At 39.3% G+C, this 72,089-nt stretch overlaps 1 protein-coding gene across 1 annotated transcript; it reads right to left on the reverse strand.

The window, feature by feature from the left end:
* Positions 1 to 25,224: 25,224 nt before the first annotated feature.
* Positions 25,225 to 28,509, reverse strand: LOC141815103 (uncharacterized). Its single transcript, XM_074703058.1, has one exon. The coding sequence runs from the start codon at positions 28,507 to 28,509 to the stop codon at positions 25,225 to 25,227; it is 3,285 nt and encodes a 1,094-aa protein (XP_074559159.1).
* Positions 28,510 to 72,089: the final 43,580 nt, after the last annotated feature.

Below are 72,089 nucleotides of genomic sequence, written 5' to 3' on the forward strand. Positions count from 1 at the left end.
GCGTTCTAACTCGATCCTACATTAGGACCTCATCCTGTGAAGAAATCTTAACAGTAAGATGGTCCTTGAATGATTACACCTGTGATTTATGGAAACTTTTTTTAATTGGTTAGTTTCAAGAGTGGATTTTTGGTTTAGATACTATAACACCAAGATTGAACCATATTTCATCTGGGTCGTGTGAAATTAAGATGTTTGTTTCTTGTATTCAATGTCTACGTATATTCTGTCAATTCATTTTGGATTTGGATTGTTATGGTGAAAATGTTACTAGCATCGCAAATTTTATTGTGCCAAATATGAATGAATGAATTAATGTGATGAAATGTTGTCCATGCTCATGTTTGAAATAAATCTTAGAAATAGAGTCAGTCTTTTAAGATCTGTGCGTTCTTTATCATTTCCAATGATACATGTCCTACTGTCTTTAGAATTAGATCTATGGACCAAAAGCTAAAATAGAGTAGAAGATAAAAACTACGATTTTATTTTTATTTTTGCACTCTCTAGATCAGCACTAAACAAAGATAGAGTACCTAAAATACTATCACCAAACTTTCTCATGAGGATCTACCTTGACCTATGGATCGACTTTGGGACAAAGAAACCTAAGTTTCTGAGCACCCGTAGCACTGACTGAGAAACAATAAACTTCGATCAAGGTGCAAGTGCTTGCACTATTGCAGCTTGGTTGAGCTCTAGGCCATATGGATGAATCATGTTTGGTCGAAAGATGATTCATCATGTTAGGTTGAAAGATGATTCTCTCGTCTGTGAACTCACATTTGGGTTTGTGCATGAATTAGCTTGAACATTCCACTCTATTTAGTTATGAGTTGAAATAGTCAAAATTGTACTGATTGTGTCAACCAGTTATATGGGTTTATCACAGGATAATTTGATTTGATCTAATCGGCTCAACTAGGAATGGTGTTTGAAAACATTGGCCTAACTATGTGTGAACTAACAGCAGATCACTTGTTAATGTCTATATGATTAAGCAGTGAGTTTTCCTTGCAATGGGTGACAGTTTTGCATTGATTTGCGGTGTCTTATTTTATTGATTTGTTATGGATACAAGATTTATCAGTTACTTGCGTAAGCCTTGTATAGCTGTCTTTATTTCTTTTGACATCCTAGTGGGGATAGCTTCATCCTCAGTCTGATCTCTAGCTGTTTGTCTTTTGTATGCCAACCGACTTCCGATAGAGGTTTTGATAATTATCAACTTAAGGATGTTTAATGTTACTCTTCTCTTTCAAAATTTTCAGATCCCAACGGATAGCTTGTAGCATTCTTGAGGTTCACAGCATCATTTCTAGCACATCAATCAATTAGTGTTACATTGCATCAAGTAGCTCGAATCACTTCTAGTCTTTTACACTTAACTGCTGTAGGATTAAGATGAGAGCCCCTTGGTTGCTATGAGGATTCCTCACCCTCAACACATTATCTTTAACATATAGACAGACTATCAATTACCTCTTCATTGCCTCCAACACCATCACCACGTTTTAGAGAAGAGATTGAGCCATGGTATGGCGTCGAGAAGAGGCTAATCCAAGACGAGATGTTTTATTAAGGTTTTTAGCATTGGAACTCGAATGGAAGTTCTCCTATTTTTTCCTTTCAGTAAACTGAAGACACTTGAGCTAATATTTCCGACCATAATAAACCAATAGTTCAGTAAAGCTTCACACATGCAAAATGAAGACCGTTTTCTATTAGAGAGGAAAGAAACCGCAGCCACAATGGAGGATAACACAGTTTGGAACGATGTTATATATGATCCATCCTAAGTTGGAACAAACGGGCTTGTCATGCCTTAGCTTGTTTCGTTGTCGATTGCGGGAAGCACCACCTATTGCTCCATCTGCGTATATCGATCGCATGATGGGTGCGACTAGAGAGGCTGACTCGATAACAAAAGTGTGAATTCAAAAGTTTTATTTTGACCAAAAAAAAGTTTGAGAAAATTTGAGTTTCAGATGATATCGATGATGTGGTTGGTATTGTTCTCCACGCTTCAGCAATGAAATTTCAAAAACTTTTAACTGTTCAAGTTTGAAAATTCTGTTAAGGACAATCTTGTACGACAATGAAAGTCACATGGGAATAAGATATAAATTTATTTTTATTTCAATATACATAAATATTTTGTAAGTATTTGATATAAATTTCATTTAAAATGTCGATCTAAAAATAGGACTAGCATATAAGATATATCATTTTTAATAAAATATTTGATGTAAACAATTACAAATTAAATATAAAATACGTTGTATCGATGAGTGATGAGTGATGAATCCTAGCGGTGAGGATCGATGAGTGATGAACCCTAGCACAAGTGACTTTATCGATGAACCCTAGCACAACCTCAAGTGTGAATTACAAGTTAATATTCTATTTCTTTTCCAACTTTAAGTTTGATAAATCGAATTTAGATAATATTGATGACATAGCTAATAGCTAACCCTTGACCAATGAGATTTTTTTTTTCAAAATTTTAAGGCGGTGAAGTTTGAAAATTCATGAAGAAAGATAAACCCTTAGGGCTCTCTCAACTTATACAAATCAAAGAAAGGCGCCCCTAAAGGATCTATAAATATGATCAAAATTTATAACACATATACATCAACTAATTAAACTGTTACTTAATTACTCGAAGCTATGGAAGAGTGCACCACCGGTATGTTTTATTATTCTATCATTTTTATTTACTTTAATATTTTTACGATAGCAATATGATTTTGATGAGGAAATGAATGATCAATATATGTAGGGAAAAATTCATGGCCGGAGTTGGTAGGAATAAATGGAGACAAGGCAGTGACTATTATTGAGAAAGAGAATCCGAACGTCGATGCTCATACTGTACTAATTGGAAGCTTTGTCACTGCAGACATCCGTTGTGATAGGGTGCGGGTGTGGGTCGACAAGAATGGCATTGTCATAGAAGTTCCTCGCATCGGCTAGATGAATCAATGTTATATTTTTATAAATAAAAGTTAATAAAGTGGCTGATATAGTTTGTCACAATTTATATATATATATATAAACTATACATGGATTTATATATTGATGTATCATTTATATCAATTAATTATATCTATGGATTGATATGTTGATGTGTTTAGCATGTAACTCACTTCGCTTCTTTTTTGATCATATCCATTCTCAATCAAGTAATGCACGAGTGTTTTGCTCTCCCCTATCTCAAGCTAGAGCCGTCAAAGAAGATCGATTCGGGTCAAGCATATGACATAGGCTCGATTAACTCCTTTACATGTCATGCTAGATCTAACATGACATAACTTAGTATGGGGCTTGTCAATCATGACCCATAATATTATCATTGGTCACCCAACGTGAACTGGAACTCGATGTGCTTGTTCGTTGATAGGCTCAAACATGATATAAACCATAAACCAAACTTGCTCCTCATCTATTTTCTATTTTAGCTATGAATAATGTAGGTTCATGTCATCTCAAATATAATTTATTGATGCAACTCTACCATTTGAGTATCAACTCGTTCGGTTATAGGAATCCTATAGAAAATAATCAAATATTTCTTTATAGAGAGTCAATCAAATCATGAGTCATATAAAAACTAATCAAATATTTCTTTATAGAGAGTCAATCAAATCATAAGTGAAAAAAATATAATTAAATTAATTTGATTAAGAATAATTTGTTTTAAAAAAATATTTATTATTTATTTATTTATTAATTCTCATGGTATAAAAGTGTATCCTTAGTTTACGAATAAGATGGTGTGAGAATTTTTTCATGGCATTAGAATGAGATCCTCTCTATAAACAAACACATACAATTATTCTTCTCCAGAGACAACAATGATGTCTATGGATTCTCCCATTCAATCTACGGTTGAAAAAATTTTTGTTGTCGTCTCTTCTTTTTCTAGAAGCGATGTCTCATCCTTGCAAATTACGACTCATAAATTGGACAGTCATAATTATTTGCAATCGGCTCAGTCAGTAAAGATAGTCATCTGTGGTAGAGGGAAGCTAGATTATCTTTCGAGCGACTCCTCTCAGTCCACATCAAGAGATGCATCTGTTAGTGCAGGAAGCACTAGCAGATCGAACCTGAGTTTTGATTATGGAACTAGGATCAAGTTAAGTATATGGTTTGGCTAACCAGGTTGAAGTGAGCTTGTAGAAAACAGGTTAAGTCCTAGTGCTGCTAGGCATGAAGTCTTGGCAGAGTCAAAGTGCACCAGGCAGAAGTCTGGACTTGGTCAGGAGGACCAAGTTGCAGAAGGACTGGACTTGGTCAGGAGGACCAAGTTGCAGTAGAAGAATGGACTGATCAGGAGGATCAGTTGCATTTCAAGTCCTGGGGGGCAACGACAGAGCCGAGCACAAGTCCAACGGGTCAGGAGGACTCGGTTGGCATCAGGTAAATTCTCCCGAGGGAGTGGGTGAGGACGCGTTCCTACGAGGAACAGTAGGCGCCGGTCTAACCCAGGATCTCACCGGAGATCCGAAGTTAAGACTCGGAGTTGGTTCGGTGAACCGACTCGATCCTTTACATGTTATATTTGAGCTAACTTGTTGTGCAGGAAGGAAAAGCCCGACGAAAGCCAACTCCGGACGAAAAAACTGATTTTTCGGGTCTGGAGTCGACCCAGATGGGTTCTGGAGTCGACTCCAGCCGAATCAGCCTGAATCCGGAAGTCAGCGCGTCGAGGTCTCCGCCAGATCAGCCTGGAGTCGACTCAGGTGAGCTTCTGAGTCGACCCAGAGTCAAAACTTATCGCCGCTGCCGCCACCGCGACTGGAGTCGACCCAGGACGAGATCAGAGTCGACTCAGGAGGGATAAGCGACGAAGCCGATCAAGTTTTATCTGCCACACGCACTGGAGTCGACCCAGATTGCAATCTGAGTCGACCCAGGTCGACTATAAAAGGAGGACGCGACCAGCCATCGAGCAACCAACTGAAAACGTCTCAAACCTTCGTTCTCGTGACTCCCAAGCGCTCCAACTTCGACGTCGGTGTTGTGCTGCTCCAAGCAATCTCTTCTTCACACCGAGACGGCGAATTCGACTTCCGGGAAGCAAACGCGAGTACAAAAAGTTTGGTAACATTGTATTTAATTAATTCAATTTCTGTACTCGAGTTTTGTAACGGATTTCTTTCGATACACTTGCTGCCGGAAAGGGGCAAGTGTTTTAGTGGATTGCCCAACGTAAACGGTCAAGGACCGTGGGCCTTGGAGTAGCAGCGTTGCGCTGTGAACCAAGTAAAAACAAAAAGTGTCCTTTACTTTACTGCATTACTTCTCTGTATTCGTTGTCTTTATTTGCTTCCGCTTTCGCACTCGAGTTTCTACGAAAAATCGAAAAGCGTGCAAACACGCTATTCACCCCCCCTCTAGCGTGTTTTCGATCCTACAGCATCGTACCAAACCTAGCTGGCCGAGAATTCAATCATGCTTACTTGACTAATTAATTCCATGGAACCTAACATTAGTCATCGTTATCGTTGGTTCAAGACGACCAAGGAGGTGTGGGACGTAGCTTGGAAGATGTATTCTGATCTGGGCAATACTTCTCAGATCTTTGAGCTACGATCGAAGATGAAAGAATTAAAACAAAGTTCAAATTCTATAACACAATACTTCTCCAATCTTTAAGATCTTTGGAGGAACTTGATCTATTTTTTGAAGAAGATTCAACATGCATTGATTATAGTATCAAAATTCACCGTAATATTGAAAAGGAGCATGTGTTTGATTTTTTGGCTGGTCTTAATAGTAATTTGGATGAGGTACGTGGTCATATAGTTGCATGTGATCCATTCTTATCTCCTGAAGAAGCCTTTGCAGAAGTCTAATGGGAAGAAGCCTGTCATTACGGTCATGCTTACTAATAAGATTATAACACCACAATCCATTACAACCGATGTTTTAACGTTGATTTTTACAAAAAATTCCACACCAAAGCAACATCAAAATAAACGTCTTTGGTGTGAACATTGCAACTGATCAAGCCAAACCAAAGATAAATGTTGGGAAATATATGGAAAATAAGAAAATTGGCAACCTCGAAAAAGGAATGAATGTCGTGGATTTCATACTCAATCTAGCTAAGAAAAATCTACTATCTATGGTGTTCTTGCCCCCTTTACCAAATAACAGATTGAACAATATTGTAAATTCTTCAACTAAATGGCTCTCAATGCGTCTTCCAGCTCTAATGTCGGTTCAGGTTTCATGACTCAATCTGGTAAACTCAATTCTCCTTTTCATAATCATTCAACGATCCCTTAGATCATTGATTCTGGGGCTTCTGATCATATGACAGGTGACTCAAGTTTTTTTTCTTCATATTATCTCTGTTCTTGCCAAACTACTATTAGGATTGCTGATGGATCATTAATTGTAGTTGTTGGTATAGACAATATTCATTTTGAAAGTGATAATTTACAATTTTTTTGATTCAGAATATCATGTTGCATTGTGTGTGTGTGTGTATTTATTGACTGATGGATGGTGCAATTCAAGAGATAGGTGTAGAACATATATAGTGTTCCGGCCAATACACCATGGATGATCAAGCCACTAGTTCACGAGTTGTTGACGTGCATGCTCCTCGAAGATAGTCATCTGGAGAGATGAAGAGACCTAAAAAGCACTCAAAAAGAGAGTTAGAATGACATCGGGAGTGGATCTCGACAAACCACTCCGACGCTCAAGTTAGGATTTTGTGTGAGGAAGGAGTTTAAAGGCTTGGAGAAATTGGGGTTGATGTGTGCATACCTGTGCCCAATATCTCTGAAATATTAGCATCCGTTTAGGATATATTCTGAGATATCTGTTCCAATTTTTTTAGAAAGATTCTAAAATATTTATTTAAGAAATATTTCAAGATATTTTCCTTATTCTTCAGGTGAAATGGTCTTAAGATTTTCTAATCTTAAAGATGAACCAACTTTATAACTTTATCCCGCATGACACTTGGGGGTAATATATTTTCGTCATATCACAAGTATCCCCAATTAGTCTAGTCGAAGGAGGCATAGTCCGACTGACTAGACTATGTTGAGTTGTTATCGGGATACCTTGATGAGGTGTCATCACCCTGCAATATCACAAGCATCCCTTAATTAGTCTAGTCGAAAGAGGCGTAGTCCGATTGACTTGACTATGTTGAGTTGTCGTCGTGATACCTTAATGAGGTGTCGTAAGGCAAAGTCGCAAGCTCGGGGCTCGATATTCCACGCGACTTAGGGCTTGGTGTTCCTGGCTTGTCATAAGGCAAAGTTGCGAGCTCGGGGCTCGGTATTTTGGGTCTGTCGTAAGGCAAAGTCACGTGCTTGGGGCTCGGTGTTCCGGGCTTGCTGTAAGGCAAAGTCATGAACTCTGGGCTCAGTGTTTCGGGCCTGTCATAAGGCAAAGTCGCGAGCTCAGGGCTCGATGTTCTAGGCCTGTCGTAAGGCAAAGTCGCAAGCTTAGGGCTCGGTGTTCCTGACATGTCGTAAGGCAAAGTCATGAGCTCAAGGCTCGGTGTTCCGAGCCTGTCATAAGGCAAAGTCATGAGCTCAGGGCTCGGTATTCCAGGCCTGTCATAAGAAAAAGTGGCAAGCTCGAGGCTCGGTGTTCTGAGCCTGTCGTAAGGCAAAGTTGCGAGCTCGGGGCTAGGTGTTCTAGGTCTGTCGTAAGACAAAGTCGCGAGCTAGGGGCTCGATGTTCTGGGCCTATCATACGACAAAGTCGTGAGCTCGGGTCGGGCCTATCGTAAGGCAAAGTCGCGAGCTCGAGGCTTGGTGCTACTAGCCTGTCATAAGGCAAAGTCGCGAGCTCGGGTCTAGGTGTTTCAGGCCTGTCGTAAGGCAAAGTCACAAGCTCGGGGCTCGGTGTTCCCTGCCTCAGAGTTTTAAAACACTTCAATATTAAATTTATAAAGCAATACTATAAAGATTAATGACTCGATGAATGAATTAAGATAAATAGAGTTTAAGAAGATATCCTGATGATCTGAAGAGAGACTTATACTCAATGTTGAGGCTCTACTTCAATAATGGTAAGAATTGTTAGGATGTATACTATAAGTCTAGCTTTTGTATGAACATCTATTTTGAAATAAGAATCACTTTGATCAAATATTTGCATTTTATATTCTTTATATATGTTAATGCAGTTGTCCAATTAATTTATATTGTAGATAACATGGTGTGTGGTGTCACACAGAAGATCATGTTATCAGTTCCTTATAAATTATAAATAGTAGCAGCTCACAACCAAGATGGATTGGGACAAACCATTGAAATGGTTGTAGTGTAATTGGTATTAGTTTATCTTGACTATAAAATTACATTAGTACACTATGTGTGTATTGAGCAAGACCGTTTGAGGTTGTTCAATTTATAATGACTATATAAAAGAACAAGACCTCTGTTATTATGGATGTGCATTCTCTTAATTCTAATATAATAACAAGCACATATACTTAGTATTTATTTCTTTAACTTGTCAAAGGGTGAGATTTATTCGTTAAATCAATAGACCCGATGAGTTGGGAGATAGTGCTACTTATATGGTGTGTTGTTAATTATAGAAGGAATCTGTGTCCTAATTATTTAGGCTGATGATATTCCCTTGAGGAGCTCATAAGTATTATCATGTAAATCCTGCAGGTGGACTTAGTCCGGTATAATAATAAAGTTGAGTGGTACTCTTCTTGGAATTAGATGTTAATTAATTGAGTTGTTAGTAACTCATTTAATTAACGGACATACAATATCTTAAACAGAAGGAGATTAATGCACTCATAATAAGAAGGAGCTCATATTGTAATATGGGATTGGTGCGGTAGTTCAATAATAACCCTTTAGTGGTATGAGTTATTATTGATGGACTTGAGTTGGATGTTCAAGCCGAACATGGAAGCCCAAGCCCATCAGGAGACTTAAACCAATTCCTCCTCTAGGTCTCTATTGTAGCCTCTATATAAAGCCTCGTATCCACCCCAACAAAATTTTATTAATCTTAAATAGAATTTTGTTAATCCTAAATAGAATTCTATTAATTCTGTTAATCCTAAACTTCCTAGGGCCGGCGGCAAGGCTATAAAAAGAAGGAGGGGCGCCTAAATAAGGAATTCGATTCTTTTCTTCTCCTTGCTAGGGCCGACGCCCAAACCTTTTTTTCCTTTCTAGGGACGACGCCCTTTCACCTCTTCTCCTTGCTAGGGTCGGCGCCGAACAAAACAGAAAAGGAGAGGAAGAGAAGAAGAAAGGAGAGGAGGAAGAGGCACCCAACCTTAGGTCCTCCTCTAGGGCCGACGGCTAAGGGCTTGAAAGAAAGGAAGGGTGGTTATTCTCTTGGTAGATCGTCGCCCACACGATGTCCAAGAAGAGGAGAGGAATACAATAGAAGATCAAGAGATTTTCGGCTACAAACCATCTTCCATACAATCTCAAGGAAAGGTATGACTAGTTTAATATTCCGCTGCGTAGTTATTTCCTTGTATGGATCCTGAATACCAACACAAGAGGCCAGCGATTTATTGCTTCGATCAAGGTGTGCTTCGATTGGTCAAGAACTTGCTTGATCGATCAAGCACATGTCTGATCGAACATGTGGGTTGCTTGGAAAGGTTCCATCCTTGCATAATTTTTTTTTGTCTAGGAGAAATTGAACAGGATAAAATTTCAGCGCCTTCAAGAATGACTCCTTATTTGATAGCATTTGCTAGAGAGTATATGTCTTGAGCCGACACCATCGTAGTTGTAGTGATAGCCAAATTATTTTTTACTTCCAAAAAATTATATTTTATTTAGATCTTGTAGGAAGCATTCTCCAATGCTCCTAATTGAGATCACCTATGGATGAGTCACTGGCTGAAGATGGTGAAGTCACACAAAACCCGCAGACGATGGAGCTCCTATCAGGCATCAAATATTGCACATGCCCTTCTGGCTAGCGGTCTTGCCAGAAGCACGGACTTGAAGAGGCTGAGCTGACAGAGGGATCGACCTCTAGCTAAGAGATCATGGATTCATTTGGGAGCAAAGCTAGTGGAGCACTGAGTGGGGGCTGAGTAGGAGATCGACAACTGAGTTAGTGGGGAGAGCTCGAACGATCATTGAGAGAAGAGCTTGGGAGGTGAGTAGAGCTCGGGCTTAGAGTGTGGCCTTGAGCTGAGCTAGCTGCGGGGTTAGACACCGATCTGAGCCAGTCAGTCAAGAGATCGGGCCTTGACTTTGTCGTGTTGCTGCCAATTAGATTAGAACTTGACTTTATTGACCTAGATGTATTAACCCATAACATCAGTCTCCCCACAAGTCTAGACGAATGAAGTGTGAGTCAGACTGACTAGACCAGTTCTTTAGTCCGAACTCTAGTTGGTCATGAGTCAAGAAAGACAGCAGTCAGTTGAGGTGGCATGGCCAAGATGGCCGAGACGAAACTCAAGACAAAGATGGTCGAGACGAGACTCAGAACCAAGCTGGCCGAGACAAGGCTCGAGACTGAGGTAGTCGAGATGAGACTCAAGACCGAGATTGTCAAGGCGGGGCTCGAGATTGAGACGATTGAGATGAGATTCAGGACTGATATAGCCGAGACGAGACTCAGGACAAGGCTAGTAGGGACTAGACTCGAGACAAGGTTGGTTGAGATGAAGATCGGGACAAAGATGGTCAAGACGAGACTCGGGACTAGGCTGGCCAAGATGAGACTTGGGACAAGGCTGGCAGAGACGAGACTTGGGACAAGGCTGGTCGAGACGAGATTCAGGACAAAGATGGACAAGATGAGGCTCAGGATAGAGGTGATCGAGATGAGATTCGGGACCAGACTGGCCAAGATGAGACTTGGGACAAAGTTGGCAGAGAAGAGACTCGAGACAAGGCTGGCCGAGACGAGACTTGGGACAGAGATGGTGGAGACGAGACTTGGGACCAAGCTGGCCGAGATAAGACTCGGGACTAGGTTGGTCGAAACAAGACTCGAGACAAAGCTGGCAGAGACGAGACTCGGGACAAGGCTGGCCAAGACAAGACTCAAGACAGAGATGGCCGAGAACAGACTCAAGACCAGGCTGGCCAAAATGAGACTCGAGACAAAGGTGGCCAAGATGAGGCTTAGGACAGAAGTGCCGAGATGAGACTCGGGACTAAACTAGCTGAGACAAGACTCAGGACAAGGATGGCAGAGAAGAGACTCAGGACAAGGCCACCGAGATAAGACTTAGGACAGAGATGGTCGAGATGAGACTCGGGACCAAGCTGGCCGAGACGAGACTCAGGATAGAGGCGGTGGAGAAGAGACTCAAAACTGAGATTGTCAAGGTAGGTCTTAGGACTGAGATGACCGAGATGAGACTCAGGATAAGGCTGGTAGGGATGAGACTCGAGGCCAGGCTGGTAGGGATGAGATTCAGGACAAGGCTATCTAAGATGAGACTCAGGACAAAGATGATCAAGATGAAACTAGGGACTAGGCTGGCCGAGACGAGACTTAGGGCAAGGCTGGCAAAGACGAGACTCGGGACAAGGCTGGCCGAGATGAGATTCAGGACAGAGATGGTTGAGACAAGACTCAAGACCAGGTTAGCCGAGATGAGGCTCGGGACAAAGGTGACCGAGATGAGACTTGAGACTAGGTTGGCCGAGATGAGACTCGAGACAAAGCTAGCAGAGACGAGACTCGGGACAAGGCTAGTCAAGACGAGACTTAGGACAAAGATGGTCGAGACAAGACTCGGGACCAGGCTGGCCGAGACGAGGCTTGGGACAAAGGTGGCAGAGATGAGGCTCGAAACCAAGATTGCCGAGGCGGGGATTAGGACCGAGACGACCGAAACGAGACTCGGGACAAGGATGGCAAGACATGGGATAAGGATAACCAAGATGAGACTTAGGACAAAGATGACTGAGACGAGACTCAGGACCTAGTTGACCGAGATAAGACTTGAGACAAGGCTGGCAGAGACGAGACTCAGGACCGAGATAGCTGAGACAAGACTCGGGACAAGGTTGACAGAGACGAGACTCAGGACAAGGATGACCGAAATAAGACTTAGGATAGATATGGCTGAGACGAGACTCAGGACCAGGCTGACTGAGACAAGACTCGAGACAAGGCTGGCAGAGACGAGACTTGGGATAAGGCTATCCTAGACGATACTCAAGATAGAGATGATTGAGACAAGACTCGTTACCAAGCTGGCCGAGACGAGGCTCCGGATAGAGGTGACTAAGATGTGATTCGGGACAGGGATGATTGAGTTGAGACTCGAGACCAGGTTGGCTCAGACGAGGCTTGAAACAGAGGTGGCCAAGATGAGACTCGGGATCAGACTGGCTGAGACAAGACTCGGGACAAGGTTGACAGAGAAGAGACTCGGGACCAGGTTGGCCGAGATAAGACTCTGTACAAGGCCGATCGAGATGAGACTTGAGATAGATAGTCAAGACGAGACTCAGGATCAGGCTGGTTAAGATGAGACTCAGGACAGAGGCAGCCGAGATGAGACTCGAGACCGAGATTGCCAAGATGAGACTCGAGACAGAGATGGCCGAGATTGTCCAAAATGAGAATCGGGACAGAGACAGGTGAGATGAGACTCAGGACCAAGTTGACTGAGACAAGACTCGAGACAAGGCTGGCAGAGATGAGACTCTAGACAAGGTTGACAAAGATGAGACTCAGGACAAAGATAGTCGAGATGAGACTCAAAACCAAGCTAGCTAAGATGAGGCTCGGGACAGAGGTGGCCAAGATGAGATTCGGGATAGAGATGACCGAGACGAGACTTAGGATCAGGCTAGCCGAGATGAAGCTCGGGCGAAGGTGACTAAGATGAAACTCGAGACCAGGCTGGCGGAGATGAGACTCAGGACAAGGTTGGCAAAGAAGAGACTCAGGACAAGGCTAACCGAGACGAGACTCAGGACCAAGGTGACTGAGACAAGACTTAAGACAGAGATGGTCGAGATGAGACTCGAGACCAGGCTGGCTGAGACATGACTCGAGACAAGGCTGACAGAGATGAGACTCAGAATTGAGACGACCGAGATGAGACTCGGGACAAGATTGGCAGAGACGAGACTCGGGACAAGGATGGTCGAGACGAGACATCGTAGATATTGCACAGAAAGATATTAACAAGTCTAATAGGAATAGGAAGGAAATAAATTCTTGAATACTTAGCTTTTGATGGAGGAGGCTTTTTGCCGTCATTTGGATGATCGAGGGAAGAAAATTCAGAAAGGGGATACTCATTGTAGCTTTTCTTTTCGACGGAGTCGTGATTGTCATTAGCTCTTCCAGTGTTAACTATCGCAGCATCTCAACTCAATTTTTTCACAGATGACGTCAATTTGTTTCGGCCAATACACCGTGGATGATCAAGCCACTATTTCATGAACTACTAACGCGCACACTCCTCAAAGATAATCGCTCAGAGAGATGAAGAGATTTGAAAAGCACTCAAAAAGAGAGTTAGAATAGCGCCGAGGGTGGGTCCTGGTAAACCACTCTTGTAGGGATCCTATGCGACAAAATAACAAAATTCACACTAGAAAATAGGATCCCTTCTGTGATGCATGTGAAAAATTTGTACAAGTTTAGATCTATGAAATCCTATCTAATAGGGTATACCTTTGATGCGTGCCCTTCACTTATCTTACTCATCCAAAGGTTATCGGATCTCTTGTACATTCAAGTGTTCGTGTCTCTATACATATCCACATAAAAACTCACTTTTTGGAGAAAGTTGGTTGTGCTAGCAACCCTTTCATGTGACTCATGGCCAAGAAGAAGAGAAGAGAAGATGATGTTCATCCAATCTCACTTTAGGGTAGAAAAATTCTTTTTATACCCAAGCCATGAATATTAAAGGTTTTAAGACTTTTGGTATTCTCTCATCAATGCATGATTAATCCTATTAATCATGCATAATAACTGCCTCTCCCATACATGATAACTTTCTCTTCCACGCATGATAACTTCCTCTTCTTAAATGCATGATTAATCCATATTAATCATGCATAATGAATCAACCTCCATTCATCAACTTGGTTTAATTTGAGTCTAAATCAAATTCAACCAACTTAAGTCTAACTCAAGTCTTAGCCATCCAATGAACTTAATTTTTTCTTTAGTCAAACTAAAATGAACTCATCTCCAAATAGAGTGTTATTTGTGTGTGACCCAATAGGTTCTTGTAACGTTGGCAATGTTCTAAAATTTATTTTAGAAATATAAACAATGAATGACATCTAGCAATGCATCATTGCTACCAAAGTGATAAAAATATCAAGATCTGACATAATCTTCGTGACTATGATAATGTATGGTCATGTCCTTCTATTCTCGATATCTAGATTGATCAATGAGGCATAGACCGTGTCATCCTCTTATCAACCTTTATATTTCTTAATCCCCAAGTAGACTCACTCAAGCAAATGAGCTTAATATCTCATATTGACTCATTTGAGCATGACCATGTATTTCGTGGTCCTACTCTATCAAGAGGCCGCAAGATATCACTCTAGTTATATGGGAGGGATAGATCTCATCTACATCAGTCATATCCCTCTGCATAATTTATTACATACCCAGTGATCGCCTTTATAGTCCACCCTGTTATAAGTGACATTTGACAATATCAAAGTACATAACTCCTTATGTAGAGAACCGTAATGACTTCAGGTCTAAGGACTATTTATACCAATAGTCACATGAGAAAGTTTATAACACTCATATAACGATTCATGAAACTTTCTCATAGCGGGTCAATTCAGTCTACATTCTCTAATATATACTCATGTGTCAACTCGATATCCCATATCCATGACTTATGAGATCAAGTCATCCAGTTGACCTACATGCTAGTCTCAACGCATTAACATTGTCCCTGAATATTAATGCTTGACTAGAAATGATTCAAAGTAGTGTTCTCTACATCATCTCACTATCGATTCAAACAATCGATATGATGTAGATTAGAACTAGCTACCCAAGGACATTATTATATTTAGTTATTTGGCATAAATATAAAATAAGTATAATAACTAAAATTTTTTACCTTTATTAATAATAGAATATGATACAAAAGTCCCTAGTCAATCATCATATAATTGGCTTTAGGACTACTACTAACAACTCTGACGCTCAAGTTAGAATTTTTCATGAGGAAGGAGTTTAAAGACATGGGGAAATTGGGGTTGATGTGTGCATACCTGTGTCCATAGGTATGAGCAACCTTTTATAGAGTTGATCTCCAAAATATTAGCATCCGTTTAGAAAATATTCCGAGATACCCATTTCATTTTTTAGAAAGATTCTGAAATATTAATAAGAAATATTTCAAGATATTTTCCTTATTCTTTAAGTGAAATGATCTTAGAGTTTCCTGATCTTAAAGCCAAATATTCCAAGATACTCATTCCATTTTTTTTAGAAAGATTCTGAAATATTCGTTTAAGAAATATTTCGAGATATTTTTCTTATTCTTCGAGTGAAATGGTTTAGGATTTCTTAATCTTAAAAATAAACCAGCTTTATAACTTTATTCCGCATGACACATGGGAGTAATATATTTCCACCACATCATATAGTGCAATGATTATAAATAATGATGTCAACTTTAAGAGGATTAGAGAGCTGTTGATGTAAAATTCAACATTATTTTTGGACATTATGGGCAACACATTGAGTTGATTTGATGATGGCAGACATCCGTACAATATAATGGAGAAGATAATGAAAAGGGGTACTTGATAATAAAATTCCTTTATAATCATTATTCAATTCATGGATTAATGAGAACATGGATGGGGAGATTTTATAACCATGAACAACTAGATTGTGACTCATTTTCTCTTGGTAAAGTAGTCTTAGAAAAAGGTGATGCTCACTTTTGAGGATTAAGAAATCTCTCGGTACTCTAGCATCACTAAAGGTAGAGGCATAAAAAATTGTTGTAGTTGCTTTATTTTGAGACTATATTATGGATATTCTTATGACAATAGAACCTTTGTAAAATCTTATTTTTGCAAAGTTAATATGGATAAGATGTTACAAATGGATAATATCTATTATTTAATTCATGAGGTAAAAGAGGAAATCATGAGACTGCCAACTAAGTATCAACATTATGTTGATATAAGTATTACGAGATAGAACAATCCAATGGAAAAAAAAATATTCATTTGGTAGTATGTGATATTTTAAATAATTAGAAAATTTTAATATCAATTATTGATGATTATATATGTTTAATAGTTTTAAGTTATTATATTAATGAATTCCTATATAATATAACCACAAAAGATAATTTCTTAATGACCTTAAGAAGTGGAATAGTAAGGCTACATCCAAATAGAGAATTAGCTATTGAGATTATTAATAAAAGTCAATTATTTTAAGGGACATGATTCTTTTTCAGATTTTTTTTTTGTGTCATACACATATAAAATGGATTCTTAAAAATATAAAATAATTTAATACTAGTTATTACCAACATATATAGAGAATATTATTCATTGTCAACATCCTAAAATAATTTAGAAGTTTTCTCAAAATTTAAAATTACATTTAAGTTTAATCAATCATGGTTCACATCAACTTGAATTAAATGAGAATCATCCTAAATAAGTTGCACCTAATTGATTCCAACTCAAATTACACTTAATCTTGCACTTTAATTATCCATCTTTCATGCAATAAAGATATTAATAAAAAGAAAATTTAGTATATTAATATATATATATTATAACAAATATAAATTATGCATAAACTGAAATAATAATTTATATATATAACATTGATATAACAGTTAATAATTGTTATAACACACTGTTGTAATTGCATGTCCACTTCTAAGCATAGTTGTCACTGTCTCTTTTTGACTGACTCCCTCCAACCATAGATGCCACCTCGCAATAAATGCATTATATGTCTCTAACCCCGCTGCTCTGAAGCCGAAGAGTTCGACATTTTCCACCATCGCTCGCTGCCGCTTGCGATGTTGGTAGCTTCTTGTCGTTTGTTTCTCTCTATTGCTTCGAGTAAGATTCGAAGCTTTTATAACCTTGTTCCGGTTGAGAATGACTTCCGGACACATCACCAGCTCTAGCTCGCCGTAGAGTGGGATCGATGGAGGAGAAGAACAGAAGGAAGAAGAAGAAGAAGAAGAAGAAGAAGAAGAAGCTTGAGGACTGCCGGACCTGCGAGCACAGCAAATGTCAGTAGGAAGGCCGGGGGTTGCCCCGGCGCGACCACTCCGACGCTCAAGTTAGTGGAGAAAAAACGGAGAGGAAGAAGATGAACAGTAGCTTGAACATGAAATGAATATGAGAGTTTTCCCTCCTTTTACCTGCGGTGAGGAGTGGTCTTTTTAAAGAAGAAGATGAGCGTGCGTAGGTGTCACGTCATCATTTATGAACGGTCTTATCGTGATTAATGAGGTGGTAAGAACAATCGAGTTTTCATGTCCCATCGCTGTAAAAGCATCACTTCGTCTGCATTTGTGCACAGGCGCTATTAATTAAATGGGGCGTGACTGTCAGAGATCATGATGAGATAGGCTTGAGCGCTTCAGGATGATTCGATGAGGATGTGAGCCCATGAGGCTTCGGCAGAGGAACATGGCCGAATATGTATTTAGCTGTGATACGGCTGAAGGAGGATTCAGCTCAAGGGTATGGCCGAATGGGTATTCGGCTTAGGGGCATGGACGAATATGTATTCGGCTTAGTAGCATGGTCGAATGGGTGTTCGACTTAGTGGCATGGCCGAATGGGTGTTCGGCTTAGTGGCATGGTCGAATGGGTATTCGGCTTAGTAGCATAGCCGAATGGGTTTTTGGCCGAAGTCCGTGTCCGAGTGAGGATCCGGCTAAGGCTGTGCGACCAAGGGAGGGTTGCACAGGGTATATCAAGCCCTGAGCGAGATTCAAGTCAGACACGGATCAGACTCGAGCCCATGCTGACGTCATCATGAATATCTGCCATAACATAAGCCTCCCCCCTTAGTCTAGTCGAAGGGAGCGTGAGTCGAGCTGACTAGACTCACTCTTTGCTCGAGTCTGATTTTATTAAGCGAGGAGCTTAATTGGAAACAACTCTTTCATGACACGTGGCGAAGTTCCGTTGGGCAGGTCAGTTGAACGGTATGGCAGCAGGCGTGGCGCCGAGCACGCGTGCGCGTGAAGGTAGCCGTCTTTTCCCACATCAGCATTTAATGCGACGGGCGGCCCGAGGCGCGCGTTGCTTCGCGATCATAACACGATCAGATCTTACTGGGAGACTGTGCCCATCGAGCGGTGGGGACGATCCCCGCCCATTTGCCTCAACTAATCGGACGGCTAGGGTTTGGTAGGGTTTCGCTATATAGCCGCGGTAGGAAAACGGCGGTGGCCTTATCTGTGTGTGGCCCCTGCGTGCTGTAGTCGTCGTCTTCCTCAGCCATTGCTTTTCTATTCGTTCGACGATCTGCCACTGCATAAGCTTTGCCCTCCTATTTTCTTCCTCTTTCTTTCTGTTTAATCCTTTTCTCCCAGCCAGCTTTTCGCCTCAAGATGTCAGAGTTAGAGTATGTAGGAGTATGGTATGAGTCTACCTCTTCCATTCTTGTCGACAGTGACAAGGCCGCGATAAAACTCCAATATCACATTCCTAAAGCCTATAAGATTAGAGTCCCCAAAAGTCAGGACCGCCCCCATCTTCCTCCCTCCGGTTATCAAACTTTCTTCCGCGATCAGTTGGAGGGAGGACTCCGTTTTCCGATCCCAGAGTTTTTTGTTAGGATAGCGGGGTATTTCGGAGTACCGGTAAACCAAATGGCCCCGAACTCTTTTCGCTTCCTGTGTTGTGTCTGCCTAGTATTTAAGGTATACGACATCCCTCTGAACCCTACTGTCTTCCACTACTTTTTCTACATGAAGAAGAAGGAAGAAGGGGTATTTTACCTTAACGCCCGACCTGGCCACAACTTCTTAGATAAATACCCTTCATCCTTAAAGCACTGGAAGGAGAAGTTCTTTTTCGTGCGGATCCCTAGTCCCCTGCGCATTACCGAGTGGCAGCCAGATCTCCCTTTGCCTCCGCGCCTAAGCGATTATAGGTCCGAGACGACATACCAGACGGCGTATGAATCCCTCGGCGGTCTGAAGTTCCATGTCGGCAGGCTGGTGGGCGAAGAAGGATTGCTGCACCGGGCTGGTCTAAGCCCCATAGCCGTGGAGCTATCACAGCCACTAGGTAATATATCCTCATTACTATAACCTATTGATTTCTAATTTTATGTATTCATTGGTTTTTTGCAGAGGACCTTTGGATGGCGGCATCTTTGAACAAGTTCCTTAAGTGGGACCGCGCGTCCTTCCGGAAGTTGACGACCCCCACTTCTTCAGGAGAGGTTCCGGCAACGTCAGCTTCCGCTGCCGAGCATTCGGCAGCGGCTGAATCCGAAGCAGGATCCCAGCCAGCAATCCCACCTAGCCGCATAGCCGAGCAGCTTCCATCCGAAGCGCCGCGTGAGAGGATTCCTAAGGCAAAACGACCACGCGGAGAGGAGTCACGCGAGAACACTTTCCAAGCCCAGCGGCCCCGCGTGGAGGAAACACGCAAGAAGACTCCTCGGTCCACAGCGATTATCATCCGGGAGCCTCCTCCTGAACCGGAGTCTCGGCAGCGTCCTCCAGCGGTTGAAGAGGGCAAGTTAAAGGGGAAAGTCCGTCCCGAATCAGTCGCCAAGACTAAGCAAAAAGAGAAGAAGAAGAAGAAGAGTACATTGGCTGCACCGAAGAGTACCCCCGGGACGGAGTCGAGCCATCACGCGGAGCACCAGCCGGCTAAACAAACACCGTCGAGAGAGGCGGAACCTACTGCCTCGGCGGCATTATCGATAGCAGAGCCGGTAGAGGAGCCGGTTCCCAGGCATGCAGTGCTTGAGACCGAGTCGGGAGCTGAACCGATTACTCCACTGACCTCGATGGATGTACCGGCTCCTGCTGCCGTGGTGGAGGCACCACCCGCTGCATCTGTGCCAGACGAAACTGTGCTGGCAATGGCGCCAGCACCGTTGCCTCAGCTTCCGGAGTTCGCAGCGGAACCTCCAGCGCCCCCTTCACCGGATGATTCCCTAAGGACGTCGTCCCCGGTGACGAGGACAGGGAGCGAGGTGGCGGCTGTAGCCGAAGCGACGAATGAACCGCCAGCCACGGTGCCAGTGCCTTCGCATGATACCACCCCACAGTTAGCTTCTCCATCCACTGTGACTGCGCCGGAGGAGCAAAGGGAGATGCCAAGGGCTGTTGCCTCGTCTACAGCGGGCCCCTCTTCTGCTACTCGGCCAGCTCAGCTTCATATTCCTTCCTTCTCGGCAGGTATTTTTCCAGGTGGAAGTCTTTCCTCCTTCCGGGCCCCGATCTCCCTCTACACCAGCCGACAATGCCTTTACCTTCGAGGAGGTTAATCGCCTTGTAGATCTGACCAGATCTATCAGGGGTTCTGCGTTTTTTACCCCCCTGGTGCTGTCGGACCTTACTAGCCGGAGCATCTACGCTTGCATTCGGGTAAGTTCCGTCCTAGCTTTAGGAAGACTAAGGCCTTTTTAACTGTACTCCTGACTTAACTGTATCTGGTGGTGTAGACTTTGAGCGAGCTTTTGGAGGTTCATTGCAGACTGCCTCAGGTATGCTTACAATTTCGATCCTTAGAAGGGCAGCTAGCGGTGTTAAGGGCCCGAGAGCTTTCATTGATCAGAGAGCTTCGAGCTGCGCAAGGCATCGTGATGCGACACCAGAGCGAAGCGGAACTGGCTTTAGCGAGGCAGCAAACGGCCGAGGACAGGGCCGAAAGCCTCGAGCGTGAACTTCAGGAGGCCCTATCCCAGATGCAAGAGGCTTTTGAGGAACGGCAGCAGAAAGAAGAGCAGCTCGCCAGGGTGGAGCAACGTTTGGTCGAGCAGAACGATCAGCTTTATTTCTTGGAAGAACGGGGGGATCAAATTCAAATGGATTTGGACTTCGTCTGCGATGAATCCAAAGAGAAGCAGGCTCGTATCGAAGCTCTAGAGGCCGAGTGCGGACTTGAGGAAACAAGTAGCCGACTTGACTGAAGCGGCCAAGGTGGTAGAGGGTGTTTCAGCCGGCGCGCGCCATGAGCTTGCTGCCTACAAGCTCGCCGAGGGGGACCGGATAGAGGCGGCCAAGGAAGATTGGCTAAAGTCGAAGGAGTTCACTGACCAATTTTTGGAGCGCACCGCCACCATGCTTCAGTCCGGTTTCGAGGGTGCACTACGGCAGCTGGAGGCTGCCGGTGTGGATATCCTGGACGCTGTTTTGGACCAGCTGGACCCGCAGAAAGTATGGCAAGAATTGCCTGAACTTCTCCGGATGGCCTCGGAGGTGCTGAAGAAACCCGAGGGAAAGGGTGAGGGGAAGTGATCGCAATAGGGCTTAACCATCTCGGTGTAATATTTTTTGCCGCAGTAATGAAATTTTGCTAGCACCCTTGTTGTTTCTTTTGGCTCCTTGTGTTTTTCCCAATTGATACCTATTTAGGCTAAGTCAAGAGGCGCGCCCGGACGAGAATGGAATAAGTTTGATCTCAGCAATCCGCATACGGCGAGAAATCAAGCCTTGTATGTGACGAGACAGCGTGCTTCCATCCTTAGGATTATCCTTCGGTGGGCGAAGGCGGCGAGAAGCCCACTACCAGGAAAAGGCATAAACCAGGCGTACAGCTAGTGGGAAGACTTTCTACGTGGGCGCGGCTAGATGGGCGATTCAAGGAGAGAGTAACCGGACCAAGGATTCGGTGAAGAGGCAACCAACTGCCCCCATCCGGGGTAACCGAATGCAGGATTCGGCGAAAGCATGGCCGAATGGTTGATTCGGCGCCTGGCCGAATGGTTGATTCGGCGCCTAGGCAGCTACTCGGAGGAGCCACAGCCGAATGCGGGATTTAATGCGGGCGCGGAGAAAATGAGGATTCGGCGAAGATGTAACCGTAGCATGAGGAGTCGGCGGAGGCGTCTCCTCATGCGGACGTGGCGACGTTGACGTCGTACGCAGGATTCGAGGGATTAGGCAAAGTCGAAGCCGAATGACGGATTAGGCCCAAGTTGGAGCCGAATGACGGATTAGGCCCAGGTTGGAGCCGAATGATGGATTCGGAAAAGTGGTAGCCGAATGACGGCTTCGGTAAAAGGGGACGTCATATGCAGGATTCGATGCGGGTAAGGCCGAATGAGAGATTAGGTGGAGGTGAAGCCGAAATGAAGAATTCGGCGGCAATGTGATTGAAGGAGGTCCTTGGTGAAGACGGATCCTGACGGGGCATCCAGTGAAGATGTAACCGCCTGAGGCGTTTGGTGACCGCATAACCGAATGAGGGGCTCGGTGCCGGAGTATCCGAAGGATGGATTCGGCGGAGAATTGGCCGAATGAAGAATTCGGCGAAGCTGGAACCGGATGAGGGATTCAGCCAAACTTGGTGAATTTCCTTGTCTTGAGCCGGAGGAAATGTGGGGGCTGGCGAAGTCCGTGAAGTGGAGGCGTTTTGTTGCGGGCGCAGGTCCGCTCGATGGAGTAGGTCCGAGACCTAAAATATGCCGGTGGAGTAGGTCCGAGACCTAAATTAAGCTCGACCTTGGCTATGTCCGAGCCGAAGGGAGGTTGAACCCTGAGAAGGACAATTGCTGATGGAGTAGGTCCGAGACCTAATTCGAGCTCGACCTTGGCTATGTCCGAGCCGAAGGGAGGTTGAACCCTGAGAAGGGCAATTGCTGATGGAGTAGGTCCGAGACCTAATTTGAGCTCGACCTTGGCTATGTCCGAGCCGAAGGGAGGTTGAACCCTGAGAAGGGCAATTGCTGATGGAGTAGGTCCGAGACCTAATTTGAGCTCGACCTTGGCTATGTCCGAGCCGAAGGGAGGTTGAACCCTGAGAAGGGCAATTGCTGATGGAGTAGGTCCGAGACCTAATTTGAGCTCGATCCATGACTTCGATCGAGTAGGGAGAGTATTGTGAACGGTTGGAAAGGCCTTGGCCTTGGGCGAACCTGAAGAAGCATCATTATCATTAAGTACAGGAAATTCAAGGAGACATACAGTTTACAGTTGGAGCTGGGGAAGGCTAAGTTTGATAAGGCCGGAGATGCGTGGCGTTCCACGGTCTGATCAACTCCTTGCCATCCGGATCGGTGAGGTAGTAGGCGCCCGAGCCTGTCTTCTTGAACACCTTGTAAGGACCTTCCCAGGGCGGATCCATCTTGCTCACATCACCAGCGGGCTTCACCTTCTTCCAAACCAGGTCGCCCACTTGGAATGATCTGGGGATTACTCGTCTGTTGTAAGTGTTACACATTCTCTGCCGGTAGGCTGCGAGCCGTGAGGCGGCTCGGTCTCTGTCTTCAGTGAGGAGGTCCAGCTCCAGCCTCCGTCGTTTCCCGTTGTCCTCATCATAGAGCCTTCTTCGGTCCGACAAGACTCCCACCTCCATCGGTACTACAGCCTCTCCTCCGTACACCAAGTGGAACGGTGTCATGCCGGTGCTCTCCTTCGGTGTGGTTCGATAGGCCCATAGCACACATGGTAGCTCCTCCACCCAACTGCCTCCTTCATGATCCAGCTTAGTCTTCAGCCCATGCAGTATTTCCCGATTGGTTACTTCGGCTTGGCCATTAGCTTGCGGGTAGGCTACAGAAGTGAACGCCTGTTGAATGCCGAGTCCCTGACACCAAGCTTGGATTTTCTTCCCTTGGAATTGTCGGCCATTGTCAGAGACCAGTCGATGGGGGATGCCGTACCGACAGATGATGTTCTGCCATAGGAACTTGATGACAGCTTCCTCAGTGATGCGGGCGAGAGCTTCAGCTTCCACCCACTTAGAGAAATAATCTACAGCTACCAGCAGATACTTCTTCTGTTGTGGCCCCGTTGGAAAGGGTCCCACGATGTCCATGCCCCATTGATCAAAAGGACATGAGGTAGTGGAGGCCTTCAACATCTCCGTTGGCCTTCGTGAGAAATTTTGATACTTCTGGCAAGACAGACAGGATGACACAAGCTTGGCCGCGTCTGCTTGGAGAGTCGGCCAAAAATATCCAGCTAACAGTACCTTCCGGGCCAGCGATCTTCCTCCTGCGTGATTGCCGCAACATCCTTGGTGTGCCTCCCTAAGAACATAATCAGCATCTGCTGGCCCCAAGCATTTAAGGAGAGGACGGGAGAAGGAACGCCGGTATAACTGTTCTTCGACAAGCGTGAAGCGAGAAGCGCGCCTTCGGAGAACTTTGGCCAGGCTAGAATCAGAAGGAGTGGCGCCGGTTCGGAGGAAGTCCAGAAGAGGGCTTCTCCAGTCATCCGGTTCGATTGGAGCCGGAGTCTGGTCAATTTGAGCTACTAAGGAAACTTGAGAGTCTGGTTCCTCCGAGTGCCATTCTGTCAGAGAGCTTGCCAATCGGGCCAACTCGTCAGCCTTGCTATTTTCAGTCCGAGGGATCTTCTGAACAGTCACCTCTACAAACTCCGTTCTCATTTTTGCAAAGGCTTCGGCATAACGACGAAGCCGATCATTATGAATTTCATAATTTCCTTCTACCTGCTGCGCCACGAGTTGAGAATCGGAGTGTAAATGAACCCGAGCGGCACCCATCCACCGAGCTGCTTGAAGGCCAGCGAGAACAGCTTCGTATTCCGCTTCATTGTTGGAGGCTTGGAAACTCAATCTAATGGAGAGCCGGATCTCTTCTTCTTGGGGAGAAATTAAGATAACCCCGACTCCACTCCCTTGACGGTTGGAGGATCCATCTACGTACACCTTCCATATCTGATCCGGCTCCTCATCTGGTACTTCGATGAGGAAATCAGCTAAGGCCTGAGCCTTGATGGCGGTCCGGGGTTGATACTGGATGTCGTATTCCCCCAGTTCCACAGTCCATTTAGCTAATCTTCCGGAGATCCCGGCTGGGTGAGGAGTCGGCCCAAGTTGCTATTGGTCATGACTGTGACCGGGTGAGACAGAAAGTATGGCCGCAGCTTCCGAACGGATAGAACCAGCATCCACGCCAGCTTTTCCATGTTGGAGTATCTAGTTTCTGCGTCTTTGAAAAGATGACTAGAGAAATAAATGGGATGCTGAGACTGACCTTCTTGTTTCACGAGGACAGAGCTGGCGGCTGAAGGAGAGGCAGAGAGGTACATCCACAGAGGCTCTCCTGAGGAAGGTTTGGCTAGCCGAGGGAGCTGAGAAAGGTATTCCTTGAGTTCGGCGAATGCTCTGTCACACTCTTCGGTCCACTGAACTTCTGCGCCTTCTTTAATACCTTGAAGAAGGGAAGGCTGCGTTCTGCCGATCTGGAAATGAATCGGGAGAGTGCATTGATCCGGCCCATCAACTTCTGTGCTTCTCGGAGGTTACGGGGTGGGGACATCTGAGCCAATGCTTGCACTTTTTCTGGATTGGCTTCAATCCCTTCTTCAGTCACTATATACCCAAGGAACTTGCCCACTCGGACCCCGAATAAGCACTTGGACGGATTCAGCTTCAAACCATATTGGCGCAGAGTAGCGCAAGTTTCTTCTATGTCGGCTATGAGGGAGCCTCCTTTCTCGGACTTAATTAGTATGTCGTCCACGTACACCTCGATGTTTCTGCCTTGTTGATGTCGGAAGATTTTGTCCATCAACCTTTGATAGGTGGCCCCTGCATTTTTAAGTCCAAACGGCATAACAGTGTAGCAAAAGGTTCCATCTGCCGTTATGAAACTGACCTTATCTTGGTCATCTACAGAGAGGGGGATTTGATGGTACCCCTGATAAGCATCTAACATACATATGTACTCACAGCCAGCAGTAGAATCAACTAGTTGGTCTATCCTAGGCAGTGGGTAACAATCCTTCGGACATGCCTTGTTTAAGTCACGGAAATCCACACAAACCCGCCACTTGTTACCAGGCTTCGGCACCAGCACCACATTGGACAGCCAAGTAGGGAAATGCACTTCCTTGATGTATCCAGCTTTTAACAGCTTCTGCACTTCTTCTCTGATTACTTTGTTCTGCTCTGAGCCGAAGTGTCGTCGCTTCTGCTTGACGGGGCGGGCACCCGGAAGGACGTTGAGACGGTGGATGGCGACGTCCGGGGACACTCCCTTGAGGTCAGTCGGATCCCAGGCGAAGACATCCTGGTTCTGACGGAGGCATTCGGCCAATGATAACTTCAGTTCCGCTGGCAGCTCGGCGGCCACTTGTACAGTTGTCTCTGGGCGGTCGGGGCAGACTTGTAAGAGCTCCTTCTCGGCGGCAGCACGGAGATTCGGCCTCTCTTGGACTGCATGGACCTCAGCTCCCGGGGTCCGTTGAATCTTTCTGGTTTCAGTCCGGACCGCGTCCACATAGCACCTTCGCGCCACCAACTGGTTGCCCCGCGCCTCTCCCACTAAGTTTCCGACTGGGAACTTGATCTTCTGATGGTGAGTAGAGGCGACCGCCGAGAAAGCACCAAGTGTAGGTCGCCCTAGTATAACATTATAGGAAGAGGGCGCATCTACTACAGTGAAATAACAGTACCTGGTCCTTCGAGCCGGTTCCTCGCCCAGAGAGATAGCGAGGCGGGCCTGTCCCAGGGGGCGGACTTCATTCCCCGTGAACCCATACAAAGCAGTGGCCATCGGCTCCAGGTCATCCTCATCGATGTGCATCTGATCAAAGGCCTTCTTGAAGATGATGTTGACGGAGCTGCCAGTATCCACCAACACTCGAGATACATCATAATTGGCTATGGTGGCTGTTATCACCAGGGCATCATCATGAGGAGTTTCGACTCCTTCTAAGTCTTGGGGTCCGAACCCGATGGTGGGTCCGTCTCCCCTGCTCCCTGCGGCCACGCCACAGACTTCCAACTGCCGGACATAGGCCTTCCTTGCTCGGTTGGAGTCTCCATCTGTGGTGCCCCCCGTGATCATGAAAATGTGGCCCCTAGGGGCATTGTCTTGGTTGCCGGCTTGTGGATCGCGGGCACCGGATCCTTGACCTTGATCCCCCTCCTTCTGTACTGGGGGAGTACGTTCTCTGGGAGAACGGTGACGCTTGATATGTGGGCGGGGAGAGAGCGGCGGAGGTGGAGGAATGGCTTGGCTGCGACTCTCCCGTCGCGGTTGGGGGACAGGCGCGGCCCTTCCTTGGCGCTGTTGCTCTTCAGTCTCCCTGAGGACTCGGGCGTATTGGTAGCAATCCCGAGTGTCATGCGTCCGCGATTTATGATACGCGCAGAAGCGGGGCAACCAACGCGAAGGCCCTGAAGACTGCGCCGGTCTGGAATTTACTGCTTGTATGACACGGGGGCCGACTTCTGGCCTGGCATGGTGCTCCGGCTCTGGTCTTCGCAGTGGTTGAGGTGGTGGTCGGCGTTCAGTCCGAACCGCCGGAGCCGACTGTTGACTCGGACCCCCATGATGGTGAGAATCGGCGTTGGTGCGCCGAGCCGACTGGGCCTCCTCTACATGTATATACTTGTCGGCTCGGGTCAGCAATGCGTCAAAGTTTTCTGGCGGCTTCTTAATGAGAGACCGGAAGAAATCGCCCTCAATCAGCCCTTGAGAGAAGGCACTGACGAGGACTTCCGATTGAGCCGCAGGGACTTCCCTCGCTTCCTGATTGAACCGGCGCACGTACTGCTTGAGCGACTCCTTGGACTTTTGTTTGACGGAGAAGAGGTCCATGACAGTCTTCCTATAGGCCCGGCTGGTGGCAAACTGCCTTAAAAAGGAACTTCTGAAATCATCAAAGGAGCATATGGATGCCGGCGGTAGATGGTTGAACCAGCGGACAGCTGCGCCGGCCAGAGTGGTAAGGAAAACTCGGCATTTAATGGCGTCAGTATACTGGTGCAGCGTGGCTGCATTCTCAAATTTGCCCAGGTGATCTTCTGGGTCAGTTGCTCCGGTGTAATCCGCAAGCTGAGGGGCGCGGAAGTGACGTGGAAGTTCTTCTTCCAGAATCCATGGGGCGAAAGGAGATTTGTTGGAGCTACTGCCTTCACCAGGATGTGGACCTTTTCCCTTCGAACGGCGATGAGGTGTGGCTCGTGCTGCTGCAGACTCTACAGACATTCCTCCGTAGTCTTCGTACTGATGAGGTTGGGCTTGACCTTGGGCCTGATGGGCCGGAATCTGGTGGGCTTGGGCCTGATAGGCCTGAGGGGCTGGAGCTCGATATGCTGGAGTTTGATAGGCGGGGTCTTGCTGGGCCTGAGAATGATGGGCCTGAGAATGGATGGGCCTGATGCCTTGATGATGATGGGCCTGAGAAGGATGGGCTTCTGTGGGCCCAAACAACTGGCGCGCTGGCGGTGGCGGGGCTTCGCCGGAGAAAGAATGAGGTCGTGAAGGGCCAGCTAGTACCTGCGGTGGTTGCCTGGAAACGGCTAGAACGGCGGCGGCAGCAGCCACGGCTCTGTCAAATTCCTCCTGCGTCATGGTGATGAGGCGAGGCTGAGGGGGCTCGTCCGTCGGCATCTCAAATCCGGGCTAAGTGGTTTCCCACAGACGGCGCCAAAATATGTTCCGGTTGAGAAGTGCTCCTGGACACGTCACCGGACCTTAGCTCGCCGGGGGCTGGAACGGATGGAGGAGGAAGAGAAGAAGAAGAGAGCTGGGAGAACTCTGAGGACCTCCGGACCTGCGAAGCACAGCAGAACGTCAGTAGGAAGGCCGGGTGTTGCCCTGGCGCGACCACTCCGACGCTCAAGTCAGTGGAGAAAACGGAGAGGAAGAAGATGAACAGTAGAAGGAGAACTTGAGCGTGAAAGAGAGTAAGAGAGTTCGAGAGAGTTTTACCTGCCGTGAGGAGTGGTCTTTTAAGGAGGAGATGAGCGTGCGCACGTGTCACGTCATCATTAAGGAACGTCTTATCATGATTAATGAGGTATCAGGAACAATCGAGTTCTCTGTCCCATCGCCGTAAAAGCATCACCTTGTCAACATTTGTACACAGGCAGGAATAGCATTAATTAAATGGGGCGTGGGTTTGTCAGAAATCATGATGAGGTGGGCCCGGGCGTTGCAGGGCGATTCGACGAGGATGTGGTCCCCTGAGGCTTCGGCGGAGGAACATGGCCGAATGGGTAAAGGCTGTGATACGGCTGAATGAGGATTCGGCTCAAGGGTATGGCCGAATGAGGGATTCGGCTTAGGACATGGCCGAATGGGTATTCGGCTTAGTAGCATGGCCGAATGGGTGTTCGGCTTAGGCATGGCCGAATGGGTGTTCGGCTTATAGCATGGCCGAATGGGTATTCGGCTAAGGCTACGGCCGAATGGGGATTCGGCGATGGGGGTGGCCGAATGAGGATTCGGCTAAGGTTACGGCCGAATGAGGATTCGGATTAGGGCTACGGCCGAATGAGGATTCGGCGATGACCTGGCCGAGTGGGGATTCGGCTTAGGCTAGGGCCGAATAGGTCCTTCACTAATGGGGAGGTGGCCGACTGGCCGATTCGGCAAAGGCGACAGACGGATGGCGAATCGGCGAAGGCGATAGCCGAATGGTTATTCGGCAAAGGCAATTGACGGATAGGCGATTCGGCCGAGGCGACAGCCGGATGGGCGATGCGGCGGAGGCAATAGCCGAATGGCTATCCGGCAAAGGCAATCGCCGGATAGGCGATTCGGCAGAGGCGATGACCGAATGATCGACGAAGGTCAAACGAGGGGTTATCGATGTCTTGATCAACCAAGTTAGGAGATCCACCTGGCTGTGCTTTTTAGGAGCGGGACCAGACTTAGACTCGGGTCTGACCACAGGTCCTTTAGATTACATCCGTAACACTCACTAACTTGAGCTAACAAATAAAGTGATGGTCTTTTTTAGATTGCACTTTTTATTTATGAGAGTGACAATCATCAATTATTTGTTAGCAAGGCCCTAATAAAGCTGCTAAAGTCGGTCCCAAGCCCGGTTGAAAAAGGATGAGGGTTGTGCACTAGGTTGCTAGCTAGCGTGGATTTATAGGCAAATATTCAATGAATGGATCCATCAAACTATTGTGCTAATATTAGGCTGTTTCTGTAAGGAACACGTTGCAGAATTCGACTGTAACGTCTCAACAATAACTGCTGCATCTCTATGAGAATTCAGGTGTAGTGTTAAATATGTAAGAGTTCTCACACCATAGGTTGTGTTAGAACAAATATTATAGAAAATCTAATTGTCTAAGATTTGGAACATGGAATCTAGGAATACTCACTGGTAAAACAATGAAAGTAGTAAATACAATGATAAGGAGAAGAATTAATATTTTGTGTGTACAATAGGTAAAATGTGTAGGAGAGAAGGCAAAGATAATAAAAAATTCGAGTTTTAAATTATGATATATAGGAAGGAGTAAAACAAAAAATAGAGTAGGTATTGCTGTTGATAATTCGCTAAAGGATAAAGTAGTAGGACCAATTAGAAAGGGGATAGGATTATAAATCTTAAAATAGTGATGGTGAAAGAAACTATTAATGTAATTAATATATGCACCTAATTAGGATTAGATGAACACACCAAATATATATTTTGGGATGATCTAGATGAAGTATTACAAAATATTCTACTAACCAAAATGATTTTAATAGATCTAAATGAGTATGTAACAGTGAAAAATGAGGAATATGATAGGGTAGATGGGGTTATGAGTTTGGAATAAGAAATGAAGAAGGAAAACTATATTGGATTTTGCGATAGTATAGACTAATACATTTTTTAAGAAAAGAGAAGAACACTTGGTTATATTCAAAAGTGGAAATAATAAATCACAAATTAGCTTTCTTATGATTAGGAAGAAGGATAGAAAAATTTATAAAGATTACTAGGTCATCCTTGGAGAAAACGTAACTATTCAACATATATTAGTAGTCTTGGATGTACGCCTCAAGCATAGTATCAATAGAAGGAAAATATACATGACTCTTATAATTAAGTAGTTGAAGTTAAAGGATGAGAAACAAAATATATTTAAAGAGAGGGTAAGAGAATAAATATTAGGAGAAATATACGATGATTCGAATACGACATATGATAAGATGATATCAAAGTTAAAAATAATAGCCTAAAATATATTCAGTGAGTCAAAGGGGTGTACACCATAAAATAAAGAATCTTGGTAGTGGAATGAGAAAGTACAAGAGAAAATGAAAGACAAATGAAGAGCCTATAAGATATTATCTACTTGTAAGAATGAGAAAATCTTAAAAAAAATTATAGTAGCCAAGAAAGCAGTGAATGAAATTAAGAATGAAACTTTTAAACATTTCAATCGAAAATTGAATACAAAATAAGGGGAAAGAGACATTTACAGAATAGTTAAAGCGAGAGAGGGGAAGACAAGATATTTTATTCAAATAAGATGTATTAAAGATGAATGTAATATGATACTAGTAAATTATAAAAAATAAAAGAGCAATAAAAGAGATATTTTCATCAATTTTTTAATAAAGGTTTAGGTGATCAACTTAACTTAGGTAATTTAAGTAGATTATATGAGTATAAAATTTAAATTCTTATAGTAAAATTCAAACTTTAGACTTAGAACAAATTTTATAGAGATGCAAAATGGAAAAGTTATTGAATCAGATGCTATTCTGATAGAGGTATGGAAGTGCCTAGGGAAACAAGGTATTGAATGACTTATAAAGTTATTCAACTTGATATTAAAAGCTAAAAAAAAGCCCGATCAATAGAGGATAAGTACTCTAATTCTCTTATATAAGAATAACGGAGATATACAAAATTGTGCAACTATAAGAGTATTAAACTAATAAGTCATACCATGAAATTTTGAGAAAGAGTAATTGAAAAAAGATTAAGAAAGGAGACCAGAGTAACCGAAAATTAATTTGGATTTATGCTTGGAAGGTCGACAATAAAGTTATACATCTTTTTAGATAACTAATTGAAAAGTATCTGGAATAGAAGTAAGACTTATATATGATATTCGTCGACCTAGAAAAAGCTTATGATAGAGTCCCAAGGAAAATTATATTTAGAATCCTAGAAAAGACAGGTGTTAATATAGCGTATATTGAACTAATTAAAGATATGTATGAGAATGTAATGACAATAGTGAAGACTTTAGGCGGATTAACCGAAGCATTCTCTATAAAGATAGGGTTACATCAAAAATTAGCTCTAAGTCCCTATGTTTTTACATTAATTATGGACGAACTCACTGGACGCATTCAAGATATGGTGCCACAGTACATGTTATTTGCAGATGATATTGTTTTGGTGGATGAGAGACGTGAAAGAGTAAATGCTAAACTCGAATCTTGGTAAAAATGCTAGAAGTGAAAGATTTTCGGCTTAGTAGAATAAAAACAGAATATATGGAATTTAAGTTTAGTAATATTGACATAATGATAATTGTGGTTTTTAGGAGAAAAAAGGATATCTTATTCATGAGAATAGGAGAGATATAAATACATGAGGTATTAGCTAAATACAGAAATTCTAATTAATAGGAAACTAATTAATTCTAATTAATAGGAACCTAATTGTGTGATTGGTTTCCTATTGATAACAAGATAACTATAAATACAAGATATTAACAGCTGTAGCAGAATCATCTAAATTAGGTTAGCTATAAATACAAGATATTAACAACTGTAGCAGAATCATCTAAATTAGAATAGTTTGATTTTTCACACTCCCCCTCAAACTATGCGATAGATACTCATTAAACCCAGTCTGTGATTAAGTTCACTGAAGGTGGATCTGAATAGAGCCTTGGTAAGAATATCTGCAACTTGTTGATGAGAAGGGACATAATTCATCAACACAATCTTATCTTGTATCTTTTCATTGAGAAAATGCCAATCAATTTCAATATGTTTTGATCGATCATACTGGACAGGATTCTTAGCCATTGCCATAGCTGACTGATTGTCACACATCACCTGTATAAGACCTTGGAAATTAATCCTGAGCTCTTTTAACAATCGTTTTAATTATATTCCTTCACAAGCACCTTGAGCTAAGGCTCGGAGTTCTGCCTCAGCACTACTACGAGCAACTACTGACTGTTTCTTGCTGCGCCAAGTGACTAAATTTCCCCACACGAATGAGCAATAACCAGATGTTGACTTTCGATTACTATGAGATCCTGCCCAGTCAGCATCTGTAAAGATTTTCACTGATCGATTAGTCATTTTCTTAAAGAAAAGTCCTTTTCTAGGATCTTCCTTCAAATATCTTAAGATTCTATGAACAACCTTCAAGTGATCAACTGAAGGATTGATGAGGAACTGGCTAACACGACTCACTGCATAATTGATATCTGGCCGTGTGTGAGGTAAATCAATTTACCTACTAGGCGTTGATACTGCTCTCTATCCATAGTTTCTTCTTCTGTTCTAACCTTCAATTTGACATTAGGATCCATAGGTATTTCCGATGGACAACAACCATTCATACCAGTTTCACGAAGCAAGTCTAACATATATTTGCACTGTGAGACAGATATTCCTTGCCGAGATTTACCGACTTCCATACCAAGAAAATATCTGAGAAGTCCTAGGTCCTTCATCTCAAATTCCTTGGATAGGTCATTTTAAAGTTATTTTATTTCCTCTTCATTGTCTCCTGTGAGTACTATATCATCGACGCATACAATTAGAATGGCCACCTTACCATTAGGAGCCTGCTTTACAAATAATGTGTGATCAGCTTGGGATTGATAGTAGCCCTCCAGCTTCAGGACCTTGGAAAACCTCTTGAACCATGCCCGCGGTGACTGCTTGAGTCCATATAGAGATTTCTTGAGTTTACACACTTTCCCTCTTGTTTGATCATTCTCAAATCCTGGTGGAATTTTCATATATACTTCTTCAACTAAATCTCCATTTAGGAATGCATTTTTTACATCAGTTGGAATATTGGTCATTCTTGATTTACAACACAAGATAGGAGAACTCTCACAGTATTAAACTTGGCAACTGGAGCAAAAGTCTCATGGTAATCAATCCCATAGGACTGTGTGAATCCTTTTGCTACTAGACGTGCCTTAAATCGATCAACACTTCCATCTGCCTTCTGTTTCACAGAAAAAACCCATTTACATCCAACAGCTCTCTTTCCAGGTGGTAGTGGTGTGAATATCCGAGTCTCATTTTCTTTTAGAGCTCAATATTCTTCAAGGACAACAGCATGCTAGGCAGGACTTTGTTGGGCTTCAAATACATCTCTAGGAATCTAGATTTTGTCTAGTGTTGACACAAAAACTCTAAACTTTTGTGAGAGACTGGTATATGACAAATGATTCTGAATTGGATGCATTGTATAGGATTTTGTACCTTTCCAAAAAGCAATTGGTAGATCCAAGTTGGAGATAGAATTATCTAGTGATTCAAAATCCATGGGTTCTGACTATGGACTAATTGCTGGTTCAACCTATGCTATTTTGTGCGTCATTGGATTCAGAGTTGATTCTTGGTTGTGCTTGGTCTGTTTCGGGTGTTTTCTCCTTGTGTAAACTTTAATAGATTTATCTGGAAGATTCAGATGACTAGATAGACTGTCAAAAGGCTGGGGTTGGTCGGCCAAAAGAGATTGGTCGACCAAAGGAGGTGGTTGATTATTAATAGGTGGTTGAGACACACATGGTAGAGTGTCAATTAGAGAGGACCAGTTCCAATTCTGAGATTCAAGTGTACGACTCTTCAGAATTGGAGAAGAACGGACGTCCTTCAAAAAAGGTGACAATCATGGTAGTGTAGAATTTCTTGGTTGTAGGTGAAAAGCATTTGTAATCCTTTTTATTCGGGGAGTACCCAATGAACATGCATTTAATTGCACGTTCATCAAGCTTACTTCTGTTATGGGGGTAGACATGGACAAAGACAGTGCAATCAAAGATTTTTATTGAAAATTTTGAAACAAGATGAGAGTTTGGGTATAAGTGGACAAGGGCTTGGAGTGGTGTTTGGAAGTTGATGACACGAGAAGGCATCCTATTTATCAAGTAGGTTGCCGTAAGATTAAATTGTCTTGCTGTATCAAATATTATCTCCTATTTTAATAATTGTCTTGCTGTATCTACTACTACTAAAATTAAATTCTATGTGTTTTGACTTTATTTTACTAAGATTAAAACTTTTAACTTCTAGTTTCTTCCGTCAAGATTTGAGCTTAACGTTTACTTCTTTATGCGCCTCATCAATTAAAATAATATCATCTGCAAATAATATACATCATAATAATGTGTCTAGTAAGTTCATTCATAACTAGTGTAAAAGGTTCATCCATAACTAGTGTAAAAATATATGGATATAAAGTTGATTCTTGATGTAACACTATTTTTATAGGAAATTGATTAAATTTTTTGAAATTTTCATTGTTGTCATTACAAATTACATTCTCATATATATCTTTAATTGTTTTAATATACTCTACGCTAGTACATTTTTTTTAAAAAAATTCTCTACATAATTTTGTTCAGGACTTTATCATGAGTTTTTTAAAGTTAATAAATGTCATGTGTAAGTCTTGCTTCTTTTATAGTTTCTATCTCGAACTTTCAGGCATGAATCTAATTGATTTTAGGTCACCTTGATCTCCTTAATCTTTTTTCTATCATCCTTTTTCAAAGCTTCATGGTATAAGTCATTAGCTTAATGCTCCTATAATTTACACATTTTGTACATTTCTTTTGTTTTATATAGGGGAACTAAAGTACTTAACGTTCATTGATGAGACATTTTCTTTATTTTTAATATCTGGTTGAATAACTTCGTAAGTTGTACAAATTTCCTACTTCCCTATGCACTTCCATGCCTTTATTGAAATATCATCCTGTTTAACTATTTTTCTTTTTTTAATCTCATTTAATGCCTATTGTAATTTTAAAATTTGAATTTTTTGATAAAATTTAAATTTCTATACGCCTTTGACTTAATTAAATTTCCTAAGCTAAGTTGATTATCTAATTTTTCATTGAAAAGTTGATTGAAATATCCCTTCCATTTCTTCATCCTTCATTAATATTTTATTTGATTCATCTTTAATGTATCTTATTTGAGTAAAATCCCTTGTTTGTTTCTCTCTCGTTTTAACTATTCTATAAATGTCTCTTTCCTCTTTTTTTGTATCAAACTATAGATACAAGTGTTTGAAAGTATCATTCTCGACTTCATTTATTGTTTTCTTGACTATTATATATTTTTTAAAGTTTTTTTTGTTTTTACAAATGCATAGTAACTTATATATTATTCATTTGTTTGTCTCTTTCTCATGGACCTTCTCATTCTATTACTAAGATTTTTTATTTGGTGGTGTCCATTCTCTTGACTCACCGAGCACGCTCTTGGTCACCTTTTTAAATTTGATGTCATCTTATCCAATGTCTTAATCGAGTTGTATGTATTTCTCTTAATATTTGTTCTCCTATCCTCTTCTTAAAGATACTTTATTTTTCATCATTTAACTTCTACCACTTGATCTTACGAGCCATGCGCATTTTCCTTCTACTGAAATTATTCTTGAGACGCGTATCTAGCATCGCTAATCTATAATCCTATCATCATTTCTAACTATTACTATTTTATATTTTAATGAACTATCTACAATAATATCTATTCCATTTCATGTTTTACTCTTTTATGTTTATCATAACTTAAAACTTTGTCATCTTCATCTTCGTCTCTATCTATTTTGTCTCTTGTAAATTCAAAATATTAATTCTTTTTCTAATCATGGTATCTATTACCTTCGTTGCTTTGCCAATGAGCATTCTTACCTCCCGTGCTTCTCCTAAAGATACTTGAGCATTTTACCTGATGAAAAAAGCACATCTGACTTAACTGAAACAAAATATAGGTGTTTACTTGACATATATAAGATAAATTGTATAAACAACTTTAAATATTAAATAATTGTGTCTCGTAACAAAGTTCATAAATTATAACATAATACGCTAATTCTTTGAGATTATTAATCTTTTAAACTCTGCTGTTCTGTATTTATTTTGTTGGGATCATACAATCCTTGTTAATTTAATGCTCATGCTCTGCAGAGATAAGATGGACTAAATTATATCAAAAGCCACTTCAGCAACATAATCGTGCAAATGCAAATGGCAAATTGGAACTCATGGTGCGCCCATCTTTTCCTCCCCTCTTTAAGGAAAGTCAACGACCAGTGATTTTCCCAGAATCATCAAATGTGATAGCAATTGTCAGTGACACCTGGAAAATTGGTGATTTGGTTGATTGGTGGTATGATAATTGCTACTGGTCAGGAAAAATAAGCAAATTTCTTGAGGAGGATAAAGTGTTGGTATGATGACCAATCTTACTCTTTATCTTCGAGTATTTTTATTATTTTCTAAACTGTGCTGGGTAAGGTATGTTGTGTCAAGGAATTTGTTTTGGTCATGCACCATGACATGTTAAGAGATGGATAAGAAGGATCTCCTTTGTGTGAATTTTCAGAAGTTGGGAGTTTGGCTTCAATCTCTAAACATGAAGTGTGGCATTAATATTTAAGGTGTAGCATATCTACCATCTTGGGCTTGGTGTTTCACATGCCACTTTTAAATTTCATAGTTTTCACCTTAATCCTTAATTTCCAAAATTTAAATGGCATGGACATTAATTGACAAGTTTCCATGCATTAGCTAAAGGAACTTAGGTTTCTTTTTGTTTTTTTTTCCACAATCAAGCTTGGTTTATATGGATGGATAACAAGGAGAGGTGAGAGGGAAGCATGATGTGGTCGTACTATAAGTGCACGATGTCAAGTAATAAAAATATTGTCCATTGAAACTGTGTTGTTGAGCACTAAAATATTCGCGAAGGTGATTATCTAGATAATCAAGAATATGTGTTTTGGAAAGAGAACCAAAAATGATTGAATGAAAAGGGTGAGAAAGTTGATTCAGAAGGCAATTTTAGGATTTCGATTTTACTATAATGATTGTTGACGAATGCTCTTTTTTTTTTAAATTTTAATGTATGTTGAAGGGATTTGTCCAAAGGTGATCGAGTGTGTCTCTGGAAAGAAGAAAAGAAAGAAAACCCAGATGTGTTTATGCCAAGTGCAACTCACAAAGTTAATTAGGGTATACCCTTTAAGTTCTTTGATAAATCGTGAAAGCCTCGAGAAAGTTCTCTACTTTCGTGGTAGTCCTACTAGAGGCCTCTTTCTTAGGGATATTCCTGTCACTAGAGCCTTACGATCCTCTAGATGCTACCCTTATTTCATAAAGGAATTCTCAAGTCGGTTCCATAGGTCGGAGATTAGGGTTCATTGATCTCCTATTCTCTATGGGTTCAATCGTGTGTTTATATGCAATGATTACGAGTTATGGTTCACCCCTTGGTATGCCCAATGAGGTTACTATCCAACCTGAATTCAACAACATAGATGGAAGAGAGAAAGCGAATTAGAACTAACTAAGAAGTATACACATCATTTAATAAAAGAAGAATAATATATAATAAATACCGTCAAATAAACATTAAATTACTCCTTCATCTTAGAATAAAGAAACTACTCAAAAATATCGGCTATCGACTTTGTAGCTCCTTGTTTTTCAAGCGGCTGCCTCCTTGATCTCCTGTCAGGGTCAGGGAAATCCCCAGATCACTAGATGATCTTTAACTTCAGATCTCCTGACATGGCTTCTTGTGCATGGGTTCCATGGGTTGAATACCTCCTTTAGCTTTATCACGACAACTTCAGATGCAACAATGTCTTTATGGGCTAGAGTTCCATCATGAGCAACTCTGTCGGCTCATGATTCACTAGTGGAAATTCCTCTTGACTCTAGATCTATCCACATACGTGACAAAAGCTCCTCAAGGCTCTAACTTCTTCAACTTGTGACCTTCAGCTGCCTCTTTTCTTTCTCCCCCATTTCTTCTTCTCTCCTTGATTCTTCCTCTTAATCAAGATTGACCTGCACTATTTATATATCTTGTCTTGGTCGAGCACTGAAATCTCAGTACAAAATGAGACTTTGAACCTTGGTTTAACAAGTAACGATCTAGCCTTACCCAATTTGAGATATAGTTTAATCATTTTAAATGACCATTTTGATTAAAAGGAAATTATTCCATACATAACCTAGTTAGCCTTCCACTCCTTCTATAGAAGTATTATCAAGAAATATTGAACATTAAAAATAGACCCTTACACTTAACATATTTATGCATGAGATAAGGATGCTTCCCCTTATGTTGATTTAAATATATTGTAAAACATCCAACTTATTTCAAATATATTCGATTCAAGCTTGTTTTAATGATTTGTTGCAAATTTACAAATTAATGGATAGAAGTGATGATCTTATTAGGTTGCATTTTTTCCTTATAAAATGACAGTCACAATACTTGTCTTCTCATGAAACACGATTTGTTTTGAGGTTATGCATAGCACCTTGATTGTCATAGGAATGCTTCAATGGTTCTGCAAAAACATATCATAGCTTGGTCACCAGATGCTTAACCTAGATGAGCTTATATGTTGCTAGGGCTATGGCCTTGTATTTTTGCCTCTCCACTCAATCTGATCTCGAGAACCAAAGGTGTTGGTCTGCATTGGTGGGTGGTTTGAGAGCCAAAACCGAAAGCATCGATGGATGCATTGAAGTCAGAGCATCTGATTCAGAGATAAAAGTCTTCAGATTGATTCATTGAAGGGGGCAACACCTTAGGAGACAAAACGACACTTGGTTGTTGTGATGGAGCTGGTGATGAAAGTGACAAGGCACCATTGTGAGATGTGGTCAGGATGTGCTATGATGAAGGTTACTTGAGAATATCACCCAAAGGAAAATACAACACTGAGTGACTGAAAAAGATACTTTGTACAAAAGACCTACGTGACTTAGAAAGGTCACTAAGAGGAGGGCATTAGTGGTGGCTTTGATATCATATTAAGGGGAGCATTATTCTAAACACAACCCTAGGTAGCTCCCACTATTTACATTCATATTATAAGAATTACAAACATTACAAATAGACCCCTACACTTTACATATTTACACATTTGCCTATGACAAACTCCATGAATGCCAATATCACTTAGGATTCAAAATGAGGTAAATCATTTTTTGTTATATTCTTTTTTTTTTTGTTTCCCTTGATTCCTTTAACTATAGAGTGTTGGATCGTCACAACCAAAGACAATACATTGACATTTTTTGGAAACTATAATTTTCATCTTTGCTATCCTTTTTTTCTTTGTAAATACATATCAAATCATATATGCATTGAAATAGACAAAACAATTTTGTTGTTCCTTGTGGAAGACACGTTAAGTATCACGCCCTTTAGCCTGTCTACGTAGGCCGATCTCTTGATGTAGCATAGAGGTTTTAGTGCCCGCCTTGTAGAGAAGAAGGGTCACAAGATTGGATAAATTGTTTGTACTAGGGTTTCTAATCCACATCAGTTTTTAACCTTTGTTTTCTCCCTATGTCATCTAAAATATTTCAAGAATATTCCTTTTTATCCTCTTTCAATAAGTTTCCTTCTCGTATCCTCATCCAATACTATCTTATCTGATGCATGATGATAAGATTCAATCTCGACCATTGAGTATAGATTAAGATCCAATTCATTTTATTCTCCACTAATTAATTTTGGAATTCTAAAAGATTATAAATCTTTTAATAATTTCACTGCCTATAAAATTATTTTAAAATTAATTTTTGCTCCAAATTAACTGATACAACTCTTGCAAAATCAAAATTAATTTTAATTGTATAAGTGCAATTTAAAAATTCAATTAACTTCTAATTGATTTTTAATTTGATCTCTTAAATTCGAATTGCATAAATTAATATTTAATTTCACAATTGCTCTATAATTTTATTGAATAAATTAATGTTTACATTCAAATTAAATTCTCATTAATCAATATAATTAATTATTGATTATCCTTTTTCAAACTATATGATGGGGGTTGAGGGTACAAGCTTTATGGGTGACTTTATACACTCTCAAACATATAATGACAATCTTAAGTGATCAAAACTTTTGATAGTCTATAAAGAACTTCATTGGATAGGTATGATTAACCTTTAGCAAAACAGACCAACTACTATTTTGAAAGGTACATCATGACATGTCCATAGGACTTGTCGATGTCTATTCTAATAGGCACATTCGAATAATTGTTTAATACAACTATAACCCAACCTATTGGAAGGAAGACTAAGTTGAGAACTCTTTCATTATGTATAGATTTAATTCAATTAGTGGCCTATCAAATTAGCTATGTGATATGTTCTCCCTTATATAAGGAGTGATGAATCCTCTATTGATTTCTCCCTTATCTTTATAAGTATTAGTTGTATATATTAGTTAATATAGCTATCAATTAGCTAGCTGTTAATTACCTTAATAAATTCCTAAGATAGATTCTTTCCTAAGATGGATTCCTAATTTTGTATATAAATATGCTTACTCTTCAATAAAGAAATAAATTCTTTTTTATCTCAATGACATGGTATCAAAGCATTAGGGATTCGAAATTAAGGTTCCATCTCCACGATAACCTTCATCAACTCGTCGCCCATCAGCCGTTGTGTTTCGGTTGATCTTCCTCCTTGGTTGATTTGCTAATCATGGGGTTCGCAACTTCTGGCAGGGATGCACCCCTATGCATCGACGCGTGGGTTTGTCGGTGTCTTATTGGTTTCCTTCGGATTTTTCTTTATTTGACTTCCTTTGGGATAAAGTCTTTCGGCTGAGAACAAGTCTTCTATTGTGACGGATGTAGTGCTGCGATGTCTAAAATCATCGATTATAAGCTAAATGGTTTAAACTATTTGGATTGGAGTAAGACTGTTTGTCTTTATCTACGAAATATTGATAAAGATGGTCATTTGACTGATGATCTTCTTAAAGATAATTCGAAGCAGACATGACATAGAGAGGATGCTCACTTGTTCCTTTTGATTCATAATTGTATTGATAGTGAGGTAATTGGTTTGATCAATCACTATGAATTTGTTAAAAAAATGATGGATTATTTGGAGTTTTTGTACTCTGGTAAAGGGAATCTCTCCCGCATGTATGAGGTTTGCAAAACCTTTTACCATGTGGAAAAACAAGATCAACCTTTGATCAATTATTTTATGATGTTCAAGAAGACATATGAGAAGCTTAATATGCTACTGTTCTTTAATCCTGATTTGAAAATTCAACAATGCCAATGAGAGTAGATGACTATCATGAGCTTCCTCGTTGGCTTATTTTCTGACTTTGAGTCAGCTAAGTCATAAGTTCTCTTTAGTTCTAAGGTTACCTCTTTACAAGATGTATTTAGTCGCGTTCTCCGTACATAAAGTATTGCACCCATTCCGCTTGGTGGTGCTTTAGTAAATCGCAACACTAATTATGTGCCTAGGAGATCAACTAGTCACAGTTGAAATAAAGGAGGTGGCTCATAGGACTTTGAAACTCGAACGCCGAATTGTAGTGGTATTGTCTGTAACTGCTGTCGTAAGACAGACCATACAAAGTTTGAGTGTAGAAAATCAGTACAAAAATCAACAAAAACACTTAGCCTATATTGTGTCCACTTATGATGCCCCTGATAAATCAATCATTCTCTCTGCAAATGAATTTGTCAAGTTTTCACAATATCAGGAATCACTCAAGTCATCTTTCTTTGTCATTGCTATTGCTGATTCATGTAAACACAACGTATATTTTCTTTCCTCATCCTCTAAATGAGTCATTAATTCTGGTACCGCGGATCATATGACACGTAATTCTAGTCTCTTTTCTACTTTTCAGTCCAAAGCTACCACTCCTATTATTACTTTAGTTGATGGGTCTCCATCATATGTTCATGGGTCTCACACTATCAATCCTACCCCTTTGTTTCCTCTGCCCTCTGTCCTCTATCCTTTGTCCTCTGTTTTACATTTACCTAATTTATCCTTTAATTTGCTCTCTGTCAGTCAACTAATTCGTAATCTTAAGCATCTCAATTTTTTCCTAATCATATTTATTTTATGATCTTTTGATAAAAAAGATTATTGGTAAACGACATAAGTCTGGAGGCCTCTACATTCTTGATACATCGCTCTCAAATTCTTTTGCTTGCTCGAGTGTTACTTTTCCTTTCAAGACTCATTGTAAGTTGGATTATCCATCTCTCCCTTTGCTCAAGAAGCTTTATCCACAGTATAGTAAGGTGTCTTTATTTGATTGTGAGTCGTGTCAGTTTGCAAAACATTTAGTTCAAGTCCTAGAGTAAATAAACGTTCTACTATTCATTTTGAATTAGTTCATTTTGATATTTGAGGTCTGTCATATTTTGTCTAAACCTGGATTTAGGTATTTTGTTACTTTTATAATTATTATCATGTAACTTGGTTATATTTAATGAAAGGTCGTTTTGAGTTATTTTCTCTGTCTTGTGCATTTTGTGCTGAGATTCAAACTCAATTTAATTTGTCCATCTATACTTTGCGAAGTGATAATGCTAAAGCATATATGTCTGGTTTATTCCAATCTTGTATGGGTCAGAATGACATGCTTGATATTTCATCCCAAATTGGTGTGACAGAATGTAAAAACATACATCTTTTTACAGGTCCTTTAATTTCAAATGAATGTTCGTAAACCTTTTTGGGTTGATGCAGTTTTTATAACATGTTTTCTCATTAACTGCATGCCATTTTGTATTCTTCATGGCGAGATCCCTTACAAAATTCTTTTTCCCAATAAGTTGTTAGGATATTTGATAACACTTGTTTGTTCGGGATGTTCATCTATATGTCATTAAATTAGATCCCAAGTCTTTGAAGTGTATCTTTTTTGATTATTCTCGTCTTCAGAAATGTTATAGATGTTATTGATCTAGTATTAATAAATATTTTATCTCAATTGATGTTATCTTCATGGAAGACACTTTATTTCTCATCCTCACCTATTGACTCATTAAAAGAAGGATAATGATTTATTGGTGTATTCTATCACATCCCCGCACCCGTCTCAGAATCAGCTCTTGTCAAATCTCCTATTATTTAAGTCTACTCTAGATGTTAACATCTTGATTCATGTCTTGCACCTCCTTTGTCATCAGATCTAGCCCGAGCGATGATCTTTCTATTGCGTTATGCAAAGGTAAACATCAATATACTTATCCTCTTGATTCATGACTTGCACGTCCTTTGTCGTATTCCTTTTATTCTTTTATTGCTTCACTTGACTTTATTTCTATTCCTAAAACTATCTATGAGGCCATATTTCATCCTGATTGGAAAGATGCAATGATAGAGGAGATGAATACTTTAGATGACAATGACACTTGGGACTTAGTCGATCTACCTTTAGGGAAACAGACTATAGGATGCAAATGATTATTCGCAGTTAAAGTCAATCTGGATGGGTCATTTGCTAGATTGAAAGTCTGTCTTGTCGCTAAGGGCTATATGCTCAGACTTATGGTGTGAACTATTATGACACTTTTTCTCTTGTTGCAAAATTAACATCTGTTCGATTGTTTATTTTAATGGCTGCTACTCATCATTGACCTTTACATCAATTTTCTATCAAGAATGCTTTTCTTCATAGTGATCTTCAGGAGGAGGTGTATATGGAGTATCCTCGTGGTTTTGTTGCTCAGGAGAAGTTAGGGCGAGTTTGTTGTCTTCGAAAATCTTTGTATGGTTTGAAACAATCTTCATGTTTGGTTTGAAAATTTTAATCAGGTTGTTAGAAAATTTGGTATGATGAAAAGCAAATCTAACTATTCTGTGTTCTACAAGCAGTCAGGAGTTGGTATCATTTTGTTGGTTTTGTATATGGATGATATTGTTATCACTAGAAGTGATACTATAGGAATCTTATCTTTTAAATCTTTCATTCATACTCAGTTTCACATAAAATACTTGGGGGTATTAAAATATTTCTTTGGGTGTTGAAGTTATGAGGAGTAAAAAAAGTATATTTCTATCTTAGAGAAAATTTATCCTTGATCTATTAATTGAGACAAGAAAATTAGGGGCAAAGCTTTGTAGTGCTTCAATGACTTAGAACGTGTACCTCACAGGAGATGGCGAACTATTTGAACGTCTTGAGAGATTTCGAAGGTTGGTCGAGAAGTTGAATTATCTTATTATGACTCGTCTAGATATTGCATATTAGGTTAGTGTTATCAGTCAGTTTATATCATCTCCAACAGTTTATTATTGGGCAATGTTAGAGCAAATTTTGTGTTGCTTGAAAGGAGCACCCAGACGGAGTATTGTATATGCAAATCACGAGATACTCATATTGAATGTTTTTCAGCTGCAAATTCGATAGGTTCCAAAATGGATTGAAGATCTACTTCATGTTATTGTATCTTTGTTGGAGGAAATTTAGTCTCATGGAAGAGCAAGAAGCAAAACGTTGTGCCATGATCCAGTGCAAGTCAAAATATAGGGTTGTGACACAGTTTATGTATGAGATAATGTGGACATATCAACTCTTGATTGAAGTAAGATTTAAAATTTCAGTATCAGTAAAACTTTTGTGTGCTAACCAAGCTACTCTTCATATTATATCGAATCCTGTGTTTTATGAGCAAACTAAGCACGGTGAAATTGATTATCATTTTGTTCATGAGAAAATTCAACAAAATTTGATCTCTACAGGATATGTGAAGGCTGATGAACAACTAGGGGACATCTTCACAAAAACTTTAATTGAGATTCGGATTGATTATCTTTGTAACAAGTTAAACATGATTAATATCTATGTACTAACTTGAGGGGGAGTATCTATCTTTATATATTAACTAATATAACTGTCAATTAGCTAGTTGTCAATTACCTTAATTATAGTTTCCTAAGATAGATTCTTAGTTTTATATATAAATATGCCTCACTATTCAGTAAAGAAGTAAATTCTTTATTATCTCAAATAATAATAAGAGTAGCAACACACTCAACTATAAGTGTATATACAACACGTTTAGGGGGCATTTGATTGGGGGTTATCGTTGATAACGCTGGTAGGTTATCAACGAAAACTTTATTTGGTTTAGGTAATTAATGATTCACGGTAATGTAACATTCCCGCCACGTCAACAATTGGGGGATATAATTTGGAATCGGAAAACCTCGAAAGCCTAAGGTTTTTCATAATTTCAAGATTAATAATAATTTTATTCCAAAATTATCCTCCGTAGACCAACGTGCTCGTGCGTGAGCAAGCATCATTGCCGCAGAGCGAGCAAGCGGCGATGACGAGCAGGCGGTGACCGCAGAGCAACGATAGAGACGACTTGCGGAGGAGGCGACGTCGGTTTGCGAAGGAGGCGGCGCAGTTGGAGACAAGCAGCGATAGCATCCTCGTTGATGGAGACGACGTCGATAGTTTGCAAAGGGGGTGGCGCCGACGGCTTGCAGAGGAGGCAGCACCAGCAATCGTGTGGGTGAGAGAGCAACGACAATATAGGTGAGAATTGACACAGTCAGAAGAAGGGGGGAGAATCAACACAGTGAGAAGAGTGAGAAGAAGAATTAAATTTTTAATTAAATTTTAAAATATATATATTTATTTTAAATTTTAAAAATTATAAATCAATTATATTTATTTATTATATATATTATCAACTTATTAATTAATATTATTAATTTAATTTAATTTATTCTAAAAAAATAATCAAATATTAAATTGAATCAAGAGTAATACAATTAATGTTAAATTAAGTTATAATATTATCTAGCTTGAATCAAACAACATGAAGTTATGTTTTATTCCTATAACATTGGTTATGTGATTATCAGGTAATCATATAACCAAGATTATACATGATAACTTGAACCAAACGCATCCGATTCGATCTAAAAGTATGAAATCTTGTCAATCCTCTTAGAAGATGAGTAGTAACCTCAAGTCTAAGGACTAATTATACCCATTTGCATGAGCCCCTTGTAGACACTGTGCCAAATGAGTTTTTCATCATGAGCCACATTCAGTAGATTGTTATCTAAAAATCTACCTATGTGCTAATCTAGCCATCACTATGTCTATTGGCGTGAGATCACATGCTGCTAACACATAGCAGATATAAAACATTTATTAGTCATATCATGAAGTTGGTATCCAAGTTATCAAAATCACTAAACCCAGAGACCAATTCAATAACATCACCTTGTGCTTTAGGATCATCTTATGCATATCTTTGATCCATCACTAAAGTAATGTTACTCTTAAGAGCTTTTATTGAGATAACAAGATCATGAATAAACCCGTGATTTCATTAATTAAGTATGCAATTGCATTTCATAGTGATTCTATTTACAATCTGATTACTTTAGGTTACTATTACTAACATAGAGATCATTGGTCAACTTTTATTTCTTGGTGTCATTTCAACCTATTTTTTCCATTTCATATCTCTTGGATCAACACTTAAATGTTCTTGCATAGTAGCATGTTGTAAAATTATCTTCCCTAATAACCCCATAACTTTAGCTTTCTCATCTTTGTTACATCCACCTGATTGGACATGCTTTTTGTCAACTAACACTGCAATCCAAAAAGGATCATAAGTCATGTCACCGTCTTCTAAAAAAAGAGTTATTTTCAGCTCAAGGAGTACATGATCACACAAAACTCCAAACCGTCTTCTTCATTTCTGCCATCCAGTCTAGCCTGTTAAATATAGACCCGACCACGGGCTAGGTCCAGCCCGGACCCGGTTAGCTTGGCCGAACCGGAACCGGCCCGGCAGGATGCCGGGCCGGTTCCGGTTCAAGCGGGTGTGAAACCGGCGGCCCGCCGATTAACCGGCGGCCCGCCGATTAACCGGCGGGTTGAACCGCCGGTTCAAAAATTTATTATTATTTTTTTTCGTTTTCCCGTTGGAACCGGTGGTTCCAACGGCTCCGAACCGCCGATTAACCAGCGGTTCGGAGCCGTTGGGGTTTTTTTAATTTTTTGATTTTTTTTTTCAACGGTTAAGATCATTTAACCGTTTTTTGATCAATGACTATGATTTAGTGTCCGTTATGATCCAAATTCTATAAATAGGGAGTTCATTTCATCATTTTCACACACTTTCTCTACTCTCTAACTCTCATTCTCAACTTCGCAAGCTCGCATTCTCTAATCTCTACGCGTTTCCGAGTTCCGACTCCATCTTTCGACTACAATGGAAAGAGGCCGCGGTGGAAGTTCTTCACATCGATCTCGGAGGGGAAAAGAAATAGCGCACGAGGACCCCAACATTCAATCCACCGATGATGAGATCGAGGCCCAACACCTTCCGACACCCGAAACACAAGGAAGTACTGATGCAATTACTTCTAAGGTTTGGGAACATCCTCCTCTAAAATCTTTTATTTTCACTAAACATTTTGAGAAGGTCACTCTTTCATCGAGAGAAATGCGTGCAAAATGCAAGCATTGCAATGCTTCCTACAAATTCCAAGCCGGCGGCGGCTATGGATCGTTAAAATGACATGTAGAAACGAAGCACCCGACAGAATATGGACTCGACTGTTCTCAAACACAATTATCTAGATTTTCTAGGGTAGTAGTACTGATTTCAGTTTATTTTTATATTCTGATAATAAATTAAGAGAGTCATTAGCTAAATTTGTTTCCGTAGAACATCTTTCATTTAGTTTTGGATCTAAATGCACATTTGAAGATTTTTGTAAAGAATCTCTTAATCTATGTGCTAAACGTGTTCCTAGGACTACACTTACTCATACAATTAAAAAATTAGTAAAACAAGGAAAAAAGAATTTAATTGATGAATTTAGTAAATTAAATAATAAAGTTTCTTTATGTGCCGATATTTGGAGTGATCATTGGCAAACTCATTCTTATATGGGTGTGACTTGCCATTGGATTGATAGCTCTTGGATCCTCCAAAAAGGTTGATAGCTTATAGAGTTTTTGATGAATCACATAATGCCCATAACATTGCACAATAATTATGTTTAATTTTAAAAGAATATGAATTAACTCATAAAATATTTTCAATATCATTAGATAATGCTAGTTCTAATACCGCTTCTATAGATGAACTAAAATTTGTTTACCAACCTGTTATTGGTAGTTTATTTTTTTATATTCGTTATGTATGTCATGTTTTAAATTTATGTGTTCAAGATGGATTAAGACTTTTAGAAAATTATATTAAACTAATTAGAATCGCAATTTCATATTTATGGTCTCATCCATCTATGATGAAACAATGAGGTAAATTTTGTAAAGCTAATGGAATGGGACCTAAAAAATTTCCACGTGATGTACCAACACGTTGGAATTCCACATATCAACTATTACAAGATTCATTTCAATATAAAGATTTATTATGTTTATTTTTTGCAGAAAATAGTAATACTAATATATATTTATTTTCACAACAATTGAATATTTGTAGTAATATTTGTGAAATTTTAAAAGTATTTAATAATGCAACCGAACAACTTTCCGATGTTTATTATCCCACTGCTCATTTAGTTTTAGTGAATTTTTTTAGTATAGTATTAATTTTAAATGAACATATCAATAATGAAGCTTTAACTTCTTGTATATTAGCTATGAAAACTAAATGGGAAAAATATTTTTATTTAATTCCTGAAATTTATTTAGTTGCATTTGCTTTAGATCCTAGATTTAAATTAGAAGTTTTACAAGAAATGCTAACTTTATACTATGATGCTTTAATTCCTGTTAAAAATCCTTCTTCTCCTGATCCAGCTAATATTATAAATAATATTAGAAATTATTTATGTGATATTTATAATCAATATTATGTGAAAATGAAATACAAATTAATATTTCTGAAACATAACAACAAACTATTAGTACTAATTTAAAACTTTCAAAAGCACAACTTTTATTAAAAGAACGGACGAAACGTCCACGAGGATCCTCAAGTTCCACACAGGAACTTGAGAATTATTTTACCACTTCTTTTGATTTTAATGAAGCAGATAGTGAAGATTTTGATATTTTAAAGTGGTGGTCACAGAAGGCTCAAAGCTTTCCCGTTCTCTCCGTAATTGCCAAAGAAATTTTAGCATGTCCAGTGTCAAGTGTTGCTGTGGAGCAGACATTCAGTGCCGGCGGCAACATATTAGATGAACGACGATTAACTATGTCTCCCGACTCATTGGAAGCCCAAGCATTACTCGACGATTGGACCAGAGCCGAGAAAAGAATCCAAGGAATGCAACTTTCAGAAGACGAAGCCGAAGAATTTGATACTGAAGGAACGAATACAACGGGAGGAACAGAAGGAAATGAAAGTGAGTGATGTAAAAGGGTGAAAATGTAAAAGAACTACATGAGTTTTGATTCCCCTATACCCTAAGGGGATACGTAGGCAACTTAATAAGTGCAAGCCCTTTTTTAAATAAATTTTAAATTTTAAATTTTAAATTTTTTAATATAATAATTTCGAACCGTCGCGAACCGTGAACTGGCGGTTCCGAACCATGAACCGTAACCGTCTTGGGCGGTTAAGGTTAAGGGTCGACCTGCCATGAATCGTCGAACCGGCGGTTCCGAACCGTCGAACCGTCGGTTCTGAACCGTGGTCGGGTCTAGTTAAATATATCTTTATTGATCTCTTCTTCGGTAATAATAAATTAGGATATTGTAGATGACAAATCTTGTTTGTCCTGTTAACTCACTGATTTTATTCTATAACTTTTAGTATCTTATATAATTTAATTAAAGATAATTGTTGACCAACATGGAATATGAATGATGAGAAGAAATTGGACATTTCTTGTAGAAATTGTTAGCCAATTTATTTGCATTGTTTACCCTGAATTCTTCTGTTTTGTTTTATTGCACAATTTGGTTATGGTATTGGCTCAAGATATGACATCAGAGCAGTCCACATTTTGTGGCTAATTTCTATGCCATTATTGCCAATCCCATTTTCTTTTTCATCCATACAATTTAAATTAGTGGATATTTGCCATCTCTAGGTTACAGTTTGTCAAGTGGTGGAATTTGTTTAGTTGATAAAACATAGTTTTCCTCTATTTGGCTTGCCCTTCCAGTTAGATTTGCCAGATCCTCCAATTGGCGAAGGAGGATCTTATGTTGCTGATTGTAAGGATTTGCGTCCCAAACTGGATTGGACGCCAGAAAGTGGCTGGAAAGTTCCTGCACCTGAGGTTATCATACTATTACTTTTAGCATTAGTGTTTGTTTAAACTTTGAAGTATGTGGGGAACTGTCTAGTAGCAGTAAACACATACTTTCTTGCTTCTTTAAGTTCTTTTGCAATTTGTATGATTAAAAGACAGTTACTTTAATGTTCTACTTTGTATTTCACAAACTAAGCAATTTGACTTTATTTTAATTTTGGGCCAGATATTCTTTTGGTCAGGCGGATGAACAAGCCAACAATTAAGGAAGTGTTGTATACGCTAGTCCTTTGTACATGTTTGTCAGTGTCATGTAACTATATAAGAAATATTCTGTATGCATTACATGTGGAAGTTACCACAGACAGGTTGATAAATTTAGTGTTTGAAGTTTCTTCCCCATGCTGTTGTATGTACCATCAACAAAGAAAACTCTAGGTTTTGAACTTCTGATCAAAGTTCTAATAATTGACCACTTCCAAAGGCTCAATTTATTAGGAAAGGGCCTAATTTATATATATTTTTGACAGTGACAAGCATTTATCCCCAACTACTTATTTGGATCTCATCATTGTTGGCTGAATTATTATACTTAGAGCTAGATATATTAGGATAATTTTATGTCCTTAAATTCTTTACCTTAGTCTTAGATGAATTAACTAATCACATTCAAGATGAAGTTCCTTGTTATATGTTATCTACAACTGATGTTGTACTGTTTGATGAAGTGTACATGATTAAATTCAAAACTCTAAAACGTGGAGGGCACTTTGGAAACAAGAATATCTTGGATATACAACTTAACATGAAGGAAATTTTGATTTGTTATTCTGATATGATCAGATGGTTAAAATAAAGACGAGCTATAGTGAAGCAATTATCATGTGCCCGCCCCTTAGGCAAAAAGAATTTATAAGATTGTTAATATTTACCATATTTTAAAAATTGAAATGTCTAGCTGATAGAAAGCAACACATTTAAAAAAGTTACAACAACAGCAACCTAGTCTTATCCCACTAGGTGGGGTCAGTTATATAGATCCTTCTATATTATTGGACTCTATCCCTACTTTATTATCATTTATATTTAAATAAATTTTATTTTATTTTATTGTTGTTAACTAAGTCTTTTTTGATCTTCCTTTTCCTCGTTTGATATGTATGTTTGTCATAGTTTCAGATCGCCTAATTGGAACATTTATTAGTCTTCTAAGAACATGTCTGTACTATCTTAAATGTATCTCTCGGAGTTTTCCTTCAATAGATACAACCTCGACTTTCTCTTTAATATTTTCATTTCTTATCCTGTCTATTCCATACATTCATTTCAACATCCTCAGAGATGTCTATCCCGCACATTCACTTTAACATCCTCATTTCTGCAACTCTTATCTTTTGCTCATGTGCTCGAGTCATAGTTCAACATTTAACTCCATATAACATAGCAGGTCTAACTGTCGTTTTGTAAAACTTTCTTTTAAGTCTTAAAAGTATTTTACGATCACAAAGAATATCTGACGCTCTCCTCCATTTCAACTATTCGCTTGTATCCTATGCAAGACATCTTTCTCAATTCTTCCATCCTTTTATAAAAATGATTTTAAATACTTAAACTCTTAGTTACCGACAGCTCATTATCTCCTATCTTATCAATTATCTCATTACGCTTAATATTATTAAATTTCAATTTCATATATTCTATTTTTGCTCTACTAAGCTAAAACCTTTTATTTCTAGTATTTCCTGTCAAGATTCGAGTTTAACATTTACTACTTCACTTGTTTTATCTGCTAAAACAATATCATCTGCAAACAACATACACCGTAATACTGTATCTTGGATATGTCCAATGAGTTTGCTCATGATTAGTGTAAAAAGATAGAGACTTAGAATTGATTCTTGATGTAATTTTATTTTTATGGGAAATGCTTTGGTTAATTTGCTTGAAGTCTTCACTCTTATCATTACATCTTCATATATATATATTTAATTTGTTTAATATATACTATGCTAATACATCGCTTTTCTAGAATTCTTCATATAATTTCCTTTGAGACTCTATCATAAGTTTTTTCTTTATCGACACGAATACCATATGTAAGTCTTGTTTTTTTCGATACTTTTTCGATATTTTTCTGTTAGTTGCCTGAGAAGATGTATAACTTCTATTGCCGACCTTACGCATAAATCCAAATAAATTTTCGGTCACCGTGGTATCCTTCCTTGGTTTTTTTTCTATTACTCTTTTTCAAAATTTCATAGTATGACTCATTAGTTTACTATAGTTTATACAATTTTATACATTATCTTTATTTTTATATAAGGGGACTAGAGTACTTATCCTCTATTGATAAGCCATTTTTTTAGTTTTCAATATCAGGTTGAATAACTTTGTAAGTTATTCAATACTTTATTTTTTTAGGTACTTCTATACCTCTATCGAAATATCATCTAGTCTAACTGTTTTTTCATTTTGCATCCAATTTAAAGATTGTTCTACTTCTGAAGTTAAATTGGTTATTTCTATATTCATTTGACCTATTTAAATTATTTAAGTTAAGTTGGTCACATAAATCTTCATTAAAAAGTTGATAAAAATACCTTTTCCATCACTCTTTTATTTTCTCATCATTTACTAGTACCTATTGCATTCATCTTTAATACATTTTATTTGGATAAGATTTATATTCTTCTCTCTTGCCTTAGTTATTCTATAAACGTCTCTTTCCCCTTCTTTTGTTTTCAATTTTTGATATAAGCGTTTAAAATTTTCATTCTTAGCTTCATTTACTGCTTTGTTGGTCTCTTTCTTGACTACTGTATATTTTTTAAAGTTTTCCTCATTCTTACAAGTATAAAATACACGTTGTTAGTTTTTTTTCTTTACTTTCTCTTGTAATTTTTCATTCCACCACCACGATTTTTTACTTGGTGATGCACATCCCTTTGATCCATTGAGTACACTTTTGACTAATATTTTTAACTTTAATATCATCTGATCCCATGTTGTATTTGAGTCATCATATATTTCTCTTAATACTTGTACTCTTATTCTCTCTTTAAATATGTTTTGTTTCTCATTTTTTAATTTCCACCCCTTAATTTTATGTGTTGTGTATATTTTTCTTCTATTGATATAATACTTGAGGCTTATATCCAACACTACTAACTTATGTTGGGTAGTTAAGTTTTCTCTGAGGATGACCTTGTAATCTTTACAAATTTTTCTATTCTTCTTCCTAACTATAAGAAAGTCAATTTACGATTTACTATTCCTACTTTTGAACATAACTAAGTGTTCTTCTCATTTCTTAAAAAACGTATTAACCAGTATAAGGTCATATGTTATCGTAAAATCCAATATAGTTTTTCATTCTTTATTTCTTGTTCCAAATCCATAAGCCTCATGCACCCTATCATATTCCTCAATTTTCGCTTCTACATGTCCATTTAGATCTCCTCTTATTAAAATCATTTCGGTTGACGGAATATTTTGTAATACCTCATTTACGTGGTCTCAAAATTTAGATTTGGTGTGTTCATCTAATCCTACTCGAGGTGTATATATGCTAATTACATTAATAGATTATGCACATATGCTAATTACATTAATAGATTCTTTCGCCACCACTATTTTGAAAGTTATAATCCTATCATCTTTTCTAATTACTACTACTATTTCATCCTTTAGTGAACTATCGACAATAATACCTATTCCATTTCTTATTATATTCCTTCCTGTGTACTATAACTTAAATCTCAAATTTTTTATCATCTTTGCCTTTTCTCTTATCTATTTGTCTCTTGTACACACAAAATGTTAATTCTTTTTCTAATCATTATTTATACTACCTCTATCGTTGTACTAGAGAGCATTCTTAGATTCTATATTGCAAATACAATTAGTTTTAATATTTGTTCTTACCCAATCTATGGTATGAAAACTCTTATATATTTAACACTACATCCATGTTCTCATAGAGATGTAGTGGTCCTTGTTGAGACGTTACAATAAGACCGTATAACGCGTTCTTTCTAGGGAACATCTTGACATTAACACAATAGTTAGATGAATCTATTTATTGAAATTTGTTTGAAAGTCCGTGCTGACTGACAACCTAATGTGCAACTCTCGTCTTTTTTCATCCGGGCTTGGGATCAGTATTGGCGGATTTAACACATTTAAAAAAGTTAAGGTAGCAAAAATGAATAGTTTAAAATGTTGAAAAATGGTATTATTGATGTGTGATGTTTACTAGAACGAAAAAAAAATAAAAAATCTTAATATTTGAGAGCAATTAGATGGGTTGAAATGGCATGGATATGCTCAAAGGCAGCAGCTAATAATTTTATTGTAAAGAAAAGTGGAATCAATTAAAGTGAAAGGGGTGAGGGGGTAGGTGGATACTAATGAAAATTAAAATGATGTTAATATTTGTTATATAGCTTTGCATAGAACTAAATAAAAGTATAAGATCTACTAAATAAAAGTATAAGTCTATATGGAGGACCACAAATAGTTGGAATAAATGTGGCTTGCTAATGATGATGACAACCAGTGATAGTAGGGCATTAATCTTATCAAGTGTGTGGGTATTTTTTCCCTTATATTTTTTTTGAATGCCTGATCATCTGTGTTTGATTTCTCAATTAGTTTGTAAAAAGAATTTGTGGGTGCTAAATGTTGATTTTCTAATCTAAAATTACTGTTTCATTACTTTCATTGATACCGTCTTCAGAATATCTACTAACTTTACATTTTTTATTGTTGCTACTAGGAACATGAAAGTCTTTGCAGTTGTGCCAAATTGATTCATCGGGACAGTCAAGGTACTTCTGATTCTAATCTAGTGTTTGCTCTTTGTTCATTGTGTTTCCAGAAATTGATTAATCATAATTATTTATTTGCCTATTAGTTGTGAATGAACATGTTCAAATACTCATAAAAGGAAAAGATATACTGACCTAGCATGATTAGGGAATTAATTCTGCAATTCTGCAAAAGGTTGGAACCGCCAACCTAGCGGCCCCCCCACCCCGGCCCCACAAGTATGAGGGGGAGTAAATCACGGTGAATGCGGGACCGGCCAGGACGTGGTGGCCGAAGGCTTTGAACAGGGCAGAGATTGATGTTATCGCAAATGCTACCCTAGACCTTCGAACCACTCACCTCATTCTGCAAGCAACCACGCCCTGACCAGCTGACCCCGCCCGTGGGGGCATGATTAGGGAATTAACCCATTAAGTCTTGTAGGTTAAATTTATTCAAAATGCTCGACCATAAGTAGTGGTTTGCTTATATTTGGACCTTGAGGAAACAGGTGGAGAGAGAATAGCAATTGACCCTGCAAATAAAGATGTAACATGGTTTCCTTCTTTATAGCCTTCAATGTCTTCAGCCTTCACTTATTTTTATGCAATTCTGTCACCAATTAGTTGACTTGATCCACCATTAAACTATTTTTCTGACCGCTTTCTTGCAGTCTACCAACGGTTATCTATTCCTACCATAAATTGACTAAACTCTTGTAGACCCTAGTACATCCAATCATTGCTACTCCAGCATGTATGATCAGCGACTCCTTTTGGCTTTCTGGTTGAGACATCAATTGGCAGGAGTCCACCATGAGTCAACTAGAACTCAATCAATTAATTCCCTAATTGACTTGACGCCCATTTTGTTTGGAGCTACTATGCATGAGTCGACTTCTTAGTGAATCAACTCACTAGCCAATTGGAACTATCTCCAATCAACTAGAGCCCCAACTACAATCATCCTAACGATTGAGACTTCTCCTAAGTTGATATCTACTCTCTTTCAATGATATAAGTCTCTCAACTCTCACAATCCACACAAAGACTCACCTTTTGCGGCTTGACTTTGCCACCAAGGTTGTCTCCTGCAAGATTACTAGTCCTCCGGATGCGCCAAGCTCTCGGCTTGCTCCACGTGCCAACTTCGAGTTTTACTTATGTAATTCGCCTTCTTCCATCTATTGTCAATGTTGCACCTCAATATGCCTCATCCTATGATCCTTCTGATGTCTCATACCATACTCCTCCAATCTTTAGCAAGCCTTGAGCAATTGAGCATTGAGCCAACCAACTTGGCGATGGCAAGTTAAGCTCCACAAGCTACTTCAACATCACCCCAATGTTTCTAGTTTTGTAGTCCCTTCGATGCTTCATGCAACCTTCTCTAAACTCCATAAGACCTCCAAGTCATCGCCCCCCTCCCCCCAATAACTATATCTAGCTGAGAACGAGAAAGATTTTAGAATCAGTACATTTTTTAAGCCTAACACAATTCTCAAATCTAGTTAAAGGTTCAATTTTTTTTACTTAATGCTAAACCTAGTTTTGACCCCCATCCAGTTGTAAATGTCAAATACTACTATACATACTACATACTGAATTGTACTCATGCATCAATTCATTAGACATTAAATACAAATTGAATTCATTTCATGCAATTTGAATACAAACCCCAATGTTCTCTTGCATGTAACTCGCTTAAGGCGTAATCATCTACTATTGAGCTTGCCACTCATTCCCAAATCCTTTGACACACCCTAAAACCTTTTAGTGTGCCAAACAATTATTTTTTAGTGTTCCTGACATTTCCAAACCTAGACGTATCACTTGTACCATAATCATATGCTACCCAAGCATATAATGATACATTGAGTTTTGATGATGATGGTTTGTTCCCCAAAGCGGACCTATCATACTTTACCTTTGCTTCCTTAGAATCATGTCCATGCCCTTGCATGTTTTTTTTCTAGATTAATCAGGCCTTGATTTTCTAATTCTAGATTTCTTAATCAAGAATTCTCATGCCTTGCTTATATGTTTCTTGACCTAGGCATATATCTTACCATTCTTGGGTTGTTTTCCTTAGGTTTTTATATTCTTTCCTAACATTAGACATATAATACTCATCATATCTTAAAACATAATTATGCACATGCAATTTAAAATTCAAATTTTGCTTAGAAATGGATACCTTTTCCTTTAACTTTAGAGCTTCCCTTTTATTTGAGCTTTCAACTTCTCTACATTCTTTCTTGGACTTATTCTTCCTCAACCACCTTCTTTGGGCACTTGGTATGTAGTGCCTCCTTTCACGACAAGTGAAGTGTTTGTTTTGAGCTTATGAATAATTTTCTTTATTGTTACTTGGATCATTGTTGGTTTCTAAGATGTATGGAAATTCTTTTTATCAACAACCATTTTATCAACAATCTGAACATCAAAATTTTTATTTGCAGGGCCAATATCAAGATTTTCAGCAACCCTTTCAAGCTCAAAATCAGAATTTTCAGTGTGGGCAGTTTCAACAACAATCAAATCAATTTCAGCAACCTTATCAGCCCCCACAGCAATTTCAACAAAATTTCAACAATTTTCAGCCCCAAAGTCAAAATTCACAGCCTCAATCCCATGAATTTCAGCCACATCAGTTCCAGCCTTCAAACCAAGATTTTTCACAGCCCTATGGTGGTTTCCAACAGCCCCTAAATCAAGGTTTTCAAGGCACAAATTTTCAGCAACCTTCCTCAAACTTTCAAGCAAGTTTTCAACATCAAAATCCATCATTTCAAGCCCAAAATCAGAGCCAACCATCATTTTCTCAAAGTGGACAGATTTATACTCAGTTTCAGCAGCCCACTCAATTTCAAAATCAACAAAGGTCCAATGCACATCAAGGGAATTTTGGGAGTTCTAATGGGCTCATTCAACAACTACAAAAGCTTGAGGAGAGATTGCAACAAAGCTTACAACAACAAGAAGACACTGATGTTCAAAATTTTGAAAGACAGATGAGTCACATGGGCACTATTATCAATCAGCTTCAATCCCAAGGGTCTAATCAACCACCATTGCCACCATCTCAGTCATTTCTGAATCCTATAGAGGATGAGAGCATTATTGTTTTTCGACGTGGTAAAACTATTCCAGACCCAAGACTTCAGATACCTATCTCAGTTTCTGATCAAGACATGGAGCATAAACCACAAAGAGAATCAAATCCTTCAGAGCCAGTGTCAGTCTTCATTGCTGAGAACCTGGAGGAAGCTGATATGGAGCCTGATCAAATGGGTGTAGGGGATTGCACTGAGCCCCAGGGACCACCATTAGTGATTGAGGTTTCAGAGGATTCTGAGGAGAGATATTTAAGTGTAGGGGATTGCATGGAGGCAATACCCCAAGAATCACTTCCAGTTAGGATACATTCACTTGAGTCAGAGCAGGAATCCTCATTCTGAGGAGGATGAAGTTGTGGAGCCACATAATCAGGAATTAGGGCTTATTTGTGATCACTCCAGTATTTGCCATGCTTCAGGTACCTCCTATTCATCCATGGATATTATTCATGCCCATCATTCAGAAAATGTCATAGAGGTACCAGTTTTTGATTTTGTTGGATGTGAGTCATTTCTTTATGCATGCCCTAAACATTTTGATATTGTTATTTCTGCTCTTTCTTACTCCACATGCGTGTGGAAGATTGGTTCTATTTTTGGCCTTGCAGATTTATTTGAAACATCAGATTGCACACTTCCACGGTTGATAGAGTCTCCATTAATGCTGAAAAAGGCAACAACAATTCAAGCAACAATCGAGCTTCCCAAGTGGATGCTCCATCTGAATCACCTTCGACCACCTGAGACATCATTCAAGGAGGTGAAGAATTTTGAAAAAGCAACTCAGCACATTCATGGACCATATTCTGAAGATGCTTACCTCTCCCCGATCCATTCCATTACCGGCGTGGATTTTATTACTGAATCTTCTACAACCGCCAGGATGAGGGGAGTTTGTTCCAACTTTTCACTTTATTTTCATTGTTAATACCATGCTTGTTGTTTTTATTTTGCATTTTTAGTTTAAATCAGTAATAAGTTTCATTTTCATGAGCATTTAAAAAAAAAATACCATTGCATGCATGGTTTAGGGTAGGGAATAAGAACCTTGAAAGTGTACCCCCTAGGATTTCTTTAAATCATGTTAGAAGCTCTTGAAAGAGGATTAAATTTGATTGATTATTCTAGGAATTAAATCCATGGATGAACACTTTTGAATGCTTGCATGACCCTTAGTAATGGAACCTAGATTGATGAACTTGAGAAAATGTGATTTTTATACCTAGTGAGGTTAACCATTTTATGTGATGCACTTAGGTGATTGCCAATCTAGAACTTGCTTGTTTTCTTTCAAGGCTACAATATCTATGATGGGTCCACATTTATATAGGTTTTAAAAATTTCCCCCCATAAACCATCCACCTTTATGCTTTATCCATGTTTAGCCATTTGCATTTGAAATTTTTCTTCCCCATTTTCGATTCACTTTTCATGCTTTCTTGGACATGGGTATTTTAAATGTTATTGATGTTCCTTTGCCCGAGACGGTCAATGATTTAAGTGTGGGGGAGGAGGTTTGAAATTTTGAAGAAAAAAAATTTTTTTTTGAGAAGAGAAATGAGAAGGGTGCCAAATTGGAAGGTTTGTGCCATTTTTGGGTTGTAGCAAGGTGTCAATGAGAGTTTTAATTGAAGCAATTCAGATCTTCATCATTATTTGATGCTACTGATGGGTTTTGTGAGGATACATGATGATGTGAATTTTTCAAAAAGAAGGAGGTTGCAAATACTCAAAGTGTGCCAAGCAAAGGGTAAAAATGAGTTGTGTCACTTCTCATCGCTTTCTTTGTTTTGAATTGATGAATTGAGATGGAATGATACGATATCAGAATGAAATGAGTGTGTTTACAAATTAGTGGAGTTGAGAAGTTGTTTTGAAGGTTTTTACTTACAAGAAGCTTAAGGTGGAAGAAGAAAAAGGGATGAAGTAATGCATGGCCGGAATTGGCACAAAAAGAAGCCACAAATGGTTCAAAAATAATAGAGAAAATGGTGGATTCAAAAGTGGAAGAATGGAGCTCATGAACTACTTGAAAATCAAGCATGCCCACATTGTGCCAAAACAAAGATTTTGTGTGCAAATTGTTGATTTTTGAAGCTTCTCATAAATTGGTTTCAAAGGGAATTGATTGAGATAAATTGTTGGAAATGCATTGATTGAAAAGGCAAAAGAATGCAGCAGATAAGTGGGAGGCTTGAAATCAAACAAATCAGAAAAAAAAAGAGAAGAAAACAGTTTGAAAAGAAGAAAAAAATTGATGAGTGCAAGTTGTGAACTGTTTTGTTTGGTTTTCCTTCAACGAACCAACTGCAAAGCAATCGAAGAAGTGAGATTGAAGTGCAATGAGCGTTGGCATCAATTCAGTTCAGAGAAAAAAAATCAGAAACAGAATACAGAAATCAAAAAAAAAAAAAAAAAAAAAAGAAGAGTATCAAGTGTTTCAAGTTGAGTTTCAAGATTTTGATCAGTGATTGGACCATGGTAAAAACCTACTCCATTTCAGTTGATTTCTAAACAACAAATTCAGATGTTAAGATTTCAAGAGTGTTGCTGCAACAGAAAAAGAAAAATCAAAAACAAAAACAGGAAAAAAAAAAAAAAAAACAGTTTTGCAGTTTTTAATTTCAGCTGTTTTGCAATTTTTTTAGCCACTGATCCGAATTTAAATTTCATGGAACTTTGCATGGATATTAGCATTATCAATCAAGCTTCATAATGCAAAAAGAATGGAGGCAAAAGAGCAAGAAACAAGAGAGAAAAGCAAGATTTCGTTTTGAGAAAAAAATCAGTTTTTCAGCTTTAATTTTCAGCCATGTTCTCTAATTTTGCTGCTACTAATCCGAATCTGGATTTCATGAAAATTTTGCATGGATATTAGCATTATCAATCAAGCTTCATGATGCAAAAAGAATGGAAGCAAAAGAGCAAGAAACAAGGGAGAACAAGCCAAATTTCAGATTCAATTTCAGTAATTTTCAGAATTAAACATGCCAATGATACATTGAAATTGCGGATTCGTGTGAGGTGAATTTTGGTTTCTGATGATTGGATGCTATTTCTTATCTCTTGTGAAATCTAAATGTGAAAGGAATTGAGCTTGATTCGAAAGGAAAAAATGCAAAATGGCACATTTGGGTGAGAATTGAAGAAAAGAATGAAAGAAAAAAGAAGAAGGAGTTTGTATCAAAGAGGAATGGAGTTTGTATCAATGAGTTTGAGTTTATCAGAATTGATTCATGGATCTGAAAGAACATGGAAACAAATGGAATACAAAAGAAAGAAAGAAGAAAGAGTGGCAAGGTTCATTGATTTACATTTAAACATACTCATGTCTACCACTTCATTCACTCTTCTCTTGAAATTTCTTTTGTCTTAAATTTTTATTTCTACATTTTCTAATTCCTTTGTTTCACTCATTGATTCCTTACATTTTCAGTAAGCCTAGTATATGTGGATTCCAAATCATGAATGGTAGTGGAGAGTAGAAAACAAGCAAGCCTATGGAAATGCATGAAACCTAAGTGCTTGAGTGAGCTCCATCTCCTTTTTGATCATGAATTAGAATTAGGGTGAGAGCCACTGATTTATCTATTGAAAACAACCTCGTGAGATTCAGTGTGATGCATTTTTCTCAATTAGTCAAGAAAGGTGAAACTTACTATGCGGTTAACCAAATACAAGTCTAATTCATGGATTTAAGCTTTTGAGACTTTACAAGCTTAGATAATTTTCTTTTAATTGTTTCTAATCATGATTGAGGATGATCTAGGGGGGTACAATCCTAGTTTATTTTGTTGACTTGAGCGGGACGCTCAAGGGTAAGTGTGGGGGAATTTGATGAGTTAGGGTTTTATTAATTTTTAATCGATTTATTTTTGGGCTTTTACATGAAAATGATTATTTATTGAATCGATTTGATCATATTTGTCCTATATTGCATAATTTGAGGTTTGATATAATTTTTGTGATTTAATGGTGAATTTTTGGCATTAATTGGATTTTAATTGATTTTAGGGTTAAATCGGATCCGACTCGAGCTCAACCGTGGTCAAATCAAGTCAAATTTGTCAAATTGATCAAGCCAACATGAAGGACATGATCTGGATCGAGCCCGATCAAAATCCCGGAATTTTTTGGAAGCCCTAAGAAGCCCTAAAGCTCTAGATCAAGTTCTGACCGTTGGATTCAAAATCAAAGGCCCAGATCATTGATTAATCAAAGTATATAAACAAAAACTTTACCCGATGAACAGTGGCTGCGCCACTGTTCATCGTCCCGAAACCGCGACCGCGAGAAGCCCCTGTTCACCGACGTACGCGCACGGCCAGCCCCGTCCTCCCAAACCTATCCCATTGCAATCCTTGATCGATGAGGAGTCCAACGCCGGCCGATTGGGTATATTCCGGCAGCCGGAGGAGGCTCGTCGGCGAGGGTTTCACCGGCGGCACGTTTCCTTGTTTCTTGCGTTCTCCGGCCATCCACAGCACAATCCGGCGCCGCGCTTCTTGGAGGGGTTCTCCTAGGAGCGCGAAGCATCCCTTGGAACTACCAGCAACATCAATCGGAGCACGGTGGAAGCAAGGAACTCCAGTTTTTGCCAGCTTCGAAAAGCTACTGTGCAAGCGTCTGTCAGCTCCGGAGAGGGTTTCTTCGGGGTTTCTCAGGATTCGGGCAGCTAGCAAACCACCCAGAAGACCGCGTGGAAGACTCCAATTGGATCAGTAAGAGCTTGATTGACACCCAGCTGAGGAGAAGCAATCGGAGAAGGGAAGGAGGATGTCACTGATTTTGCATTGCATTTCATTTGAAAATGTCAACAAAACACCAAAACCCCATTTTATATAGAAAACCCAAAAAGAGACGACACATAAGCTCGAATTAAATGATTTTCTACTAATCCTTGGAAAAATACGACTCGAGGCCCCTATACTTCATTTGCTTGGATTTATCGTGGGTTTTCGATAAAATCTATAAATTCTGACACCCAATTTAGGGTTTTCAGCCCTCTCTGACCTAATCCGGAGAACACCTAGTTTAGGAGCCCTCTCTGACCTTTCGAAGAGCGATCAATCTGAATATGAACTTAAATCGTTGTCAACATCAAAACAACAATCAGGACAAAACTGCATCAACAGGAGTTGCTGAACTTGGCTGCGGGTATGGGCAACCTCCACTCCAACGCCAAGATTCGGCGGTTAGCGACACGCAGGTCGATGGACTGTAGGAAAGCTCGCTTGCTGTCTGCCCTGCGCTCTCGCTCGAGGTCCAGGATGGCCTCTTGGAGCTCGGCGGCCTTGCGAGTCCAGACCTCCGCTTGACGCTCGGCCGCCTCCTTTTCCCTGATAGCCTCGGTCAGGCGTTGAAATATGTCCATTGCTCTAAGGAAATATTTAATGATGAGTAGAGGGTGATAGGGAAGAAACAACAATACAAAGCATATATATAGACTCCAGATGACCCTCTTCGCCGTTGGATCTCATCAGGAGATGTAGAAATCCGAATCCCAAGGTTCATAAAAGTGAAATCAAAGACACGTGCTAGTTGTGGTCAAATACATAAGAAGGAAATCACACAGAAAGGCGCTTGATGAAGCGAATATACACAGTTAAGTTCAGGGATGTTGGAAAACAGTAAATCAAGAATTCCGTTCTCTGCCCGGCCTTCAGTCCTGACTCGGCGGGAGAGCCTCTGTAGCCCCCTCAGGAGCTTGCGGGGTTGAAGTAGAGCCTGTACCTTGAAGAAATACCCTCGGCCATCTTTTTCCGAAACTCGATCCAATCCTTGGCAGGGTTAAAAGTATCCAACCTCAGGTCTCGAGGAAGAAGACCTGATCGGCGAAGCTGACGAAGAGCTGCCATCATTCCCAATTGGAAAGCTCGTTAACCTCTCTGGTCCATAGATTTGATAAATTCTGGGGAAGAGGGAGATATTCTTCCTTTGCCTTTTCCAAGCGCTCGGCCTCCCTGGAACGGTACTCGGCCATCTCAGCCTTTACGCTTGCGACCTCCACCCGGGCATTTGTTTCATCGGCCATGAGGGCAGCCTTCGCTTTTGGACCGTGTTCAGGAGTTGGTTGAGAAGCTCTTTCTCTTGGATAGCTTCCAACCTCTCCTTCTCCCTAGCTGACCGGCATTCCTCTGCCTGAGAGCGAGCTTCCGCAGCTTCTAAGCTGGCCGACGTAACCAAACCCTTCTGATGGGTTAATTCCTTCTCGAGTTCATTGGCCCGGGCCAAGTAACCCTCCGACCGTTTGCGATACAGCTCGAGCTCGGCCAGCACCTTATCCCGGGCCGTCTCCGCGGAGAGTTGTCTCTCCTGAAGTGGCAGCACCTTCACCCTTCATTGAAACCCTAGCTGGCCGGCGGCGGAACAAGGCGGCAGCAGCAGCGGTGGTGAGAAAACAGGGCAAGGCAACGGTGGTCGAGCTCGGGAGTAAGTGGGAGCAAGGGGAAAGGAATCAGATACCTATTCTCGACTCTCCTTCGGCGGTCAGCAGGACGCGCGCAAGCTCCAATCACAGCGGCAACAACGAGGAAACCAAGCAGAAGGGATTTACGACGGGTTAGGGTTTTTCCTCCTTGCTCTTCTCTCGTGCTCAGATCGCCTCGACCTCCTCCCCTTTTATCCTCGCTGCCGGCACAAGGAAGTCGCCAAGAAATCGGGGCAACGATGACGAATCGTCGCCAAGGAAGACAATCTACGATCAGGTGATCGCGGTTTGTGTGGGCTGGGTCAAGAGAAAAAGGAAAAAAAACCCGATTTGATTGAACCAAGTTCGAGTCAATACTATAACAACTCGATTTTACGTTTGGTTTGCTTGGTTCGATGATCAAACGACATTCGATTTGACCTAAACAAGTTTTATTTGATTTATCTTCTCAAGATAAATTTGGTCATCCCTTTTATTTTACCAAAATAGTTTTCACTATAAACCAAACCAAGTTAGTTTAATTTTGATTCAACATCAAGCTTCTTCTGATTTAAACCAAACTAATTTTTCTTGTTATTTTGTCCAATCAAATCAACATTCTTTCGATCTGAGAATCTAATTCTCAAACTCATTATAAGTTCTTCCGAAAACTTCTTGTTCATGTGATCTAATAGGTTCCCGATTATGTTGGTCGTCCGCAATTAACCATTAATTGTGGAATGATCATGAGTGACACCTAGTAGTATATCATGATCCCCAATTAATCAAAAAATCAACGATTGATTCCAGAATGATTTCTAAACCTTTCAGCTGCTTTAATAAACGTGTCTCATTCCTTTCACCGTCTTATACCCGCTCGGTTCAGGACATAGTCTGTCTGTATCAGTCCACACTAGGTTGATTACATCACACCTAGTCTAAGCTACTTTCTTATTCTATGGATTCAAGTTATTTGCATATGTGTCCAAGAGTGTTATACTCTTGACATGTGTTGCTTTGACCAAAGACTTTTAGTAACAATCCCAACAAGCAGCCGCAGGGTATATGTCTCTCTTAGCAGAGAGCAATGAATCTTCTATGAGTTATTCAAACACCTTCGGGTAATTCAATTTATACCCAATCATCCCGGATCCACACCTTATTAAAGATGTCTACTTAAGATGTTAAAAATATAAGCCTACATAACCAAGGTGACTTGAATATCGCAAGTCTAAGGAAACTCGCACTTAAGCCACATTGATATCTTCGTTGGCATGTGCTTAAAAGAAACCATACAAAGTCTTAAGGCATATCACTCTAATGAACTGATTACCTTTAATCAGCATCCACGTGTATCTCTCAACATCCAATGTCTCCAGCTAGTGAGATCGACTGCTTGTGGAACCAAGGAGTTTAAACGTACTACTCTTAACAGAATCAATGACGTTCGTAATCGTCAATTCATCAATTAGGAATAATTTTAATATATTTATAATTGCACATGTAGAGATCCTAATAAGTTGTGATCCAATTATAAATTCTCTCATGTTATAAATCATATTGCAGACATTCAGTAATTAGTTTAAGATCCAATCAAACGTAAGAAATTACACACTTAAAAAGTAAAATTTATTTATTATTAAATAATTTAATAATACAACCATAAGGTGATTGCCTTAGGACATCTCTCAAACATAACAAAACGAAGGTCTAAGATCGGACCAATGTGGCAGTAGGAGTCAACAGGATCTAAGGGAAGATGGCTCCGCCCAAAGTGAAGCTAGGCCGAGACAAAATGTTGTCTCAACCTCATATTGCCACCTCAGCTTCGATTCTCATCTTAACTTCCGGCGTCGTCTCGGTCTCGGACCTCATCTAGGTCTCCAGCGCCATCTCGATCTCGAACTTCGTCTCGGCCTCTGGTGTCGTCTCGGTCCCAAACCTCGTCTCGGCCTCTAGTGTCGTCTTGATCCTGAGTTCCACTTTTGCATACTCTGCAAACTCCCATCTTCCATGGGCCCACTAATGGGGAATGCGAATATTCTCGAGAACATGCGATAGCGTAAGAATAAACAAGCGATTACAAGATACCTCAACTACTTTTTTCTGCATATAAGGCCAAAAGGAAATGACTGTAGGATTTGATCCCCTCGTAGGTTTCCATAATGACATCGCTCCATCCGATGTGGAGATGCATTTTGACGATTATAAAAATCCTAAAAGGGTTTTTATTCCAAGTTCCACTCTCTGAACTCTCCTCTCTTCACCTTCCTTTCCAAAACAACCTTTCTCTTTGAAAGAACTCTAATTTGAGTGTTGGAGTAGCCTGTTGGGACTCTCCAACACCAGTCTAACCTCTTGTTGAAATGCATTTCGAGTTCTGTTCATCGTCGCCATCCAGATCCTCCAGGAGGTCGCATACGTTGGATCGTTCATTGACTGGTGATTTAACCATCCGTGGTATTTGGCCGGAACAGATAGAGTGAGCAACATGATCATGTGGCAAAAAAGGTGAAAACGATTACCTCGAGCATCCTTCAATATCGGTCCCATAGCAATCTGAAGAGGATAAATTACGGTGATCGAGCGACCTCTTCAAGTGGGAGAGAATTTATTTTTCAAATTTCCTCCTAGTATTCGATCCCTACTCTCATGTGGCAATCTACCATCCGAATATCAACTCTACTATACTCGTGAGGGCACGAGCGACATGATCGCTATACTGGGAGAAGATGATCGAGCACATGAAATCGTATTATATATATAACGTGTCGAGGTTATGAATAAGGATGTAATAATGGACATGAGGGAAATACGGTGACAGACACATGTGAATTGTTGGTGGGGAATATTTTTGATTGGGGTATTTCAAATATAAGGAGTGCTTGCTGTTTGGTGATTAGAGCCTTTAATTTGGATTGGGTCAATTGGGTTGGTCCATCCTGCTAAATAATTCAAGTGAGTTTAGTTGAAATTTATCAATTCATTTTAAAGTGAGTTCAGATGGACTTACCCCCATTTAAGTCGTGACTTACATGTATCGATCCGTAGTGGACTTAGATTGATATGCGAATTGAGAAAATATATATTTTTTAAAAAATTAAAATTAAAATAGAAAACACAATAGACTAGATCCGTCTAAACTGCAATCAAATTTAAAAATTTCAATTTGATCCGTTTAAATTATAATTCAAATTTAAAAATTTTAATATTTTTTTATTTTTAAATAGATTCGTAGGTTGATCCTCCTAATCTGTAACTCGTCTCAGATTAGATTGGATTAGAGATTTTTTAATCCGCTAAATTAATGATCGATCCATCCTATCGTATGATAAATTTACGAAGGAATTGACCCACCCTATCATAAATTGACTTGATTGACAACTCTAACGGCGAGTGAAGGTGGCCGTTTTCGAAAAGGGACGTGCTACCTAAACAATTTGTTATTAGAAAATTAAAATAGCGCTTGTTTTTTAAATATATATACAGATATATTATAATAGGCTAAAAATCAAATGTGCATCATTTTATTTTATTTATATATATATATATATATATTAAAAGGATATTTTATTTTATTTTTTATCTTAAAGATATATTTATTTTAACATTATTATAGAACTTATATTATAATTACTATAATTAATTTTGATGTTATAACACATAGCTAAAATTAATATATATAGTAATTTTGATTGAATTTAAATAATTTTAACCAAAACAAAAAAGAATATTTTAATATAATATATTTTATATGTAATAATTTAAAATTTTAAAATTTACTAAATAATATGTATATTTTTATTGCAAAAAGTATAGTCATTGATAAGTCAATCTTATGCGAGACAAAAATCTAATGTCATCCATATATATATTTTTAAAGTACTATTTATTATTCTCTTAAATTATTATTATAGGTGCTATCAAATTGTATTTTTCTAAGTGTTATCAAATTGCATTATAGAATTACATAATACATTTTATGAAATTATATTCTAAGTGCTACCATATTACTATTAAATTTGTGTATGAACAAAAGGATACTCTTTTATCGAATCATTCACAAAGAGAATGCTAGTCTTAACTTAGTTTGTGTCAATATTTATCATTGCTACAAGTTCTTTAGCCTTATTATTATTATTATTATTTTCTTCTTTTTCAGGCTCGTAAATGTCTATTTAGTTGCGACAAACATCTAGTTGACAAAGATATTTTTTTAGGACGGGAGCCTTTTCTATTTTATTCGATGAAATTAATCAACACACATAGAAAACAAATATTAGTTTTAAAAATAAACAAACTTCAACATAAACAACTAACGAAGAGCCTTTAGGGAAAAAAAATCCATTTGGCGAAATCATTTATAGAGCTATATATCAAAGATTTTGGTTAGACCAAGGGAATATTTTCTTAAAGTGGTTTGGCCCTTAACATGGTTCTAACAGTTAATTAAAATGTTTGATAAATTTATAATTAAGGCTATTTGAACAATATTTTGATACTTCAAAAATTAATATAAAAGTTAAGTAGTGATAGAATATTAATATTAAATATAGACTTTGATAAATTTCACATGGGCATATCCACAATAAAAGGAATATATATATATATATATATAAAGCAATAATTCAAATATTTAGTTTTTATTATTTAATAATTAATTTTTTAATTTCAGTAATTAATAGGAAATAATTATAATTAATCCATATTAAGATTAGCATAAGTTTTCTATTTACAATATTTATTTTTATATTTACTGTTCAATTAAGTTTATAAGAGAAGTCGAATATTTTAATTATCTTTGAATTAATATAATTTTCAATTTTATTTTTGACTTGTTTGAACTCAGGGCCGGCTTTAGGCATAGGCCTTACCGGATGGTAGATTATTAAACCCGATCCGGAAAGCCTCCTGTCCCTTCGCATTCTTTCTCACCGCGTCCCGATCTCGCCTCAAAAGACGCCCAATCTCGCATCTTCGGCTCTTCAGTCTTCATCTCCCCTCTTCTTCGACCGTTCGACGCGAGCAGCGAGCTCAAGCAAGCGCCAGGCAAAATCGCGATTTTCGCGTTCTTCCTCGTCCCTCTTCTTCGACCGTTCGACGCGAGCAGCGACAGCGAGCTCAAGCAGGCGCCAGCCGCCAGGCGAAACCGTCTTCCTCACCCCTCTTCTTTGACCGTTCGACGCGAGCAGCGAGCTCAAGCAGGCGCCAGGCGAAACTGTGAATTTCGCGTTCTTCCTCAGGGCGTTCGGCGTTCCTGACCGGGAGGAGACGAGGAGTTCAATGCGGATCGTCAGATTCGCTGAGATTTTCGCTGGGCATTCGACGTTCTTCCTCGGGGCGAGTGGTAAGGGTCAAGGGGGCTTGATTCTCTTGCTCTTGCTGCTGATTGCGTCTTGTTTACTTCGTATTTGGGCGTCGAGAGCATCGCGACGTGAGAACGACGGGGTAGAATAAGCAACTCACCAGTTCTAAAGAATCCAGAGCGTAAGGTGAGTAACTCTTAATTATAATCATCGTATTAATAGAATGGACGTAGAAAGAATAGTAGGCTAGTGCTTATAGTTGAGTAAAGGAAGTAAACAGTGACTTTAGCTGTCGCTATCAATCCAATCTCGAGAGTTTCTTTTTTTCCTTTTCTTCCATTATTATTGTTGCTGATATTTAGCCTTTAGGTAGTGATTTTTTGTGTTTAATCCAGCTGTTCTACAAGTCCTTTGACGAATCGTTCGAGGGGCAGTGGATCGTTTCTGACAAGGCGGACTACCAAGGTAAATTACTTCTGTTTTATTATTAATTCTCAGTAGATCGTTCATTATAGTAAATATTCATCTTTCAATTTCTATTATTATTTGAATATAAATATGTCTGCTAAAAAATATGATTCTGGACATATAAAATGCATGAAAAAAGAAAAATAGAAGAATTTAATGAATCTCAAAAAGGTGCACTTGATAAATTTGTTATTAATAATAAAAATCAAAACTCAAAAAATAATATAATTTAAATTTTAAATGAAAAATCAATTAAATTAAAAGATAATACTATAGGACAAAAAGAAATTTGTCTTAATTTAAATGAAGAAGATAATACTAATTCAGAAGAAAATAAATCAATAGATCTCAAAAATAATAATACTGATAAAAATATTATTGAAAATATATATGACCCAGCACAATGGAAAAATATAAATACAAATTTAATAGATTTATTAGTTGAAAAAGGTCCAATTAGAGAAATCTATAAATACCCAAATGATGAAAATTGTAGACATTTTTCTACAATGCATTATATCCGAAAATTACCAAATGGAGAAAAACATGATAGAAGATGGTTAATATATTCAAAAGAATTAGATAAAGTATTTTGCTTTTGTTGTAAATTATTTAGTAAAAAAATAATTACAATTCAATTAGCAAATGAAGGTTGTCGAGATTGGAAAAATCTTAGTGCCAAGCTTAAAAGTCATGAAACAAGCAGTGACCATATTATAAATATGAATACTTGGTTTGATATTGAAATGAGATTACTTAAAAATAAAACTATCGATCAAAATTTACAAGAAAAGATAAACAAGGAAAAAGAACATTGGAAAAATGTTTTAATAAGAATTATTATTGTAATTAAAAATCTTGCAAAAAATAAT

Source organism: Curcuma longa, chromosome 21 (assembly GCF_044706935.1).
Source record: "Curcuma longa cultivar G26 ecotype Majalengka, Jawa Barat chromosome 21, ITB_CL_G26_1.1, whole genome shotgun sequence".
NCBI classification, from domain to species: domain Eukaryota; kingdom Viridiplantae; phylum Streptophyta; class Magnoliopsida; order Zingiberales; family Zingiberaceae; genus Curcuma; species Curcuma longa.

What these genes read in the sequence shown, in the direction of transcription:
- LOC141815103 (XM_074703058.1), bottom strand. Translation starts at nt 28,509, where the DNA reads ATGCCGACGGACGAGCCCCCTCAGCCTCGCCTCATCACCATGACGCAG.